The sequence below is a fragment of the Prionailurus viverrinus genome, chromosome B3, assembly GCF_022837055.1.
Source record: "Prionailurus viverrinus isolate Anna chromosome B3, UM_Priviv_1.0, whole genome shotgun sequence".
Taxonomy (NCBI): domain Eukaryota; kingdom Metazoa; phylum Chordata; class Mammalia; order Carnivora; family Felidae; genus Prionailurus; species Prionailurus viverrinus.
The window spans coordinates 30,721,131-30,791,897 of NC_062566.1; positions in this window are offsets into that span (position 1 = coordinate 30,721,131).

Sequence of the window (70,767 nt, forward strand, 5' to 3'; positions counted from 1 at the left end):
CACCCAGCAGCTGAGAGACGGGGAGAGTGTCCCGGCTGCCCCGGGAGAAAGGATAGGTGGGATGTCATGGGGAGCGAGTGGCCCCCAAGGGCGGGCAGTGTCTCTGTGCTTCAGGACGGCGGACAGGCACGCCTGTTAGTGACTCTGAACTTACTCCTGAGGATGACAGGGACCTATTGAAAGCTTTCGAGCAGGAGAGTGTTAGAATCAAGTAGGCTTTTTAAAAACTGGCTCCAGCTATGGGGAGCGAACGTGGAGGGCGAGAGACCCCCGTGAGGCAGCCGGGCCATCACCAAAGGAGGGCAGGGGTGGGAGAGCCGACTGGGCAAGGAAAGGGTCCGAGGTGACTGGCTGCTCAGGGCGTAAAGTTGGGGGGTGGGGGCAGCCTCCAAGACGATGCTCTGATTTCTGGTGTTTGTGACTGGCCCAGCCTGGTTTGGACGGAAGGATGACGGGCTCCACTTTGAACCCGCTGAGTTTCGAGGTGCCTGCTGACTGCTGTGGGGTGGGGGGGCAGTGCAATGCCGACCTGAGGGGCAGGAGGGAGGTCTGGGCTGGCGATCACGACGTGGGGAAGCCGTCAGCTCAGGGAAGGCACGGGAAGACGCCGGTGTAGGCGAGGGGGGCCGCCAGGGAGAGTGGACGTCTGAGCAACAGGCCGAGGGGGAGGGAGGGGACGCTGTGTGTGTGATCACAAGGGGGCTGCCAGTGGCCGGGGGAGGCCGGGAGACTGCGTTGTCTAGCAGCCAAGGCCAGAAAGTGTGTCAGGAAGAGGAAGTGGTCGGCGATGCCGGGCCCCCTCCACAGACCACGTGGGATGTGGAGTTAAAAGTGTCTATTAGGTTTAGCAACCAGGAGGTCAGAGGTGGCCGAGCGGGGCCAGCCTCGGGGGCCTGGGGGCCCAGAGCCAGACTGAGGGAGGTGGGTGGGGAGGAAGTGGGAAGTACTTAAGACAGACACCCCAGTTAAGAGGTTTGGCTGCGGAGGAGAGGCCAGCGATGGGGCAATAGCTGGACGGGGCCAGCAGGTCAAGAAAGGGATGTTTTCAAGGCAGAAAAGGCATAGCTCATTGAAATGCTGGTGGCCAGGAGCCAGGAGGGAGGGAGAGAGGTGGGGAGCACAGCAGATAAGGGGCTCGGGGGTTGAGCGGGCGTCTGAGGGGGTGGAGGTCTGGAAGGGGCAGGGGAACCAAGGTGGTGGGAACAGGGAAGAGGCAGGGAGGGCAGAAGGGAAGGAGGAAGGGGTGTGGACGCCAGCCGTCTGCAGGGTGGTGCACATGCTGTGGTGCGGGGGGGTGGGGGGGTGGGAGGTGGGAGGGATGGGGGGCCTGGGTGGGGGGTGGAGCCGTTGTGCTCCCAGGGAGACAGACTGGGTTTTAATCTGTGCTTGGCATCCGCCATGCAAAATGTCACGAGGTGACGGTGTAGGGGACCGGGCTCCCACACGAGTGTCGTCCCCGGGTGGCTGTCATCACCCCGGCAGGCAGGCAGGCAGAGCACGCCTCCTGCAGCCTCCCTGCCTCTCCTGTGGTCCAGAACCAGGCCCCTCTCTTCCCACAGAAGAGACGAGACGCCTGCCCGGTGGGACCAAGCCCACTGCTGTGCGCTGTGCCTTCTGGCTGTAGCCACTTCTGTTCTTACCTCCAGAGCCAGTTTCTCCGTCACGCAGGCCCCAGGTCCCCACGTCCCACTGCTCCCTCAGGAAAGAGTTGCCACTATCCACAGAGAGCACTCCAGTTAATTTTGGTCTTTTTCCTTCCACAACATATGCTGGGGAGGAGAGGGGGAAACTCACATAGTTCTCATGAAAACTCTACCCTTTTGGAAAGCTTCTGGGGGGTCGGTTGGCCTCCAGAAAGACGAAAGGCAGGCAGGGCCATCGGAGAAGGTTGTGCAGGGCGTGCCCTGCTCAAAGATACCCTGACAGGATGAGGGGTGGAGCCAGTGGAACCTGAAACCAGCCCTGGGTCCGCTGGCCAAGCCCAATGCCCTGCGTGTGCAGAGGCACCTCTCTCCGGTTCCCACAAAGGCGTCGTAGAGGCTAGCCGAGTTCCCTAGAGAAGCTTCCTGCACCTGTCTCCAGCGAGGTGACTCCCTCGCTGGGCCACGATGACTCCCACAGACAAACGATTGTGATGAGAAGCTTCTGGCAACCTGGATATGCTGCTCTGATGGCCAGGAAGAGAGCTGGGAATCAGGATTTTCATTTCACCGGTCCCATGGAAGGGCAGGGGCGGACTCAGGGGGAGGCAGGAATGGGTGCGCGGAGGGTCCAGGAGGGCAGGTTCATGGCCAGGAAGGGGAAAGGTGAGCAGAAGATGGCACTGGCCAAGGGGATCCGGAGACCGGCCACCGCTCCCCTGGAAGGCTCTTGGCACATCACGTTCCCTCCCTATGCCTCAGTTTCCTCGTCTGACAAATCCAGAAAAAGGGAGGGCGGGGGGGGGGTTGTTGGGGGGAGACCAGAGCAACGACTTGAAGCTGAGGTCACAAGAGACAGAGTCAAAACGACCGTGGCCGGGTCACTTGACACATCAGAACTTCACGCCTTCCTCTGGCCCCCAGACGGTCATGTTTGCCTCCTCTTTTTAGCTGGCCGCCCGGGTGCCCTCCCGCTCCCCGCCCGCCCGCCTCTCCTTCCTGAAGGGAACAAACCAGAATAGGACTTGTCTCTCCTTTGGGGGGAGGGGGTTCCGTTTCCCTCAGCCCCAGGGAGAGCAAGAGGAACAAGGAAATTACAGTATCAGCATGGAAATTACAATTGGAGGCGTCTGATTCACCAGGGAGAATGACTCCTTCCTCTTTTTTTTATTTTTAGTCGCTATTATGTTGGTAAGGAGGCCTGTGCTCATTAACCTGTATGGCCAGAGCAGAGACTCTGTGAAACTGGCGGGTGAATAAACCTGTCCCCGCCCGCCCCCTCCCCTCTCATCAGTTATTTATAGCCTTCCTTCCCTCTGGTGAATTAATTAACTTGTACTAATGGCCTCAGACACCGGCTCTTGTGTTTACTTGGGCGTCCCTTTGAGGCCAGGAAGAGAAGCATGCGGAGGGCCCCGGGGGGGCCGGGGAGGTCCAACCTCCCCCCACGCCAGCCCTGAGCCCTCCCCCGGACCCTCCCCATCCCCCCGCAGAGTAGGATCGAGGGGTCCTCGTGGACCCCCAGCTTCCCTCCCTAGAGGCTTCAGAGGTTTGGGACTGTAAAAGCCGGCCAATCTGTCCCCATTTGCAGAGTTTCACAGCGTACCAGGAAAACGAAGTCCAAAATACATCCCTTTCCTTCAGCGGGGGAGCAAGGCACCAAAACATAAGGGCTTCAGAATTCTCTGGGCCCGGAGCGGTAGGCCACTGAGTGCCGAAGTGCAAGGGACAGGGGGCGCCCTGGAGGTCTGGGGGATTCTGGGGCGCGATGCGGAGTGGGGAGGGCGCCCCCGTAGGGACCCGGTGAGCAAGGATGGGGAGAAGGGCTGGGACACAGGAGAGGGAGCCCCTTCAGGAGGGGCTCCTCAGGCCCAGGCTTCTACTTCACAGATGGAGAGACTGAGGCCCAGAGAGGCAGTATCCTGTCCATTCATTCAGCCACCCCTTCCTTCATTCGACACACGTTTTTCAACTTCCCGGGCGGTGGGTGAACTAGGAACCTGTTCTAGGGGAACTGGTCTGTCCCCGCGGGGGTCCTGTCCAACGGGGAGCCAGTGTGCCGCAGGGAGGACGTGTCAGCCGGGTGACATCTGGCCCGTTCCTGACAGGTTGCAGGGCTCCGGTATCACTCAGGGACTTCTTCCACCAAAGTTACTCCCGGAGGCGAGCCCACAGCCAGCACTTCAGCCGTCTCCCCCATCCCCGCACTGGCACTCCCAGGGCCCCCAGACTCACACGAATCGGGTCTAAAGAGCACCCTGGCCTTGCCAACGCAACCTCCAGGCCCGTGCCCCAGGTGCTCCCACCCCTGGTTCCCCAGGAAGGATGCTCCCGCATCCTGTATCCCAGAGCCCCTCCCCCATCCCAGCCACACCCAAGGTTCGGACCCCAGCGCGGGCTTCTGGACAAGGACACACGCAAGGACGAGCCCTTGTCACCTCCCGCAAGCCCAAGGTCCCAGACACCCGCCATCCAGATTTACTACCCCCTGACCCCAAAGCGTGTGGCCGACCTGGCTTTTGGTCACACGGGAGGCGCACGTCTCCCGCGGGAAATGGACTTCTTGCTTCTTTTTCCGCCCTCGCCATGCTGACTCCTGGAGGAAGGGGGTGGGACGGGGACTGGGCTGGGGCCCCACCCATGACATTGAGGAGCACTTATTCCTCGGGCCACACCGCATCGCTGCTCAGAAAGCGCTTCTGGCCAGTGAGTGCCAGGGTCCCCTGCTCCAGCGCCGGGTCCTGTGCCCCAGAAGTGGCCTCCCAGGGTGGGTTACTGGTCCAGCCCCCTGCGCCGGCCTATAAAGGGTGTCAGGCGACTGCCCTCTCCCGACACCTTGAACAACCTTGCTGAGTATTATGATTAATCCTCATCAGCACTAGTGATAATATGAAAATTATTACAGTGAAAGCTGCCAGGCTGGCCTTGCTCTGTGCTGCCGGTTACGTGAATTGCTTAGAGGGATGTTTCCCACCTCCTGGCCCCACGCCCACCCCCCAGTCCACCGCCTTGGGACCTTCCCAAGGTCTACACTGCAGACCTTGCTTTCTCCAGCAGTCCTGTCTCCCCTCGGCCCCCGGGGGCTCAGGCCAAGTCCTCTGGGCAGTTTTGTGCCTAAAATTACCTCCTCACGCCTGCAGTTTGCCGTTTGCACCTTCAAAAGCCCCGGCAACTGGCTAATTGCCATGGCAATTAGGTAATCGCAGGTGCAATTAGCAACTCTAGGAAAGCAGAGGGAGAGGGAGAGGAGACAGAGGGGAAGAGGGAAATCAGAGAGAGGAAATGCAAGCTGACAGAGGTTGTGAGAGAGAAACCGATGGGTGGAGCAGAGGGAGAACAGGGATGGGTGGACCCGGAGGGAGACTGGGGTGGCTAGAAAGAAGAAAGAGGTGTGCACCATGCAAAATAAGTCCACAAGACAAGCCCCGCAAGCCGAAGGCCTACAGTGAGCCCAGCAGGGCAGAAAGCCGGATGCAGGAGCAGGGTAGGCTGGGGGCTGGGCTTCGTGGGGAAGCTGAGCTTGGACCACAGAGTGGGCTTTCCGCGAGCAGACAAAGGGAGACGGGCACCCTGTTAGCCATCAGCACAAGCAAAGGTCCTGAGGCGCGAGAGCCCAATCTGGGGGCTGAGAGAGGCTACATCCAGCACTGTCCAACAGAACCTTCTGCCACGTTGGAAACGCTTTACATCTGCACCATCCACTGCGATAGCTACCAGCCACCTGTGACTACTGAGGAATTGAAATGTGGCCGGTGCAACTGAGGAACCGGGTTTTTTATTTAATTTAACTTTAAGTTAAAATACAAATAGCCACATGGTTGGCACAGACGGCTGGAGGAGGGGCAGTGAGGTCCGAGTGTCAGCGCGAGGCCTTCCAGAAGACACCCATAGAAGGAGGGGAAGGTGGGTCTGGGATGGGGAGGACAGGGGAGGAACTGAAAAGAATGGGCGGGTCCCCATGTGCGCATGCGGACTCTTTCGGTTTGGGCACAGGCAGATCACCAGGAAGAGGTACATCTCACAGGTGTCTCGGCCCCTCACAGGTGTCTCCCGGTGTCCCATTTCATGAACGGTCCATGGTCCGGGAGGAAGAGGGGGCCCCGCATCTCCCCGGCCCTCCAGCCCCACATCCCCAGGCCCTCCCCCAACCCAGGCCCCCCGCTCACCTTGACAGTGAACCAAGAAGTAACGTGGGCTAACAGGACTGCCGCCCCCACACTCACGTGCACACACACCCAAACACACATGTACACCCATGGCCACACAAGCACACTTGGACCTGCTCACGTGTGCACCCCCCCCCCTTCGGAGTGCTTTGGATGGCTGTTCCTGCTGGTGGAAAGCCACAGAAGGGCTTGGCGGGGGGGGCGGGGGGGCCTGCCCTGTGCAGGTTGTCGAGGTGAGGATCGCTGTCAGCACCAGTGCGAGCAAGATGCAGGGCCCCAAGACTCACTACAGGGGTGCATTCTGCGCCCCACGATCTCTGGGTCCCCTTCCCTTTGGTACCTCAGGGTGGGCAGGGTGGTGGCCCGGCCGGGGCCAGGGATGCCAGGCTGCATGTGGGGAGGGGTGGGATCCCTGCCCTGCTCCGTGGGGTGTCCTGCCTTGCCCCAGCCACCTCCTCACTCCCTCCCCTGCCTCCCTCCCCCACCTCCCACAACCCCACTCTGCCCGCCTGCTCGCCTCCCCATCTCCTCTCTGTCCCCTTGTTCCGCCTCTCTGCCCCCTCCCTTGGGTCCTTCCCGGTTTCCTTCCCTCACCATCTCTGGCCCCCTCCCCTCTTGCACTGCACCCCGACGTGCTAACCAACGTGAAACTCCCATCCAGAGACTGCCATTTGAGACTTCCAGAACATTCTTTTCTTTGCCCATACGGGGGTCTGCCTGTGAAAGTTCTCGAGACCCAGGACTGGAGGTCCTCAGACTGCAGCAGCAGGATAAGTAGGACGGACCCCCAGGCTGGCCGAGGCGATGGTGGGCTTCATAGGTGGCCAAGGGGCTGGGCCTTTCACATACACGTCCGTGTGTGTGTGTGTGTGTGTGCGCGCACACGCACACGCGTGAGGGCTGCAGTTTCCTGTCGCGTGTCTGTCCCCAATGTGCGGCGCCCTGGAGAGGACCGAGGAGGCAGCCCGGAGCAGCCTGGCCTTGGCTGGGCCTGTATTAGATTTTACTAGAAAGCAGAGCACTGTGGCCAAGATAGTATGTGACGACAGAGGTGCCCTCCAGCCCCGGGACCTTGCAGTAGGAGGAGGGCTGGTGGCCTCTATCCTTGTTCCCCCCGCAGGGCTCGATACAGGCCTGGGAACAAAGCGGTAGGTCAGCCACAGGAGGCCTGGAGGAGATGGCCAGAAGCCTGAGCCTCTGAGCTCCAGCTCTGTCTGTCTGTCTGTCCCCTCGTGGTTGGTGCTACTCAAGTCCAGATGGACAGCGAGGAGGTACGAGACAGGCGGTGGGGAGACCCCACCCTGGGACTCAGCGCAGTGCAGGTGGAGGCCAGGCCGTGGGACGGCCCCCACCTCCTCCATACCCCTGTATGCACCCCTGTACATCCTCATTTTGAGGCCCCATACACACAGATGAGAGCAAGGCAGCCCTGTGCGTGGAGTTCCCCTGCATAACGTTCCAGCACAGCCTCGACCTGTCCTTCAGAGCCCTGTTGGGATTCCCCTAGGCGGGGGTGGGGGGCACAGAGGGCCGAGGAAGCAAAGGAAATCCAGTGTGTTTAGGAGAAAAAAGAATTTATTGAAGGATTCCAGGCGGATGCCAAAGTCAGTCTCTGGGGGAACCAGAGAGAGGCACAAATACCCCGCCCGCAGCCGCACCCCTGCCAGACGGGGCCTCCCCACACCTGCATCTACACACGCCTTACTTGGGATCCACGTCCCTGTCAGGCTGAGCCAGGTCCGTGGCCGCACCCAGGCTGCAGAGGTGTGGAAGCTAGTGCGTTGCCCCCAAGAGGGCCGGGACTCCCAGGCGGAGGGAAAGTGCCAGTAACCAGAAGGCCTGATGAGTGGCCCTGATCCCCCAGCAACTACCAACAACCTGCTCCACCGGCCCGCCTCCCCAGCCCCTCACTGAGGACCCGGTCCTGTTGCTGTCCTCACCCCTTCCCCCTGGTTTTCAGAGGCCCCGGTCCCAAGCAATCTGCCCCAGGAGGCCCTCCGCCTTGGGGACCCTGTGTGCACAGCAGGTTTCTAGGGCTCAAGGGGAGGGGGGAGTGTCAACACAACCACAGGCTGTGCCTTTCCGGTGACATTTGGCTCAGGCTGAGGCTGAGGTTGGCCCCCCCTGACACCTCCGGCTTCGATAGAGAAACCCACCCCCTCGAGCCAGCTGCTGTAAGAAGGGCTCTGCACGGAGGCGCCCAGAGCAAGGGGACCCCTGGTGTCCGCGGGGCATGGCCATGGCTGCAGCCACCACTTAGCGGGCGCTGGCTACATGCCAGGGGCCACGCCAAGCTCTCGGCTCTTAGAGTCCCTGCGGCAACTTCGTGAATGGGGAGCTGTTCCCACCCCGACAGGTGAGGCCACCAGGACGGGGCAAAGAGAGGCTAAAGAACGCACCCGGGCCACCCAGCTGCTACGTGGCCCCTTACACTGCGTATCTCCCCTGAGCCTCTACTCTCCCTCTGCAAGATGGGGCCCCAGGAGGTCAAGGGACAGCTCGCGTTGGTGACGTTAGGGCTCTGCCTGCTGCTGGTTGTGTGATTTGGGGGAGTTTTTTTTAACAGCCGTGGGACTTAGTTTCCTCCCTGGCAGCCCAGGGCAATGGAGTCCCCCAACGGGGAGTCTGGGGGAGTAGTGAGGGGTGGGTGCTTGGTACCCAGTGCATGGCAGAGGTCCAGGAAATGTGCGACCAAGGGCACGGGAGCCTGAGCCCCTCAGATGGCCCCCTAGGATAAGCAGGCTGTGCGGCCCCCTCTCCCACCAATATGTCAGAGCATCTTAGATGCCCAGAGCGGGTGGGATCACGCCTCCCTCCCCTCCCTAGGCCCCTCTGTTTAAAAGCCTTATGCCTCTGTCTCCACATGTCCTGTGTCCCCTCATCACGCGGGTCCCTCCTGTCCTGAGGAAGCAGCCACATGCCCTCCCCACTGTGGGCCCTGTGGTCCTCAGGACCCACGCTTCCTTTGACCAGAGGAATGCGGAAGAAGGCAGCTCTCGGCCCCATCAGGAAAATGCCTCTTCTCCATCGAAGGGGAGGGAGCATCTTGAATAGGGAAGTCCCTCCAAGTCAGAGAAGAGAATCTTCTCAGAGAAGAATCTTCCTCTGGGAGGGCAACAGATTCTGTGTTGGGTTACCGTCTCACAAAACAGTACGTGGTAGCTGCCTGGAACCCTGTGTGGAAGATTCTGGAAGCGTAGCCTGACTTAGTGGGAAAGAACACTGTGACTGATTACCGATGTCTGCCTTGGGCATGCTATCTACTTGCCATTCTGGATCTGAATGTCTGCCCACGAGGCCCCGAACCTGTTCTTTCGGCCCCAAAACTGTTCTCTCTCCCCACCGCCCCTGTTCCTTCTCCCCACAGGTGCCCTAGAGAAAGGGATCTGTCATCCAAGTCATTTTCCAACAAAACTCTCCCATAGACTTCAACCATGGCATGGTTGTTTCATTTCTCACGCAGTCCTCCTTTTCTTACCACGTGGGGGAAACATTTGTCAATGTCAGGGGACATTTTGGGGAGCCAAAATGCAGGGAGTGGGGAGCGGGCAGAGGGTGGCGTTACCGGCATTGGTGGGTGGAGGCCGGGAATGCTGGTAAGTGTCTACAACGCACAGGACAGCCCCCACATCAAAGAGTTATCTGGGGGGCGCCTGGGTGGCTCGGTCGGTTGAGCGTCCGACTTCGGCTCGGGTCATGATCTCACAGTCCGTGGGTTCGAGCCCCGCGTCGGGCTCTGTGCTGACCGCTCAGAGCCTGGAGCCTGTTTCGGATTCTGTGTCTCCCTCTCTCTCTGCCCCTCCCCTGTTCATGCCCTGTCTCTCTCTGTCTCAAAAATAAAAAAAAAAACGTTAAAAAAAATAAAAAAATAAAAAAATAAAAGAGTTATCTGGTCCAAACCAATAATGCCGAGGTTGAGAAATCCAGACCTAGAGAATAGACAGCTGACCCTTGAACAGTGCCGAGGTAGAGGCACCGCCCCCCCCCACAGCCAAAAATCTGCCTATAACTTTTGACTCCCCAAACTTAACTATTAAGAGCCCACCATGGACCAGAAGCCTTACTGATCACATAAACAGCCGGTTAACACAAATGCCGTATGTTTTCTGAATCACATAGTATATTCTTACCATAAAGTAAGCTAGAGGGAAGACGATGTTATTAAGAAAATCATTTACAGGGGTGCCTGAGTGGCTCAGTCAGTTGAGCGTCCAATTTGAGCTCAGGTCATGATCTCACAGCTCGGGGGTTCGAGCCCCGCGTCGGGCTCTGTGCTGACCGCTCAGAGCCTGGAGCCTGCTTCGGATTCTGTGTCTCCTCTCTCTCAAAAATAAATAAACATTAAAAAAAAAATTAAAAAAAAAAAAGAAAATCATTTACAATACGGTACTGTATTTATCCAAAAAAAAAAATTGGGGGTATTTATGCAAAAAAAAAAATTGGGGTGTAAGTGGTCCAGCCTTGCCTGGGCCTGATCCGAGGGGCCAGCCCCTGTTGGAGTCCCCACGGAAGAGTGGCCCTGGGGCAAGACGCTTCACCTCCTTGTGTCCCCACCCTTCTATAAAAATAGGGATAACAATCAGACCTACCGATGGTTGTCATGACTCAATGAGTTGATGTAGGGACAACGCTTAGGGCCATGCCTGATGCGTATCAGGGGCTAAACGCCGATCATCAGGTGATTACCCTGCTCACGTCATAACCCCTGCTTGAATGCTCTTGGAGTGTCCCATTTCATCATGGCTGTTCCCATCTGGGAACCATGACTGCCTTTGCACGATGGCTGCCTCCTCGTTCCCGTCCGATGTCCTCCCGAACGTTCAGATGCCCCAACCGCCCTTCCAGATTGGGCCCTCCCCCTTTCCTCCCCTGGGCTCCTGCAGGCCCAGCCTCCCTCGCCTTCCTTCTGCGCCAAGCCCCCTTAGAAGCCCTACAGCACCCAGCACAGGGCCAGGCCTCTTATATTTCCTGGGGAAGTCCTTGCTGGGTGAGGGAATGACTAATGGCACTTGTCAGTGGGAGCCAGGGGCTGCAGGGAGGGGGAGTGGAGGCCGGGTGGGGGGGGAGGCGGGGAGGTGGGCCTCTACAGAAAGCTCGGGGGCTGTTTCCAGGCTGGCTGATTGGTCTTGACAAGCAGGATGGAGGCTAAGCAGCCCCGTGTCCTCTGCACTTTAAAAGGCCAGCGCCCCTCCCGGAATCTTTCCTTGGAGACCTGCTAAAATAATACATTTAGACCTGCCAAACCCAATCGCTTCCGTCTGTCAGGCTCCCTGCAAATAGCACTTCTTAGCAGAGCTCAGCGAAAATACGATTCCAAACAGCATGGGGGCAATCATACATCAATCGAAGAAAAACATTTTCCCCTTCCCTTCCACCAGCCCCCATAATTGCATTTTAAAGCCGTTCCTGCGTTTCTGGGAGAGACACCACGGTACCTGTTGCTTTTTAACTCAGAGCCGAGCGATGCGGCAGGACGAAGCTAAACACAGCAAAGTTGTTTTGATCTCTCTCCTAACGTTCGGAATGTGGAACTTGCTGCGGGGACTCAGCCGCGAGAAGACGAGCTGATGAAAATGTATTTTTCCCTGTCGTTACTCTTAAATAGACGGGTGTTTTATTCTTCCTCTTTGCCACTTTGCTGTGCTAGACTGAGCTTTATGGCATCCTGGCATGCCTGCGTCTTGCTTCTCAGTGTCAGAACGGCTGCCCCTGTCCCCCCGCGGCAGAGAGCCGCAGTACCCCAGGACAGATGTCACCTTGGGGTTTCTGCCGTGCCCTCTCCAGGAGCCCCTTTTAAAGCGGAGCGCCTCCTGAAGGGGCGGGGGCGGGGGGGTTGTGCCACCGAGGCCTTGCCGGGGATGAGTCTGTAGCAATCCTCTCCTCTTTGCCTGGGAGTCAGGGAGAACGGGGGAGGGAGTTTGAAGGAGCCGGAAGGAAGGGAGGGAGGGAGAGGTGGGTTTGAAGACCAACGTGGACAGAGCCACCACCTGCCATTGGCCAAAGCACACCTGCCAATGAGTTTAGAACGCGGAGCCCTGGATCTGACTCATGGTTCCACCATCTGCCACCTGGGAGGTGGCCTCGGGTGAGTCCCTTATGCAGAGTGGTGTTACGGGTAACTTGACTCCCTGCCCTGCGAGGTCCAGGCCTTAGTCCCCATCACCTCCACCGGAGGGGCTCAGAACCCTCTTCCTCCTCCTCCTCCTAATACCTGCTAAGTCTGGGGTGCTCACCGGGGGCTCAGCGGCCCAGGCCTTCTGCCTCTGGCCTCCTACGGCCAAGGGGATCTCCTGAGGGCTGCAGACCATGGGGCCTCCGGGAGTCGTCTCAACGCATCCTGCCTCTCTCCCCTCCCTGGCGGCTTGCGGGTCAGCTCCAAACCTCCTCCCTCCTCTAGGCAAAGTGGCTTCCTCTCCTCCCGAGGGGTTCCCTCCCACCCCACGGCCTCATGTGCCGAGTTTTCTCTTGCAGAGACTTTTCTCTCCCTTAGAGAAATTCCATCACTGCTCCTAAGGCTGTTCCCACTTTGCAAGAGAGTGAAATGGATTAAGGAGGGGCTAGAGAGCTCACCCCAGGACCCTGCCTCAGGCGCTCTGTTCTAGGGGAGGCCCCTTGGGGGCTGAAGAACCAATCCCCACCCCCACCCCCGCTCTGTCCCCACAGGCTCTAAGGGGTAGGTGGAGACGCTCTGATCCCCAGCGTGTCTCCCTTTCCTCTTTGCTGTTCCAGCTGATGCCAAGGCCAGCGTGGGGCACCTCGGGCCCCACCCAGGTGGGTAAGCAGGCTCCACGCTTGAAGTCCACGTGGCTTCTTGAAGGCTGAACGTGAGGACAATTCTTCCTCTTGGAGAGCACTGCTCTGGGGAGTCAGCCCACCTATGGCGCTTCGTACATGGCCTTGGGGGCCAATGCATCCCCCCCGCCCCCGAGCTTCAGTTTCCTCGGGTCAGCATCTATGCGGACTGTGATCCCGGTGCCTGCCCGATGCGGATGTTCCCCGCAGTCTCTTCACACAAGATAATGCGAGCCCTTGTGCCAACCCCAACATTTCCCAGCCCGTGTCCCTGGTAAAGAGGACATGTGATGTCCCTCTGTAGATGGGGGCAATGGAAGCCCGAGAAGCTTCCCTCAGATGCTGGCTGGAAAACCCCTGTGTCCCGAACACCTGCGTGGAGAACAAGGCCTCTGGGCAGCCTGAAGGGAGCTGCTTGCCAAGCCAGGTTCAAGGGCGGGCCCAGCGGGTTGCCACGGAGACACCAGTATCGACTGACTTGATGGCGGGGGCGCACAGACTCGTGGCACGGGTTACAGGGCCTGGAGCTCCCGGCACAAGTGACCTCCTGCTGTAAGGCAGGTCACAGACCCTTGCCCCCCACGCGACACGGCCCTGGCGGGCCCTGGGCGGCGGGACAGCGCGTTGGGCTTCCCTGGCCACCGACTTCCATGATTGTCCCTTTGCCCCTTGAAATCTGTGAGCTCGGGCAAGCTGCCAGCCTCTCCCGTGCCTTATGTGGGTCCCTCCCGGGGTGTGGTGAGGGTAAGTAAGGTGATGAGCACTTCAAACTGCACCCGCATGTAAGAAGAACTCCGTAAACGTACGCTGTGGCTTTTTAATCCATGTTCTCTGAGGCCCAGGAAAGGCGAGCATCCAGGGCAAGAACCACAGGGTCCTGGCTGCCACCGAGGTCCCCTGTCTTCTGTACCAGACAAATTTTTGCCCATACTCTTCACAACCCCCTGAAATGTGCTTCCACCCGGTCCCCAAATGAAATCCTGACCCTAAAGTCAGGCTCGCGGGCATCCAAGAAGCACCCCCAAGCCCTCAGGGGGCACTGAAACAGGGCCCGCTCTCCCTGCCAGCTTCCTGGCCACACCGCTGGCCCCACCCTCCTCCTGGGAACCACGGGCTCCACCGACACAGAGTTACAGAAGCCTCTGGAAGTAAGCCAGGGGGCTGAAGCACAGACCCGGGCCCTGAGCGACATGGGAGGTGACACTGTGGCTGCTGGTCCTGGGGGCTCCCCCCAGGCCAAAGCCCGGGCTTTCTTGTCTCATTCGGGCTGCACAGCCTTACCCTTCAGGTGAGAAAACAGGGGCTTCGGGCAGCTGAATAACGTATCCAAGGTCACACAGCAAATTGCAGAGCAGCGGCTTCTAGAACTTTCTAGAACTCAGGCCTGCATGACCCACAGTCAGGGATGTGAGGTGCCTTGGATGCACTGAGAACGAGGCCAAGAGGGTCAAAGGCCAGATGTCAGGATACAGCTTGCCGCTATCACGGGAAGAAGGCCCAGAAGCCTCTGCCCCTCCTCCCCAGCCCTGCCTGAGGCTCCCGGGAGTGGATTAGGATGATTTCCTTTCCTAGCAGAACAGGAAGCTGTGGGAGTCTCCCCCACTGAGGAAGGTGTGGGCGAGGAGGGGTCTGTGGCCCCCGCTTCTAAAGGCTTCCAAAACACAAGGTGAGGGGCCGGGCTTCAGCTGGGCCTGGTTCTCTTACCTCTGTAGAAACTGTTCTGGCAAAGAGGTCAGCCCTGGAACTCGGAGGGGCATTTCTCGGCCTGTTCCCCCTGCCCAGCTCCCCACCCCTCTCCCCTTCCCTGCTCCTTGAGGAGGGGCAGGGAGAGCGGGCTGAAGGTCTCAGGGGTATTCTCTAATTCGAGGCTCGTGGCAGCCAACTGGGCCGGACCGAGAGCAAAGAGCCTTCTCCAGGGACTCCGAGCAAGTCGGTTTCAGTTCAGTCCCCGCTCGGGGGAGCCCCCGCAGGCTGTGGAAATCATGAAGCTGTCCCTTTGTGACACCATGGCCACCTTCCACACCGCGTACCGCGGAGGAGCAAAGCCAGCTGAGCCTTGGGAGACCTTCTAGAACAGGGGGACGGGAGGCCCGGAGAGAGGGACAGCGGTGGGTTAGACCGCGGAGACGGAGGGAGAGGGGAACACACCACAAATGAGGAGGGAAAGACGGCCGGCCCGGGAGGCACGCGGGCCTTAAATGCACATATGCAGCGCGGGCACCTCGGGGACCGTCAGCCCGGCCCCAGGCAGGTGGGCGACGGTCCCCTCGGTGTGGTTTTGGTGAGGTGGTAGGAACTTGGTTTCAAGTTGTCGGAAACAAATCAAGAGAAGCGTGAACAGGGAACCCGGGGCGCGTGGCAGGAAAATCCCCCTCTGGCTGGGGCTCCAAGCTCTGGTTCCGATCCCGGCCCTCTCCTGCCCGGTGACTCGATGCCGTTGCCAAGCCTATCCGTCTCCTTTCTCCGTCAGGTGCGGAAAATAATCCCACTGCGTCACCTTCCCCAGGGGAGGACGGAGGATCCAGTACATGAAAACAACCAGACAATTATAGGCCCACAAACAGAAGGGGCTGTTTTTGCTCAAGTACACAGAGGGCGGATGAAGTTGGCCGCGGAGGAGGGACCAGGATTTAGCCCTGCGAGAAAGTGTGCGTCAACAGAGAGCCCGGGCTAAGAGCTAGCATTGCCAGAGCCCTGCTGGATGCCAGAGGCGCCCCCCGGGGAGCCGCCCCATTCTGGACACTCTTTGAGATGGCCTTCCCTTTGCCGATGAATCATCGGAGGCCCAGGGCGGTTAAAGAACCTGCCGCCGGTCACCCAGCCAGTACAGGTGCAAGAGTGGGAACATCTGTTGGTGGCCAGGAAGAATGTATACCTCAAAACTGCATCTCAATTGCTTCTAAAGCTGAACATGGTGGGCCCCCCCCCGGGTGGCTCGGTCGGTTGGGCGTCTGACTTCGACTCGGGTCATGATCTCGCGGTTCGTAGGTTCGAGCCCCGTGTCGGGCTCTGTGCTGACCGCTTGGAGCCTGGAGCCTGCTGCGGATTCTGTGTGTGTGTCTCTCTCTCTTAAAAAGAAATAAAACATTAAAAAAAAAAAAAAAAAAAAGCTGATGGCTTGGTCCCTGCTCTACTCTCTCGGGGGGTTGGTGGGCGTCCGCAGGGCAGACCTGCTCATCCCAGGGGGCCTCACACTCGGACCTTTCCCGAAGCCTTCGCCAAGCCTGCTTCCGGCCACTGTCACCCAGGCTGGGGAGTATGGCACGGGCAGAGGCCCGGGCCGTGGGAGGGGACTGGAGAAAGCGTGCTTGATGGCCGCAGAAAGGGGGCGCTTCTGCTCAGTTGGAAGGAATCCTGGGAGCACGGGAGTGGGGGGAGGTAGCGACAGGAATTGCGGGCAGGAGGAGCGGCCGGAGCAAAGGGGACACGCGGGAATGGAGGCAGGTTTGGCCTGAAAGGTCCAAAGGCGAGAGCAGGTCACAAGGATCTAGAAATCAAGGCTGATCTTGTGGGGGGGAGGGCGTGGGAGGAAGTGGGGAGCCACGTGCAGGCTCTGGGGCAGGTGAGGGAAGGACGAAGGGGGTCCGTCCTGCCTCTGTGAGCGCTCTGTTACTCTGCAGTCAGGGGGTGCTCAAGGGGAGACAGAGGTTCCTCGGAGCAATGCCATCCGCCCCCACCGCCACAGAGGCGGTCGTGTGACCCTGTGCTTGCACAGGGGTGGCTTTCGTGGTCTGCCTTTCAGCAGGAGGCAGAGCCAGCCGCATGCCGCCCCACCGGGAGTCACCCCCACGGTGACCCCGAGCGGAGGCGGCCTCAGCACCAAGACAGGCTCATGCAAATGAGCACGGAGAAAGTGACAAGGGCCCCTGAATGGAAAGGTTTCCTCTCCCACTCACCCTGCCGGGAGGTGGGGGGGAGGCAAGCAGAGGCCGGTGGTTATTTCGAGTGTGGCTGGGTTCAGCCCCTTCACCTCATGCATCAAGAGAAGCACAGGTTCTGTCCTCAGGGCCGGATCCCGGTTCTGGGTCTTTCTCCCACGCACCAGCCGACCTGGGCAAGCCACTTCTCTCTGAACCCGGTTTCAGATCTGTTGAGAGAGTGAAAAGCCCGGTCTCATCTGCATTTTCACCGGCTTTCTCCCCTGTGACCCAGGCGCCCTGCATGCACACAGAGGGGCCCTGAACTTGAATGCCTCCGGGCCGGGGGGGCGGTGATAGATTGCGCACAGGACGGGGGCGCACGAGGCCTCCCAATACGGGGACCAAGCATGACTGAGTCCGGGTCCTCTGGCTTCTAAAACCTCATGCAGGCCGACACACAGAGTGCCGGCCCGAGGCCACTGGCAGAAACCCTCGCTCCCCTCCTTGTGAGGGTCAGAGGAAACGCTGGCAGGCTCTGAGCAGACAGGACATCTCCCCCTCTGCTCGCTTCCTGAATCCGGCCAGAGCAGGGGGTGAAGGAAGAACCCCGGAGCCCGGGCCGGTCCCAGCCTCTCACCCTGGGCTGGGCCAGGCTGCCTGCTTGCAAATGCGAGCTCCTTCTCCTCTAGCTAGGTGACCTTGAGCTCTGATTGAACTGGGGCTGACGAAGGCGTCTATCCTACCAGGCGGCTCGAGGAGAAAATCAGTTAGGCCGCGTACAGCATCCATAAGGTGCCCAGCGGGACCCAAGTTGGTGACTTTTATTCTTCGGGCCCCGAGGGAAAGCTCAGCCCCCCCGCACCCTTCCTTCCCGCAGAGATCTCTGCAGATCGCGTCTGGTCTTGGCCGGTGGCAGGCAAGGGCTGAGTCTGAATCGAAATGATTGGAAGGGGAAGGAGTGGGCGAGGAAGTGGTTCTTGTGCTCCCCTGGGGGTGCGGCCCCGGGTGCCCGCGGAGGAACCAGCTCACGTGTTTCTCCAGCAGCTGGCCCACGCCCACGCTGGCGCCTCCTTGGTGAGGAGCACGACCTTCTGGAAGCTCACAGTCCCTCGGAGGCAGGCACAGGGAAGGGACAGCATGGGGCAAGAGTCCACCGAGAGCTGCCTTGGCGGCCCAGCGATGGCGGGACAAGACGTTATTGTTCCCATTCGGCGGATGAGAGAACTGAGGCTCAGAGTAGTGCTGGAACTTGCCCCATGTCACCCAGCCAAGGAGCTGGCGTAGGACAGAAGGTCTTGCCGGCACCTTCTACCGCACCGAGCAGGCTAAACACGTCCGGGCTCTGTCGCTTTATCTGTAGAACGGGCTCCGAGCATCCGTCCCATGTGTGGCAAAGGAGGCGGGGGAGGGCAGGGATCTGAGCCCAGAGCCAGGCCACACAGCTTCGCGGGCCCGACAGGAAGGCAGGCGATGGCTGGCCCGGCCCTCAGCTTCTGCCACAGCTCCAGGCCTGACAGCTGTGACTCCTCGAGGGCCGTGTCCGTGGCAAGGGCTGCCCGGCCGCGGTGGGTCAGACGCTGAGGACAAATACAGCTGCACGGAAACTTCACCTTGTGGGGGCAGGGCCCGGGGGGCGGGCGGAAGCTTCCCCGGGCCAGGCTGCGCAGACTTTGGGGCATGCCCCCCCCAGCCCCCCTGCAGCCTGGACGCCCATCCTGGCACGTCTCTGCCTCGCCCTGCGGTGTGCCCGGAGGCTGTTCGATCCATTAACGGGTGCAAGCTTGTGTGTCAAAGCTCCTGCAAGGGTCAGAAGAGGCAAAAAGGTGTGCCTCGAAAACCAAGTCCCCTGCCTTCCCCCACTTTCACCCGGCTCCCCTCCTGGGATCCTCCACTTTCACTGGTTCCTTTAAAGCCTCCCAGCAACTCCATGCATTTGCCCACACTGTGCGTGTGCGTGTGTGTGCGCCTGTGTGTGTGTGTGTGTGTGTCTTTTCCTCTCTTTTCTTTTAAAAAAAAAATTTTTTTTTAACGTTTATTTATTTTTGAGACAGAGAGAGACAGAGCATGAACGGGGGAGGGGCAGAGAGAGAGGGAGACACAGAATCGGAAGCAGGCTCCAGGCTCTGAGCCGTCAGCCCGGAGCCCGACGCGGGGCTCGAACTCACGGACCGCGAGATCGTGACCCGGGCTGACGTCGGACGCTTAACCGACTGCGCCACCCAGGCGCCCCTCTTTTCCTCTCTTTTCACACAAACAATGACAGATCAGTATGTCCTCGGTCCTCTATCCTTATAGGAATATATACATCCTACTCTCTTTTTCAGCGGGTTGGAAACACTAGTTCATTACTTTTATGTGGTTCTGCGGGGCTGGCAGGTTCGTCTTCGGTCCCGTGCGGTGTGGCTGCTTCCGTTGAACAGCTCTGGGGATTCCCGCTGCGTGGACACCACTACTTAATTAATCAGCCCCCCGGAGGGTTAACATTGAACTGATCTTCAACCCTTGCCTTTTAGAAGTCACATCGCCATGAACGGCCGAGGACACACTTCACACGCTTATCTGCATGATGCGGTCGGCTGGGTCTGAGGGCAGAGCACGTGTGGCTGGGACGGGGCTGCCCCCTTGCTCTGCCCGGAGGTGGCCGAGAGCGACAGGCCGGCCAGTCCCCTCTGCCGGCGCCTGTCCCCCACGCCCTTACAGCAGACGGCGTCTGCTCTTTTCCAATCTGACGGTTCAAAGGGGATCTCTTCTGGAAGTTTCGACGTGCCTTTCTCTTACGAGGAAGACGAGCTTTTCATAGGTTTAAGAGCCATTTATATATTCTTTCGAAACCTGTCTTCCTAGACTGGGCCCATTTTCGAAACTGGACTATTGGCATTACGAGACGCAGTTGTCTTTCCTAGGTGGCCGTCTGTCATTGTGAGTGGGGTCCATTCTTCGTGTCCCCGAAGTTCAACGGCCTTTGGCAGGAGAAACAAGTTTAGCTGCCAGCCCCCAATGTGACTCTGGGCTGGGGCCAGGGGCCTCCCCAGGCTTGGGTCCCCATCTGTAGAATGGAAGGATCCGTGACGCTCTGAAATCCCTCAGGGTCCCCTGCACCGAGATGGGGGCCTAAAGCCCTGAGTCGTTGGACACGGGATCGAGAGGCTACGCACGCTGGGAGAGAGAGGGAAGGGGCTAGAACGCTGACAGGGGCCAGAAAGAGGAAGTGGGAGAACTGGAGACGGGCGTCTGGCTTCAGTGCTGCTGGGGGGCCGGGTTGCAGCCACCGCCCCTTCCCAGTGCACGGGGGCGGCCCGGCGCGCTTGGCCAGGGTCCCGGGGGGGCTGACTCTCTCTGCCATGAAGTCTTCCACTGACTCTGAGCTTGAGACCCGGCTGGGGTGACAGAGGCGAGCCCCTGCTTGTGGCAGGTGGCTTGGGAGAGCCCATGGACCCTGCAGGGCCATGAACCCAGGCCCAGGGAGGTTGAAGCCAAGACCCAAGGGCCCAAGGGCTCACCTGAGGTCACCAACAAGAGAGGGGCTGTGGAGCACGTGAACCTAGAAGTCCCAGGTCTCGGCGCACTGTTCTGTCCCTGGACCAGTCCCTGGAAGGCTCTAGAAGAAGGGTCGCATGCCTGTCACCCTTGCCCATCACCCCCCACACACCCATTTCATTCTCGCCAGCAACTTCCTAGGTAGGGGAGGTTCTGTTGTATTGCTTTCTGACAGATGAGGAAACTGAGGCAGGTCTACACACACACCCAGGAGAAGCAGAGTAGACGCAGGAGAGAACACAGCAGCTGTCGGTTGGCAGAGAGGTCCGGTCTGAGCCCTGGGGGCCCACACCGGGACACTGCTTGGGCAGCAGGTCCCTCATAGGCTACGCAGATGATTTCTGCCTCCCGGGCCCGCCCGGGGGGCCTGAGGGACCTGAGCCTTCCAGGCTGGTCCTGAATGGACTCCCAAGTGCAGCTCTGTCTCTCTCCTCTTCCCAGCACCCAGCCTGGGGCCTGACCAGAGCTGGTACCTTTGTCGCATGAATCAGAGAAAAGTTTCAGGCCCAGAAAGGAGGAAGGAGAGCTCTGGCAGAGGGCCCTTCGGTTGTCTCCTCGATTGGCCTTGGCCGCCCAAGGAGGGAGTTGGGCCAGATCATGAGGGTGGCCTTCCGTCACTGAAAGCGACGCCACATTCTAGAAGCGATGGCCCTTCCCAGAGCGCCCGACGCCCCTTCATCGCAGCCTTGTCCACGGGGCCTCCACCAGTGGACACCCTGTGAGGTCCAGGAGGGCGACGGCCAGCTGGGTCCTGGGTGGCGCTGGCTCTGGGCGCCCAGCACATATTCACAGAAGTTTGCTGAATGAATGAATGAATGAATGAGCGTAAGTAACGCTGCTGAGCCTTGTCACCACCACCAGTGCCTCCTTGGTAGCAGAAGACAGGGGCTTATGCAGGTTAGCTCTCCGTGAGGGGGTCAGACCATCTAGCGGGGAGGGCAGCTCAGCAAGGGAGATGAACTTCTCTGTCTTGCCGCGGGGCACATCCGGAGGACCAATGCGGATTGTGGCCAGGTTTATCAGCGCCCCTCCCTGGAGCACAGTCCTGCGGCAGGCCCACCCCCAGCTACCTCCCAGAGCAGGAGTGTCCACACTTCATGCCCCAGAGGGGAGGCAGGCCTGGGTGGGGGAGGGGAGGTACAAGGTGGGAGTGGGGGAGGCATAGACTTATAAGCTGAATAGGCCACTCCCCCTGCCCCTCCCCCCTGCCAAGCTTCCTGGCCTCCGTGTCCGGTGTGTTTTTCACCCGCTTTTCAACCACCAGAGAGAGCAGATGCCTTGCATCCGACAAAGCCAGGTGCTCCCTGCGTGTGCCCACCGGGTCACTCAGCGGGGCAGAGTCCTCACATGGTTGTCCCTCTAAGACACCTAACGGAGGAGGCTATCGGATGGGGGGGCAGGGGGTTGGGGGGCGGGGGGCAGAGCTGGCCGGTTGGCCCAGCACCTCATGTGTTTTGAGGCTGGCTCCTAGCAGGGGGTGAAGGAGGCAGGGAGAATGCCTCCACTCCCATGCCTAGTCCCAGATGTTCAGAGTCCACAGTGGCCGATGGGCCTTTCTGGTGGGTTTCCTTCATCACATGGAGGCTGGGGCAGGAAAGTCTGGAAGGGGAGACATTTAACCGGAAAGGGAGCCGCCTAAGGCAGACAGCAGACGCCCTGGCCTCAGGAATCAGGCAGCACTGGGGGGGGTGCAGGGGATCCCGGCCTGCTGCTCTCCGGCTCAGTGGCCTTGGGTAAGTGGCTTAACCTCTGGGGCTCCGATTCTTCACGCCAAGTGGCGATGGCCCCGAGAGTTTCCATTCCGTAGGTGACTTAGTACGCGGGAAGCGCTCAGAACGGCGCCCGCACAGAGTAAGGTGCGGGTACTACCCTTGACCTTCTCTGCCATCTTCTATGGTTCCAGGCAGCAGGTGCCTGTCCTGTGACAGGGCCTGGGCAAGCCGCTTTACATCGCTGCCTCGCAGGATGCTCTGCCCCGCTCCACGAGATGGGGATGGCTACCCCAGGTCCCCAGAGTGGAAGACAGGGGCTCAAAGCTGAGTCGTTTGCCTGAAGTCATACGGCCGCTGAAGGGCAAAGGGGGAGGCGGGCCCCGGGTTTGCCATCGTGTGAGTCCTGTCCGTGAGGCTGTTCTTTCCCGGCCACTAAACGCTCCGTGTGACCGGGGTGAGTCATTTGGTGTCCTGGGCCTCAGTTTGTTCATCTGCGAAATGGCCAAGCCTCTAGCCGCCTTTTCTGCTTCCTGTGGACATGCCCTGCTTTTCTCCTTCTTGGTTGCGGGGCCATGAGCACATTCATTCTTCAATAATTCAAAGTATCTAATGAATGTTGACTTAGAGCAGGCGGGGCGGGGGGGGGGGGTTGGCGCGGGGTTGGTCAGGAAGACTGAGGTCCCTTGACCTCAGCTGCCTTCATCTGTAAAACAGGACCACTGCCGCCGGTCTCTCGGAGACGGAGAAGCCACGGCGGGCAGTGACTGTTCCAGCCTCGGGGCCCTGGAGTTGGCGGCTGCGGGAGGGGCCTTGGTGTCCAGCTTTCTAGATCAGCAGTCACGAGGGATGGCCCTGCCGGCTGCTCCCCTCGCGCCTTCTTGCCACAGCGCGTCCACTGTTCCCATTTATCCAATAGTCTTTGGGGGTGAAAACAGGTCAATCTCCCTTCCTTGGCTTTGTGAGCAGTAGACAGCAGTTTGTCGAGAACGAGGCAGATGGCCGGCTAGCCTGGGTCACTCCTCTCATCTCCGTGTGCCTCCAGCCCAACAAAGACAGGGGCGATGTTGGTCATTTTACCAGGAAGCTGGGTCTGGGAAATGCTGGCCCCGCCCACTCTCCTCCGGGCCGAGGGGTAGCCCCTGTGCCCCCTGGACCTGGCTTCCACCAGCAGCCCCATTGGCTCCTCTAACAGATCGGGTCCCCCGGGTCCTGAAATGCTGGGGTCTCCCTCCCACGCTGGCCAGCACGGCCGACTCTCGTAAATTCCTTGGATTAATGTGAATTGACTGAGTAGAATTGAATTGACTTGAATCTAATTGAAGTGAATTGAATCGGATGCCAGATTACAGGCTTCATCGGAGCCCACTGAAATTGGGTGTTTCTAAACGCTAATCCATAAATCTGAAAGGCCAAGTGTCACCCCTTGTTTCCATTTCCTCCTTGTTGGACAGAGTGGGTGGGAGGCGGGAGAACGGCGGACAGGGGGAGGGGACAACCGGCGTGGGGTTCGGTGACGGCTTCCTCTGGAAAACACCACCTTCCAGCAATAAGCCCCAGTGCATTTTCCCACTCGAGCTTCAAAATGCCATGAAGTCTCATTCCCAGAAGCTAAGCAGAAGCCACTTGAAGGTTCTTCCTTTGTTTCCATTCCAGGTGGCACACATGAGTAGGGGCAGAGCCGGATGGCTCAGCTCTAGATCAGTTACCCGTTGGGACCCACAGAAGAGCATCGGGGCGTGACTGGCAAGAAGGATGTCAGCGTCCTGTGAGTGAATGACAGAGCAGACATTTTCGGGATCCGCTCCCTTGACCTCACAGGACCCGGCAGCAGTGACGACGTCCTGGCGTCTGGGTTTCCTTCTCGGTCCCCTTTGCAGACCGGGCCTGGCTGCCTCCGGGGCTGGGGGCACCCCTCCCTGGTTCTATCCCTTCTCAGGGTTTATCCCATCCTTTTCCCCTTGGAGGGGGAGGGGCAGGCCCCCCTCAGCTGTTTCCACGACCGGGCTCCAGTCACCTTGCAGATCAGAAAACTCACCAGTAGCTCTCAGACCCCACAACCATCTGAGCCTCAGACCCAGAGAGCCACCTGCCTCCTTAACTTCCCGGCCGTGCGGCTCTCAGGTACCTGCCGCCTGAAATTTCCCTAAGTGAATCCCCTGGCTGACGCCGCCTCTGGCCTTCCCCAGCTGGGTCAATAGCGACAGCAGCCATCAGGATGCCCAAGCCAGAAACGGCTGCTGTCCTTGGCGTCTGCCTCTCCTTTGTCCTTCGTGGGCGATCCATCCGCAAAACCGTGGCAATCTTACTTCCTGAGAACCTCTCAGATCCCTCCGGTCATGTCCACTGTGGCCACCTGAGCCGTCCCTTGCCTGGACCAGTACGGTAGCCTCCCTAACTGCTCCCGCACACCCACCGTGGCCACCTCGAGCCCCTCGTCCGCAAGCAGCCTCTGTGAAATCGCCAAAACGCAGACGGAGCACATCAACAGCCCACGCCTTCAAAGCCGAGAGCTCTTTCCTATTGTTTTGGGGTTAAAGGCCAAGCGCATTAAGAAGCAGGGGAAAAAAAAATCCCAGTTACCCTCGCCACCTGCCTCCCTCTGGGTTCCCAGTGCTTAGACCGACACGCTCTTTTCTGCCCAGGACCTTTGCACATGCTATCCCCTCTACCCGGAATGCACTTCCCGCTCCCCTCCCGGTTAGCTCCTACTCATCTTTCAGGTGACGCCTCCAACATCAGGGGAGCCTGCCTTGGCTCGAGCAAAGGCCTGGTCGCACCACGTGCCCGTTGCTCGTGTCACCAGCCCCAGCTGGAACTGTACATTTGTTGGCATGGCCATTGATTGGCGACCGTCTCCTCTCCTAGACAGTAAGGCCTGGAAGCTTTCTGCTTCCACCCTATTTCCAGGAGCAGCCCTGGGCCCTGCAAGGCAGGGGCTCGATGATGAATGAATGAATGAATGAATGAATGAATCAGTGAGTGGATGAGTGTAAGCCAGCACGCTTGTGCACCTTCTACCAATGTGAGGCCAGCCTCCTTTGCTACCCCTGAGACAGCTTTCTCAGTGTCACCTCCCGGGCTTTGCCCACTTGTGACCCCGCCTCTGTCCCGTAAATCTCTTCCCTCTTCCCTGCATCTGGCTAAATTCACCCCTTTCGAGGCTCAGCTCATGTTCAGTTCCAAGAAATAGTTATGAAACAATCATCAGGAGGATGGCTGGGAGGGGACACTGTGTGTTGAAACTGTTTTCTACCTCATTCGAAAATAACACTCAGTTCCCCATGGCCTGGCAGTGGTTCCTGGTAGCCAGAACCTGAAGAACACAGGCATATGCTTTTTGGTCAAATTTCCAGAGACAGGAACTTTCCCACTTGCCGTGGAGGGTGAGGTCTGAGAAATCTCCAAATGCCACCAGCCCTGCTGAGAATCGTATCTTACTGAAACCAAAAAGCTCCGAGGAAAGCAACCGGAAAACTCGCCGAGCACGAACACGGGCTGGGCCCCCGTTAAGGGTGGGGGTGGCCACGGTGTGACCCGAGCTAAGCAAGGCCCTGGAGGTTCCCAGGAGCATCGGGGAGAGGTGGGGAGGTCCCCTCACCTTAATGCTACCAATGCCTCATTTACAAAAGGGACTTTTAAAGGCTGAGCCCAGGAGGGGAAGTCAGACACCTCTGAGAGCTTGGGCGAGGTTTAGTGCCCAGGTGTGACACCAGAGATGAGAATCAAGACCGTCCCCCCAGGGAGGAGAGAAAAAACATCAAGTCCCACATCCTGGCCATGAGTTTATGAGTCCCCGGGGCCCCGGAGATAGTGCTGAGGAACATTCCAGCACAGCAGGAGAATCATTGAATGGCAGGGCCAGAACGGGCCGTGACGCTCATCCAGTCCATCCCCCATTGGACAAACAGGGAAAGTGAGTCCAGAGAGGGCCCTGGGCTTTCTCAAGGCAACCAAATGACCTCGTGGAGTGATTAGGGCTACAACCTGGGCTCCTAGATGCTTCTGTGCACCAAGCTACGTTGCAGCCTAGATGGCTCAGAGCCCGTCACCCTGCCTGGCTGGCCCGCTGCCCCTTCTACCCAGCGACCGCTACCCAGGGAGGCTGAGGGGAGGCTGGCCTCTCCTGAGCTGGGGACCGGTTGAACGGATGCGGGTCGGGGGCAACCCCGACACGGACATTGATTGAATACGCATCTCAGAACCTGACACTGTGCTTTCCGTGCAGGATCTCGTGGTAGATTAAGGATCGCTGCGATTTTGCGCCTCTGCTCTCATCCAAAGGTGAGGTATCACCTTTAAACCTGGGCTGACCTTGGTGACCCGGCCCACCAAAAATAACAGGCCGGCGGAATGCAGCGGAAGCGACGTTCCGGGTTTCTAAGGCTAAGCGCCCGCGCTGTGAGAAGGCCAAGTACCCGGGAGACCACGTGTGGCCATCCGGGGCGACGGCCCCGCCGAGCTCTCAGCCGACAGCCAGCAGCCAATGACAGCCAAGGTCCGGGGGCCACCTTCCACGTGCAGGCCAGGTGACCCTCATAACAGGAGCCCAGCTGCCATCTGATTGCGACCACCTGGGAGACCTCCATCAAGAACGGCCGGGCTGAGTGCCATTGACCCACAGAGCCGCGGAAGAGACTAGTGATTTCAAGTCACTGAGCGTTGTCGTGCTTTGCACGGCTGGTCCACGGCAGTAGACCGCTTCAACATTCACTCCCCCCTCTCAGAAGATGGTGCTGGGGCCTGTTTCCAGCTCACAGACGGGGAAATCCAGGTCCAAAGAAGTCACTTGCTCTAAGTCACCCCGCTAGATCAACGGCAGGTCTAAGAATCAGCCAGCCCATGAAACTCCTCCTGGCCAAAGGGTGCTGAGGTATCACTCCCCGGCACTCTGACTCATGTCCCTGTTTGTACTTCTGAACTTGGTCTGGCAGGGGCCAGGGGGTATGATCAGGGACCTCAGGGTCGGACCCAAACTGGGCACGGGATTTGCCTGGCTCCCGGAGCAGGACTTCTCCTGTGTGAAAGGTATATTCGTGTAGACACGTCTCCCGAGGTGCCCGTGCACAGCACCCTCAAGGACTTCAGGGTCTAGGGTGGGGGAGGTCACCAGAGACCAGTCACCAGAAACTGTGCCACAGGGGTTCACCGGAGGTGGACGACGCTCACGGCCCACTTTGAGGGAGGGCGGGGCACTGTCCCTCTGTCAGGTGGTCGAGGGTGGTCAGGAGGCGACCTTGCTACCTCCCGAGGAAGCAGCCTTGAGGTTGAACTTGGAAGGATGAGGAAGACGGCACCAAGAAGAGACAGAGAAAACACAACACGCAGAGACGCGTGGATGGGGCAATGGCTCCTAAAGCTGGGATGTGGGCTCCTTGGGGAAGCGAGGCCCCAGAGCGCAAGGCTTGACTAATGGGTTAAGACATTTGGGCCTAGGGGCGCCTGGGTGGCGCAGTCGGTTAAGCGTCCGACTTCAGCCAGGTCACGATCTCGCGGTCCGTGAGTTCGAGCCCCGCGTCGGGCTCTGGGCTGACGGCTCGGAGCCTGGAGCCTGCTTCCGATTCTGTGTCTCCCTCTCTCTCTGCCCCTCCCCCGTTCATGCTCTGTCTCTCTCTGTCCCAAAAAATAAATAAATGTTGAAAAAAAAAAAAAAAAAAGACATTTGGGCCTAGCCCCAGGACTAGGGGGAGCCATGGAAAGTTTCAAACAGGGAAGTGACACGCTTTCGAAGGACCACTGGGGCCAATAGGCAAAGGAGTGCCGGACGGGCCGGGCAGCGGCCGGGAGCTCGGAGGACGAGGTCCCGAAACGAGGCCCCCGCTCCGCCCCCACACGAACCTTCTCTCTGGCTCTGACCCGTCCCCGACCACTGCCACCGGCACCACAATCCCAGGGCAGCGAGAGTGAGGGAAAAATGGAAGTGAGGCAGGGAAGGAGGGAAAGCGAATATGAGCCGGGCACAGCGTCACCGTCCATCTCTCGGCCACCTTGGATGCCTTCCAGACAGGCCGCGTGGGACTGCTGAGTCTGGGAACGGGCCATTATGAGGAACGGGGAAAGATTTGCCTTCTGGCTCCTGCCCATCTCCTGACTCTCGCGGGTCAAGGTTATCTCCGCGGGGAGCTAACACTGTCCTACAAATGTGGGTCGCACCGGGGCCTTCCCGGCAGCCTCTGGGAAAGCCAAACCCGATACCCCTGGCGTAGCCTTTCATCCACTGCCACTCCCACCACGGCAGGCGTGATGGAGTTTGTGTCAAGGCCAGGCCCTCGCCCCCGGGGAGGCGGAGGGGGTAGCTGGTTTGAAGAATGAGATGCTCGACCTCACTCACCAAGGGGTCCGGAGGGGCCAGCTGGGCTGGGCCCCTCTGAGAAGTACAAAAACCAGACCCGGTGTGAGAACAGGTAACCCCTCAAGACCCACAGAGGCATCATGGCTGGGAAACAAAGTCCTACAGGAACACCGGGGTCAGGGGCTGAGCGGCCTCCCATAGCAGGTGCGGCCCACGGTCGTCCCCTCCCTCAGGGCCCCGTGCGTCCTGCCCCTCTTCATCCACCGTCTCCAGAAGCGGCCCCTGAGATGAGGATTCCCAGGAAAGCGATTTATTAGGAAAGGGCTCCCAGGAGAAACCGGTAAACGATCAGGGCAAGCAGGACAGGGATGGAAGGAGGAAGCAAAGCCAGGTTGGAACGTGACCCTGGACGGAGCTCAGCAAGGGGCGGCCTCCACCTGCTCCCACAGGGGAGCTTGCAGTTGAGTCGCTCCTCAGAGTTATTCCAGTCCAGACAAGGGAGCGTGGCTCCGTACGTCCCCACGCATCAGTCATCGGTCAAGAGCCACCAGCTGGGGGTGGGGGGGGGGCGTGCTTAGATGCCAAGGTTAGCTCTCTGCTAAACTCTGAGAGAAGAGCAGTCGGGTGATTAGAGAGCAAAGGCACGCCAAAGATGGAAAAAAGACGGAGGGAGCGGAGTGAGGCATGGCCTCTTACTTCCCAGCGCGTCTACGACAGACTGCTCAGACAAAAAGGAAGCACTAGTCTGTCCATACCGAAAGCTGCATTTTCAGAAGTCCGGGATGATTGTCGAAGCACCGTTTGGGGTTATACGCGACGCACTTCTGTCCAGGGTTTGGAAAGGCCACCTGGCTTTGGTGAGCAATGAAAACACTTGCTGGGGCCCGGAATCCTGCAGCCTGGATGATAATGATGGCGATTGAAAGGTGTTGGCTTGAAAACGTTCTCCAGGTCCCAGGCTCCTTAGGTGTTCCCCTGGACTTTCTGTTCCCGGAGTCTGCGGCTTGGGCTGTAACCAAGGAACTGGACCGGCGAGTAGAAAATCGGTCCCTCCCCCGAGCCGCACTGAACGTCAGACGGTGTCACCATCATACGTCCCTGGGGAAACAGCCACGCGTTACCCTTCTTCGCCTCGAAAGTTTCGTCTGATCAGTCACTAAGTGGCGGTTGTAGCTGCCGATACCGACGACATCAGTGATGGTGACGGCAACGCGGGGGGCATTTCCGGCGTGCCGTTCTAGATATTTTTCCTACATTAACTCACTTAGTCCTCACAACTACCCCAGGAGGTAGGGACCGCTGCGGTCTTCATTTTACAGAGAAGGAAACTGAGGCACGGTGCAGTGAGTCAACTCATCCAGTTACACAGCCAGTCAGTGGGGGCCCAGGATTGGACCCCAGGCAACCTGGTTCCAGAGTCCAGAGCTCTAAGGTGCCCTTTCCCGCGTCGCCGGGTCACAAAGCACCACACCCGGCTGGCGTGGCCCCGTGTACTTACGGCCGCAGCAACCCAGAGCCGTGAAAGGTAAGCTCGGAGAGGCGGCCCGGGCCTCACGGAGAGCCTTGGATGTCAGGCGGCCTGTCTGGGTTCCGTGGCCACGGGGAGCCACGAAACACAGCAGTAGTAAAAGCAGCTGGCGTTTCCTGAGTCCTGGCTGGGTAGCAGAGACTTGGCAGCGACTTCACAGCCAGTGCTGACGAAATCCCGCGAGATCTCACATCCTGCGTCTGAAGAAACTGAGGCTCGGGGCATTGAAATAGTGAGTCCGAGCTCGCCCAGCTCTATTAAAATCTCAGAGCCTAGATTCAAACCTGGGTCTGCCCGGCTCCCACACTCAAGCCTAAGAGCACACGCCCCTGGAAGATACTCTCCCCAGGGGGATGTCCCAAGCAGAGCCAAGTACCAGAAAGTTCCCTGCGGCAGCACTGGCAAGATGGCCTTGGGGCAGTGGTGTGGGAAGTGAGTCTGGAGGTCAGAAGGCCGGTTAGGAGACCGTAGCAATGATCTTGGCAACAGGGGATGGGGCTCTGTCTTCATTGGATTGGGGCTCTAGGCACAAGGAGGCCAGAGTCAAGGCTGAAATGCCTACGATTCCCTGCACCACATGCTTCTCGAAAAGGGGAAAGAAAGTTGCAGGAGCCAACCTCTTTAAGCCAGGGACTCTGAGTCTGGATCTCAGCCCGGGGACGGTCCTTCTTCCACAGGGGCTCCTTCCACAAGGGAAGGCCAGGAAGCCTCATCGCAGGCCCCCCTTGACCTTCTGAGATTGCAACACGACGAAAGAGGAACAGAAACGCAGGCACCCAAATCACCAGCACAAAGTTGATAGAAGACACGGCCTTGGGGTTGGCTCTGACATACGGTACTTGACATTCAGAGTCTTGGGTTCTCACCCCAACCCTGTTCCCTCGCCAGCTGTGCGGCCGTGGGCAAAGCCACTTCCACTATCTTGAGAGCCACACCCAGCTCTGTCGTTCTGGGCCTGCCTGCGTCTCTTGCCTTCGCTCGCGCCAAGGAGAACGCGGACCTAAGAATCGGGCAGATCCGACAGTCGCGGACAAATGGTCACGCCGCCGCACCCTTCCCGACACCCGCGGCCTCTGCGGCTCGACTTTGCGGCCACCCCCGTGAAGAAGTGGACCCAGCCCCCGCCCCCAGCTTGAACCTGGGCTGGCCCCGTGGCTTGTTTGGGCCAACAGGATGTGGCAGAAGCGACCGTGCGCCCGTTCCGAGTCCAACCCCCAGCGGGGCTCTCGTGCTTTCTCTTAGAACCCGGCAGCTACCGCGGGAACTGGCTCGAGCAGGCGTGCCGGAGGGCAAGAGACCCGCGGCACCCACCCCACCCCGGACCAGCTCGTAACCACGCGAGGACGTCCGGCGGGGGTCAGCGAGGCTGCCTCCCTGCCCACCTGCGGCTGACCGCACACCAGATGAGACGGGTGCCCACGACCCCGTAGCGTCTGGAGGAATGACGAACGGCAGTTGAAAGCCATCAGGGTTTGGGGGGGTCTGATCCGCAGCAATGGCTCACCGACGGAAGTGTCCAAACGATTCTGGCAGCTCACAACTATTACCCCAGAGCTTCGCGAAAATCCCGTGGGTTCAGATGTGGCACCCTCACTTGACGCGAGGAAACGGAGGCTCTCCGAAAAGGGAGGTGATTTCCTTTGCGTACATAACCGGTAAACCACAAATCTGGGGTTCGGGGCCAGCCCACCTGACTACACATCCCGAATTCCTTCCACCACACTTCGCTGCCCACAGGGGATCCTTGAGCGGTCAAGGACGCTTCCTCCGGCCTTCGTCCACGCCTCTGGTCTCATGACCGTGAGTCGAATGGGAACGGTGAGGCCACGCCCACTGGCCAAGCCTTCACAGCGTGACACTTAGCGCGACTCTGTCCGCTGCGCCTGCTTCTTCCCTTTCGCGCTCTGCCCCGGGGTGGGTGGGAGGCATTTTTGGAAACGGGGTCTCAAGAAACGGTGTGGGCCTCAGGACAGTGGGGAAAGCATTCGCCCTGTGAACAAGTCCGAGAAGCTTCGATGACCCTGACGAGGGGAGGGGATGGATGAGTAGTTTCTCCCCTCCTGAGACCCAGGCCCCGGGAAGGGCTCTGCTCCGGGAGTCCAGGTACCTGGCCCTGGGCCTGCCCGGCCACCACGCATCTTTGACCAAGGCCATTTCCTTCTCTGAGACTTTGTTTCCTCATCTGTAAGGAGCCCCCACCACGCTGAGGATGCGGAACAGCGCGATCCCGGAGTTGAAAATCCGTAAAGATTCCCAGAAGTTTTACGAGGCCAGGACCACCGCCGGGTCCTGAGGCTCCCAGTGTACAAAGAAACGTGCAAACGTCAAGGCAAGGTTATAAAAATGATGGTGACCGTTCGAGTTTACACAGAACAAGGTAACCCTTAAAGGCCCTCACCCCTACCCAGCGCACCGTGTTTTAGAGGATCGCTAATACGAGGTTAACATTGAAGCAGTTGGCGAATGTATCCTGAGCCTGAAGGCGGGAGGCTGGTGGCTCAGTGACCGCCAGGGCCAGGAGGGAGACTTGTCACTCACACCGTTGCGCTAGGAACCCCTGTTTGGCCGCCTTTCGAGACCAAGCCCCAGCGGGGCCCAAGGCCAACGCCTCCGCGGTCTTGGACCTCCGACAGGGAGGGAGCAGGGACTAGTTCCTGTAGGCAGTGAAATGCCTGGTTTGCATCCGAACTGGCAGTGCCTAACGCGGCACGGCAGATACAATAAAACAGATCATGGAAAATTTAATGGCCCGTGGTCGGCAATCACTGAATTATTTATGCCATCCTTGCCTCTTCCGAATTCTCAACCGCTCGGCCCCCCGGCACCGAAGCCCTGGCCAGGTGCAAGCTGCCGAGAAGCAGGGCCTGAAAAGACAAGGGGACCCAGGAGCCAAGAGGCCGGGGCTTTCCGGGCCACCTTGGGCGACGGTTGAGGGGAACGCTCTCAGCTTGTATCTTCCCATCCGCCCCAATTAGAAGGTCGTCTTCCATGAACGAGTAACAGCTTAAATGTATGCCGTTGTTTTTGTTCAGAGATGAGTCCCACATCCCTCCATCCTTTCCCCGTCCGTGGGAGGAAGGGAGGACGGATGGTACTATCGTTCCCGTTTTCCAGGTAATAAATGGAAGGCCAGAACTCTGGGCAGCCTCGGCCACAGTCAAGAGGACAAAAAACAGTGGAGAGGGCTTCCCACTTGAGACGTAGTAGACCGAGGACGAAGAATTTAAATTCTCTCCATACCAAAACCCTGTCGAAGGAAAAAAGCCACAAGCAGAAGATTGGAGACGACGACTCCACAGAGACACAACGGATCTGTTCTGGTACAAAGCGGGTCTCCGCCATCCGCACTGGCCTCTTACGTGACTGACACGTAGGCGCGCGTCAATACAACGCGGAAGCTGCATTGGCTTCTACACAATTTTCCCTGCACGCTCCCCAGGCACCCCCGGTGCCTCTCGGGGCCACTTGCCTCATCTTGGGAGGGCTTATTACAAGTCACGCCCCCTTCCCTGTGCATTTTGCCCTGTTTTCATAACCCAGAAGCCTATGCCCTATTCCACACCTCTATTAAGCAACTCTCACTATTTTTTTTTAAAACAGGTAAAGAAAGCCCTGTGTTCACCGTACTATTTTTTTATCGATTAGAAATCTAACACACAGCTTTTAACACACCAGCATTTTTATCAGTGCTATTTTTATTAATGCTTCTGATGGTGAAAGAATTGTGAGTAGCTTGTCCCTAACCGTATTTTTTCCCATCAGTCTCGTTACGCTGAATTACAGTTTTGAAGAAGTTAACAGTTTGGGGGGAATCTCATAGATCAAAACCCTGTAATGGAGGCTCGCCACACTCAGAGGGAAGCCTTCGTTCCTTCAGCATGGCGACAGGTCGTGAGCCTGCATTTCTGTTCCTTGTTGTAACAAGTCTCACCCAGACACTTCCAGGACCCTGGCTCATCCAGGAGAGACGCCTATTCTACAACCACGCAGGGGAACATCCCATCCCAGCCAGTACTGGTGAACCTGGCTGTTTACTCATGCATCTTTTATATATATTATATATACTTTTAATGTGTGTTTATTTTTGAGAGAGAGAGAGAGACAGAGCATGAGCCGGGAAGGAGCAGAGAGGAAGGGAAACACAGAATCTGAAGCAGGCTCCGGGTTCTGAGCTGTCAGCACAGAGCCCGACGCGGGGCTCGAACTCACAGCCCGTGAGATCATGACCTGAGCCAAAGTCGGGCGTCCAACCGACTGAGCCGCCCAGGCGCCCCAATTCACGCATCTTTAATGGATAACTGAGGATTATGGGACTTTGAGGAAAACAGACCACATTTAAAAAAAAAAAAAAAGGGATCAAGATGAACAAAGCAGCCGAAAAGGAAAAACAGAGATGATGCAGCAGACAGAAAAACACTCCTGCTGATTCATTGGGAGGATGCTGCATTCATAAAGCAAAAGCAGCTTGCTATGGGGGGAAGACAAGAAACAAACAAAGAATAAAACAGTTCTTAAGATGAAAAATACATTGGCTGAAATGAAGAGCTAACAAAGGGCTGAGTAATAGAATAGAAGACCAAATCCGAGATGGAGACAATAAAGCCTAGGAAATGTCTCAGAATGTAGATTAAAACGTCAAAGTGATTTTTAAAATAAGGAAAGGTAAAAAGGAGGCAGAGACGAGATCGCAGAAAGTCGATACCCAACTAATAGGAATTCCAGGACAGAAGGGAAGCCATAAAAGGGAAGGAATGATCAAATAGTAGGAGAAAATTACCCTTAGCGGGCGCAAGACAGGGACTCGGGCAGTGAAAGGGATCAGTATCTCATCAAGCTTCTCTTGTTTACATTTGGACCCCACAACTCAAAATGGGTCATCCTTCTCTCCCTCTCCACCCTCCTCGCTGCCTCTACCCTCCTCTCCTGCCCCCCAAGTGGGTCCATTCCCAGGCTGCCGCTCTTTCTGTGGCAGCTGAGGGCTCCAGGGGTCCCAGCCTCACTCATCCTGGCACCAAATCCACAGAACTGGGTGTCCTCCCCTCTCTGCCCACATCCAAATAGGTCTCTAACATGTTCTCTGATTGGCCCGGCGCGGGTCACATGTCCAGCCCTGACCCAATCCCCTGGCTGGAGAGATGGGACGCTCTGATGGGATCCCCTGGGGCAGGAATGAAGCGCCCCCTCACTAACAGCACCGCCAAAGTCCCAGGAGTGAGCGAGTTAGTGGCACTTCCCATGGGGAAGGGAAGCAGGCCAGGTGAAAAAGCAGCTGTCCGCCACTATTTTCACCAACTGTAGACCGCGTGCAATGGAAAAGAGACGCAAGTTTCACAACAAAAGGGGGACGTTTCTGAGGTCCAATGATTAAGAGGATATCTTAAAACATCTTAAGGAAAAAAAAAAACACCTTAGGGTATCTAAAAGGAAACAGCAATCAGTCTGGCACTAGATGTTGCACATGCGATGGAACTTTCTAGAAAGCAACAGAACAATGTCCACAGCGTTCTGAGGAGAAATCTCTCAGACTCTCTTGTTCGAGTGGGAGCACACGGTATAGACATTTTTAAGTACTCAAGAGTGCAGATTCCCACCACACCCCCACCTCTGGAATGCACACTTTCTTGGGGGGGGGGCGAATTTTGAGATTTTACTCTGACAAAATGAAAACTAAATCCAAGAAAGAAGACAACGGGTTCAAGAAATCATAGAACTCACCCAGGATTCGAAGGGGCACATGCACCCTGATGTTGATAGTGCCATTATCAACGATAGCCAAACTATGGAAACAGCCCAAGTGTCCATTGACCGATGAGGGGGTCAAGAAGTTGCGGTAGATATATGCAATGGAATATTACTCAGCCATAAAAAAGAATGAAATCTTGCCATTTGCGACAACATGGATGGAGCTAGAGAGTATCATGCTAAGTGAAATAAATCAATCAGAGAGAGACAAACTCCATACATGTTCACTCAAATTTGGGACTTAAGAAACCAGATGGAACTGGGGTATGGAAGGAAAAGAAGAGAGGCAGGGGGAGGCAAACCATAAGAGACCCTTAACTATAGAGAACAAACAGGGTTGATGGAGGGAGGTGGGTGGGGGATGGGCTAGATGGGTGATGGGCGATGGGCATTAAGGAGGGCACTTGGTGTGATGAGCACTGGATGTTATATGAAAGTGATGGACCGCTAAACTCTACTCCTGAAGCTAATATTACAATATTAACTAACCAGAATTGAAATAAAATCTTGAAACAAAAAAGAAGAAGAAGAAAAAGAAGAAAGAAGAAGAAGAAAGAAGAAGAAAAAGAAGAAAGAAGAAGAAAGAAGAAGAAGAAGAAGAAGAAGAAGAAAGAAGAAGGAAGAAGAAGGAAGAAGAAGGAAGAAGAGGAGGAGGAGGAAGAAGAATTATTAACCCAGGAGATCAATGAAAAGACATACCAGTAAGACAGCTCTGCCCCTGGCCTAAAAAGCAATTAGCCCAATTGGAACAAGTTCTCAGACAACTCCATGAAGAATCACCTCAAGAAGAAAACAGCATTGCCCAATTTTGTAAGAAGCTGGAACGCTCAGAGCGGCCATGGAATGAAGGCAGGTGACTCTTCTGAGCAACAAGGAAAAGCGAGGTAGAGACTCCGGGAAAAAACAGGGAACTGTAATGAAGGTCATGGTCCAGATACAAAGTGAGCTAAGCCGTGGCATGATTCGCAGCCACAAATCGAGGGTAGGAAATCGTGCTTTGTGAGCCCACATGAAGGCAACCTGCCATCGGCCAGCGAATGTGGGAAGAAACGGAGAATCACGGAAGGCTTTGAACGCGCACGCAGCCTGCTTGGGTTTGTGTTAGGAACAAGTGATCATTAGCTCCTCGTGATATCTTTGTCCTTTTTGAAAGTGATGAGAGAACTCAGTAACTGCTGTTGACTAATTACGCTAACAGTAGGTCTAGCTCTTTTTTAATGTTTTTAATTTAAAAATGTATACATGGATTAGGGCCATCTGTTTGTTGAGAGAGAAGTTGTGCCTTCTGATTGTTATAAGAGAAATGACCAAGCTCTGCCTAAACTAACAACTATGAAGAAGCACGGAGTTAAAACAAAACATCACAACTCCAGGGCGCCTGGGTGGCTCAGTTAAGTCTTGATTTCCGCTCAGGTCGTGATTTCACAGTTCATGAGTTCGAGCCCCACATCGGGCTCTGTGCTGACAGTGCGGAGCCTGCTTGGGATTCTGTTTCTCTCTCTGCCCGTCCCCAATTCTTTCTCTCTCAAAATGAAATAAACATAAAAAAAAAAAACGGGTATTTGGGTGGCTCTGTTGGTAGGTGTCCAACGTCGGCTCAAGTCATGATCTCGCGGCTCGTGGGTTCAAGCCCCGTGTCTGGCTCTGTGCTGACAGCTCAGAGTCTGGAGCCTGCTTCGGATTCTGTGTCTCCGTCTCTCTCTGCCCCTCCCCTACTCACGCTCTGTCTCTCTCTCCTTCAGAAAGACATAAACATTAAAAAAATAAAAGAGGAACTCCAACCTCTCAATTCCTCTAAAGTAAAAGAAAAAAAAAACAAAAACAAAAACAGGGGGGGGGATTGTATAAGGACCCAAATCTCTTATTTTGAAGAAAAATTCACTTGGAGTTCCCCAATTCTTTTTCTGTGACTTTAGTTTCCTCTTCCATTATTGTCTAGTAAAAGTAAATTTTATATGTTTTTCCTCAATGTTAATCATTATCTCTAGATCATGAGATTTTAGAGATTTTAAGATGCTGACAGATTTGGGATTTCTTTCTTGTTTTAAACATTTTTATTTTTACATTTTTTTAATTTTTTATTTTTTTAAGTTTATTTATTTGGAGAGAGAGAGAGAGAGAGTGTGTGTGTGGGGGGGGGAGGGGCAGAGAGAACGGGAGAGCCTCACCGTCAGTGCAAATCAATTGCTAAGAGTGAACAATGTCTCTGTGTGTGTGTGTGTGTGTGTGTGCGTGCGTGTTTATGAAACCTGGAAAAATAATTGTCACTAAGGAGTGGGGTACTGGGACCGACAGGATGAGGGATAGAGGGCCTCTCATTTGTTTCGTTATTGTTCTGGGCTGCACATCTTTTTTATAATGCACACGGAGTGGTTTAATAATTAAAGATGTTTCTAAAAGCAGTGGCGGAGGGAGGCTGACCCTTGAGCTTTCAATACTAGAGCGCTGCTAGTCCCCCCCCCCCCTCTCCTCTGGTGAGAAGCCACATTGTAAAGAATCATCTCTGTTCCTTCCCCTAGATGAACGAGCTCTCCAGATGGAGAGGCGGTCCCATGGCGGACGCAGAGAAACACATCCAGGCTTCACCCACACAACTGCTGCCCAGTGGATTCTGGGGGTGAGAGGGAACAGCAGGAGGAACACCAAGGGTACACAGGACACGTACCCAACGTGCTTGGCCGCAGAGAGTGGCATCAGCCTGGAAATGTGGTCCATGTAGGGACTGCAGTCTAAGAAAGGGTTTGCCCACCATCCAAGTAGGCAGTCGGCGATAAGGCATCTGTCAGGAGACAGGGACCCTCCCCTCCTGTGTCCACACACCCTCCCTGGGCCATCCCATCTACCCTGATGAGTTGGTAGCCATTCCTAGCCTGGTGAGTCCTACATTTTTATTCCCAGCTCTTGCCTCTATCTGGGGCTTCAGACCTGGATATCCAATCATCGTCTGGAACCCCCCACAGACATCTCAAGCCCACCCACTCCCCACTCAGCACGCTGTCTTTCCCTTCTCCAGGCTCTATGCCCCACGCCCACCGGCTCTCCCTCCATGACTCAGTCAGTGTCACATCCGTCTACCCCACCGGACAGACCGGAAACTGGCAGTCATCCTTGACCCCTCACTCTTTCTGCTTCCGCCTCTAGTCAATCCCAATTCTAATCAATTTCTAAATCTCTCTCCTCCAAGCCCCAAACCCCACGTCTTCCCCATGCTACTAGAGCAGCCCCTGCCTCCATCAGGATCACATGGCACCTGCTGTCCGGCAAATGGTCCCTCCACCTCCCCAACCCCGGTCGCCCTCCTGGCCTTCTTTCCTCCAATCTCTGTTTCCCAGAGCGACCTTTTAAAAGATGCGAATCTGATCGTGACTTTGCCCCGCTTACAGGCCCCCTGAAGGCTCCTCACTGTTCCCGGTTCCTGATTCTTCTCCTCTACTGGACAAGCCAGGCCTGCGTGATCTGACCCCAGCCATCCCCTCCAGCTTTACCCCGCACCCCCTCCCCTCACGTGAGATCGACCAGGTAGAACGTCCTTTATTCCTTTGAACCTTCCACACACTCACTCATCTTTACCTTGGTATTGTATCGTATCTGCTTCCTGCCTGGGACAGTCTACCCCATTCCTCTCTTCTCTTCACTATCTGCCTGGAAGATCCCAGTTTTGGTGCCCTGGGAAGCGTGGCTGGGTCAGGTGTCCTGCCTATGAGCCCATAGTACCCTATACCTTCCTCCCCTTAGGCACAGATCACACCGTCTTAATACATCCAAATCCCCCCACTAGACAGCCTTCACGGGAGCTTTTTTTGGATAGGTGAATGGATTGACAGATAGGGGGTTGGATGGATGGGTGAATGGATTGACAGATAGGGGTTGGATGGATGGGTGAATGGATTGACAGATAGGGGGTTGGATGGATGGGTGAATGGATTGACAGATAGGGGGTTGGATGGATGGGTGAATGGATTGACAGATAGGGGGTTGGATGGATGGGTGAATGGATTGACAGATAGGGGGTTGGATGGATGGGTGAATGGATTGACAGATAGGGGGTTGGATGGATGGGTGAATGGATAGGTGGATGGAGGAATGGGAGGGGTGGATGGAGGGGTGCATGGACGGATGGGTAGGTGGTATTAGATGAAGGGGTGGGGCTAGCTGAATGGATAGGGTTGGATGGGTAGATGACTACAAGAGTGAATGAACGACCTAATGGATGAGTATATACACAGGAACTGATCACACCCGTCCAGAGCTTGGTTAGCCTGAGGCAACGGGCAGGTAAGTAGAAGGCTCAGGAACAAAAGTACGTATCTAATTATTAGAAATGCCCAGACAGTGCTGAATTCCAGAGCACAGGATGGCAGCTGCTGGACCACGGACATGCCCCAGTCTTCTACAGATCCTAGGGACAAGGAATGGCTTGGAGACAGGGTGCTATATCTACAGAAGAGGACCAAAAGCCTCCACGCCATTAATTCATCAAATAATTTATCGCCTGTGTATTTCCTGCGAGCTTGCAGGGCGCTGACTCCTGTATCGGGCCCGAGGAATTCACAGATGGGTAATTCAGAGTCACTGTCCTGCAGTAACTCAGTCAAGGGACCGAGAACCCCATTGCTGAGGACCTAGGACAAACATCTGAACACTGCACGCGATCACGGATGGGAGAGGGGCTGATTTAAGGGTTGGATGGATTGAGGGGACATCCTGGGGGGAAAAAAATCTTCTAGGAAGAAGCAGCCCACGAATGGTAGGAGAGAGAAGTAGGCCAGGTCTGTCTAAGCAATAGGCAGGGACCCGAAGGTCATCAAGAAAACCCATCACACCCCTTCACACTGTTCCCAAAGGGAGCAATGAGATAAAATCGGCGAGTTTATCACTGCGCCTGACACACAGCAAGCGACACAAGGTAGCTATTACTGTACCAACCCCCTAAATGTACCAAAGGCTTGGTAACTGGCGGGCCGGGCCAGGCAAGGAAGAGTGACCAGTGCCTAGAAGCCCTTAGAGCAACCCTGCTGGGGAAGGACAATCTCTCTCTTTTCTCTAGTGCCGCAAAAGACCCAGAATTGTCAGAACCCACTGCCAGCAGAAAAGAAAAAAAAAAAAATTGTATATGCAATTAATTAGGCCTCTGCTCCAGTGCTCTGCTGTCTCTGTTTGCCTTCACCAGCTTAGCATCCAATTTTTTAGCTGAGAAGGCGGGGCGGCAGGTTTCTGAGATATTTTTTGCTAATGGGCTGAAATATTACACCCATAATTATAGCCTGGCTGCATATTTTTTCTTTTGCTCATTTTGTTCGGCACAGCAAACACTGTATCTGATTACAGCCATTCATGTCTCCCTTATAAAATAGGGTTTATCACACGCGGCAGAAGGGATCAGTGGTGTGCGAGAAATGGTCCAGGCTGCAACCCCCTCGGTGAGCCCCTGCCGGGCGTCGGGGCGGGGGAGAGTTGACGGTGCTGGATGCTGCCTCCTCCGATGAGGCGAGGAGGGAGGGAGAGGGACTGGGGCAGGAGGCAGGGAAGCAGCCTGGCCCCACTACCCTCACCGGCCTGGGCATTTTCCTCTCCGGCCCCCACCGGCACTCTTCCCGCCCCCCCAGCCTGAGTCTGTTATCCCTGTGGTCGTGGGCACACCGCAGGCCTGCTCTTTCCTCCAGGCCTCTGCTCACCCTGCCACTCTCTCTCACTCCTTGGAGAATGCCCTCTCCCATCTCGTCCTGCCTAAACCAGTAAACCCCCACGTGTGGACCACAGGCCCGCAGCCTCAGTACTCCCTGGGAGCTTGGTTGAGATAGAGCCTCACCACCCTCTTCCCCTCTGCCCTCCCAACTACTGAATGGGGGTCTCCACGTGTTTCTGGCGCTTTCCCCAAAGCCCGAGAGCCACTGAGGGAGACAGACCCTTAAAGCTAGGGCACGGAGTCCTAACGGTCTGGGTCCCTGGTGTCTGCCTCTTACTCTGGGTCATCGGACAAGCTGCTTAATCTCTCTCGGGCTTTAGTTTCTCATCTGCAGAATGAGGACCACGGGTAGGAGGAATGAAAATAATGCTCTTTGGTTGAGCCATGGCGAGAGGTCGGGTTTTGGAGGCCAACAGTGCTTGAGTATCAACAATTTCATGGGGTTCGACCGAATAGTTCCCTTTGTTTCGATCAGTTCACATCACACCTCCACCTTGAGCCCTCTGTGATTGCCCAAGGCCCCAAAGGGTGCGCCTTCTCTGTAATAAGCCCAGCACCCCCTTCCTGTGCTTGTCAGTTCCCTACAGAATATCTCTGGTCCTTCCCTAGGGCTCTAAGTCCATACGATGGTCTCTGCATGCAAACTGTACCCTCCCTGGAAGCAGGGTGTCCTGGCCTCGTCTCCTTCAGGGGGAGGCTTTTAGCGACTTTGGCTCTGAAAAGAACCACTTATTGACTAAGGCTAGGTGAGGAAATACCAGGGAAAGAGTGAGCTGTCTAAGACCCCAGGTAGGTAGCACCATGGAAGGTGGTAGGAGAAGACAAGTTCAAGGTCGACAGGAGACAAGGAACGGGCAGGAAGCAGACAGCTGGCTGCATTCTGTGCCTGGAAAGGAGACATCAGAGAATCGGAGAACCTCGGGTATGAGAGAAGCCATCGGGCACATTAGTGCAGAACTACTCAGTCTCTGATCCCTGGAACAGCAGTGCTGGGCGTCACCTAGCCGTGCATCATCTCTAGGCTCCGAGTCAAGAGACCGGGGTGGGGCCAGCACTCTGTTTAACAAGCTCTACAGTGACTCTGGGGCTCACTAAGTGTTGAATCACGGACCCCGGGCCACCCCCATCCAGGGCTCCAGTCCCCATCGCAGCATCCCGCAGTGCTCGTGGAGTCCACCTTGAATACTTCCAGTGACGGGAAGCCGGCTGCCTTCCCCTTCCACAGCAGCCTTCCCCCCACTGAGCTGACGTCTCAGAGCAGAACTGGCCACCCTGGGTGGAGAGGAGATGTCAGCATGGGAAGTGATTTATCAAGATGAGGGCATTTTCCCCAGCAAGATGCCTCGTGGTCAGATTGGCCCAATCAGAAGAAGTCTAATGCCCACCAAGAGAGTTGGGTATTTGAAATTGCCTCTGACTGTAAACTACATAGATGACAGAACTTCTAAATTGCCCATGAAATAAGTTAGTATAGGGGACTGTGGATGGAATGGGGAGGTGAGGGGGATGTCTAAAAATCAAGGATAGGACGAAATGCCATCTAGTCAGGCTATTTATCTCAATATGCCCAATGCCTAACAATGACCTACCCGTTTATCGACTACAATTCTGGGCCAGGTGCTGTTCTAGGCATTGGATACACGTGGTGTTGAACAAGACAGAAATATTTTCTGCCCTCATAGAATTTACTCTTTGGAAGAGAAGACAGACAATAAACAAGCAAACAAGACCCTCATATAATTTCATGCTGTGATATATGCCATGATTAAACAAAAAATAACAATAAATATAAACAGCCTTTCTGATAGGGCTATTTGTTCAGACTACCCTATTTAAAACTGCAACCCCTTCTGGCATCCACGATCACCCTTAACCAGCTACATTTTTTTCCCATAGTATTTGTCACTTTCTAGAAAGATACGTAACTTTCTTGTTCTATTCACTGTTGCTCTCCTCCCAGGAAGGCTGGGAGATTGGGGGAGCCGAGTGGAGACAGATGTTAATGGTGGCATCTGTCTCATTCCCTGATGTAATTCAACCTTTTGGATGAGCATGCTTCCCAGCTGGGGCTGATTTTGCCTCCAGGGGACATATGATAATATCTGCAGACATTATTAGTTGTCACAACGGGGAAGGGGGACACTACTGGCATCTAGTGAGTAAAGGCTAGGGACGCTGATGAACATCTTACAAGGCACAGGACAGCCTGACCCCACAACCCCACAACACAGAACGATCCGCTCCACAATGTTGATAGTGCTGAGGGTGAGAAACCTTGTACAGAGTCCAAAAATATGTGTTGAGTGGGTGGATTTTATGAGAAGAGAATGCCCACTGGAGGGGTTCTGTTTCACAGAGGGTGGTCACGGAGAGCCTCTTGAGAAGGGGCACTTGACTTCAAGGTGCCGGGAAAGAAGTTTCCAGGCCGAGGGGCCAGCAAGGGTGGTCTCAGTTCTTCACACTTCATCACAGGGATCTTACGGACCAGCTGACATCCATTCCCTTCAAGGCCCCAAACATATGTATCGGGAACATTCTATGCAAACTTCTAAGGAAGGAGACAGACATTCAAAAAGCTTGGGCTATACACGTAAATCTATCGCAGAGATTCAAATAATGTGCAACAGAGGAGCAACGAAGCAGGAGACAGATCCCCGCTGGAGAACCCGTAAGTGATTTGGCATCGAAGGATGGGTGGGATTTAATGGCCTAAAATTTCTAAAACAGGAATCACCTAACTCCGGAGATGGAGAAATTTCAGATTCCTGATGACCCCGGCAGCATCTGAGTGTGACGATGCCTTTCCCATTTCCCGCGGAATATCTGAATGGTGCCAGGGAGGAAAGACCTACCCCGATATGTGGTTCTAACGATGGCGGGCAGACCGGTGTCTGGGACAGCATTTAACCGGAGACGTGGATCATTTGTTTGGGTTGCATCGATAAGACCACCAGAGACGGTGAACTGAGGAGGACATTGGCGATGACACTGTTGAAGATGTGGGTCACATAGTCGACAACATTGGTAATTCCATACCAGGGGGGGAGATTAGTGATGGCCCTGATGCTGCTGCTTTTTATAACATCGATTATGACGTTGATATGGACTGGATTGGTGACAATGGCCATACCATTGCTAGCGATGCCAGTGCCGTGAATAGTGCTGTTGGTGTTTGCGGTGACTCTACTGACAATTTTGATGGCCCCGGTACACGTGGCCTTAGGACACCGGTCGTCATGACACTTACGAGCCTGGTATGGACTTTCAACGATCTTGCCAACGACAGTATTGTTAAGGGTTAACGGTGGTGTTGATCTTCAAACGAAAGTGGCCGTAATGATATCGGTGAGATTGCCTCTGATACCGATGAGGTCAACCTTAGCAGGGACGTGGATTCTGGCCACGAGTTGGGGAACAGCTGAAAAAAAAGATGCCCGCTGTGTGATTTGGTGCGGCTGCTGGCGGATGGTAATGACAACGACGAGGGTGATACTTGAGACAATGTTGCTGATGATGCGGAGCATGGCGGCTGAAAGCTTGTTTGGGAGCCCAGCAGACCCGAGCTCACATCCAGAGTCTGGCGTTTACCATTATGCGCCACTCGGAGCCTCAGTCGCCTCGCCTATTAAATGAGGATAATTATAATGGGGCCTATTTGCTAAGATTGCGGTGCGGATTCAAAAGTACCCTGCATGTGAAACCTGGCCCACGGAAAACGTTCAGTGAAATGGAGCACAACGCTGGGGTTGGTGGTGAGAAGCCATTGGGGACAATGGCACTGATGAGTCCCTCGATGAGGCAATTAAAGATCATTGATTGATGATGATATGATTTCAGCGAGTGTGACGCAGCTCTCGATGGCGAACAGACCGATCGTTTTGATTACGATTGTGACCAGTGGAAACAGCGTGGTGTAGTGTTTAAGGCCACTACTCTTGGAATCAAACGGCCAAGGTTCAATTTCCAACCCTGCCTCTTAGGTTCTGTGTAACCTTGGCCACATCGCAGCACGTTAAGGGCTAGAGGGCCGTTTGGAGCCCGTCGACTCCACCTCCCGGTCTGACAAATGAGGCAATTCAGGCTCAGAGAGACGAGGTGACATCCCCCCCCCCCCCCCACCGCGTCCCCGTCACTTGGTTAGCGCGGCAGAGCTGGGGCCAGAAGCCAGGCGCCCTGGCACCTAGTTCGGTCCTTTTGCCTCCTCGGCACATTTAGTCTCTTCGGACAGGAGCTTCGATCCCTTTGCTGAGTGTGTGTACTCGTGTGCATGTGTGTCGGGCAGGTGTGTGTGCGTGCGTGTGTGTGCGTGTGTTCGTTCTCCTGGGCATTTCCCCAAAAGCATCTACCAGAAGAGAAACCAGCCCAATTTTCAAAGAGCCATTTTGTGAGAAGTCAGGCCCCGGGTGTCCCTCTGCAATCTTTTCCCTCTCTCCCGACAAGCCGAGGCCGAGGACTGCTTTGGATTGGCTCTGGCTGGACAAGGAGTTGAAATGGGTAATATTTGCCTAGTTTTTAATGTCTGGTGTCTATAGCTTGCACTTCCATCATTCTATTATATTGATGACAGGCAGGCCCAAGCCACAGAGAAGAAACAAATTACCTAATAAATCAAGGCCCCAGGATCTAAAGTGGACAGTGTTATTAGACGAGGGGAGAGAGGGATGCTAAGTGATAGGTATGGCTGCCTGGGAAAATGGTCCAAGCAGGGAATCATCTGTCTAGTTCTCCATAAATAATTACACACAACTGATATGCATCTGAGACAGAACATGATATGTTATTATTAACTAAACAGTGGGAGGGAGCGGGAGGCCGTGCGGAGGAAGCCAAAGCAGCACTCGTGATCCGGGGCTTTGGCAAAAAGCAGGAGGGGACGTGACGGCCTGAGAAGCTGCCATTCAAAGGGGCCAGGACCTTTATTCCGAACGGACGAGGGAAGCGAGGCAATCCGGAGGATTGTCAGAGCGAGCTAACACGTACTGAGATCCTAGCCCCTGTGGCTCAGTTCTGCTCATCCGCTACTCCTTAGCCTTCATCATGGCCAGTTCAGAACCTGCTCCGGAGCCATATGGCCTTGTGCTCAGAATCCCAGCACTGTGCGATCCTGGGCGACTCACTTATAACCTTCTAGGTCTCCACTTGCCCTTCTGCAGAATGGGTATGTTCACCACAGCACCAACCGCGTAGCATCGTCGCGAGGAAGTGAGTTAATGCTGGCAAAGCACTCCAAACAGCGCCCGATGCAGAGTGAACACGGTATTAACCAGCACGCGTTAAATACATGACGGCCCCGGGGCGCCTGGGTGGCGCAGTCGGTTAAGCGTCCGACTTCAGCCAGGTCACGATCTCGCGGTCCGTGAGTTCGAGCCCCGCGTCGGGCTCTGGGCTGATGGCTCAGAGCCTGGAGCCTGTTTCCGATTCTGTGTCTCCCTCTCTCTCTGCCCCTCCCCCGTTCATGCTCTGTCTCTCTCTGTCCCAAAAATAAATAAACGTTGAAAAAAAAAAATTAAAAAAAAAAAAAATACATGACGGCCCCTATTTTACAAGTGGAAACGAGTGAGGTTCAGAGGGGAAGCGACATGGCCGAGGTAATACAGAGCGCAAGCAAAAGTGGCATTAGAACCCATATCTGGTCAACTCTGAAATCCACACTCTTTCTGCTACCGAGGGGTGGGCAAATTGTGGCTGTGGGGGACCAAACAGGTAACGTTTTAGGCTTTGTGAGCCGATCTCTGCACTCTGCTGTTGTAGCTTGAACAGCAGCCACCCTAAGCAATCTGTAAAGGGATGGGTGTGGTTGTGCCCCATAAAGCTTTATTTATAAAAACAGACAACAAAAGGATTTGGCTACTGTTTGTTGCCCCCTGCCCAACACTCTTCTAACAACTTAGCTCGATGATCCCCCTGTCCATGGGGCACCTGGACGGTCGGTTAAGTGGCCGACTTCCGTTCGGGTCATGATCTCGCGGTCCGTGAGTTCGAGCTCCACGTCGGGCTCTGTGCTGAGAGCTCGGAGCCTGGAGCCTGCTTCTGTTTCTGTGTCTCGCGCTCTCTCTGCCCCTCCGCCCCACCCCCCTTCACGCTCTGTCTCTCCCTGCCTTTCAAAAATGAATAAATGTTAAAAAAAAATTTTTTTTTAAATGATCCTCCTGTCCAAGCACACATTGGTAAACCTCTGAACTCTGTACAGGGTAGACGTTTTCTGACCCTACTCATCCCTTTACCCCCCTGCAGGCACAGCTCACAAAGGGCCTTGCACCCTTGGCTCCTGGGAACATCCTGTGGTTGGGGGGTAGGGAGGGGGGGAAGCGGGGGGCACTTCAGGCCAGCCAGGCAGAGCCCCTCTGCCTGGAGAAGATTGTGCTTTCAGAGAGCAGTGCCCCGAGCCAGGAAGCAGCCTGCTTACAAGCCTCTGTAGGCTTTGCCTAGAAGCCCCAGGATAATCTTTTGTGGGCTGTTAATAAGCAAGTTGAACCCCATAATCACCCACTGCTCAGCTTCCTGGCTTTCATTTCCATGAGGCTGGAGAAAACAGTGGCTGCGGGTTTTGCTTCCAGACAAAAGCAGCAAACATTTACCCCCAAAGACATCTCGATGCAGGGCTGGCACTGCCCCGCATAGTTCAGCCTTTTGGCTCCTGCACACGCAGGCTTAAGGAGCCTGGCTGAGCGGGGCCGCCTACACTGCCCCGGAAACCTGCCTGCACGCTGGGAGACCCAGGAACAAAAGCATCTTGGCGGGCACTTCTCCCGTCTGCTCAAGAAGGCATCTATCTGGGCAACAGGCTGACGGGTGCCCCAGCTTCGAGCCTCCCACAGCCCCCCCGGGACCTTTCCGACGCTCCTGTTTGGGGACAACAGATAGAATCCGCCCCCCACCCCCCACCCCATGACTTCCTCCTCTCTCCAACCCTGTGGCCCTCCTCCAGAAAGATAATGAGGATGTATTAGGTTTCATTATTTGAGCTGCCATTTGCCAGGCAGATCATTTGGTATTTCAGCAGAGCAAAACTGCCTTCGGTTCAGCCTCAGTGGCCCCGTGGCCCCCTGCTCTGTTAGGAAATCTCGTTCCGGGGATCGTTGTGGAGCGCGGAATGCCACCCCAGGAGGGAGAGGGCCGCAGAGCGTGTTCACCCCTTTCGTGCAAACAGAACCAAAACCCAGCAGTTGGGCATCGGGCACCCGGCTCGGAAGCTGAGGGTGTGGGTACGAGCGCTGGCCCCACAGCCGCCCGATTCTGCGCCGTGAACGGGCCACTGATGCTGCTGACCTCCCTCCCACGTCTACAGTGGTTGGGTCCCAGCTCTGACACAACCCGCGTTGGCCTCGGGGGAGTCCCTCGGCTGCTCTGAGCATAAATCTCAACCTTCACGTGGGCTGCCGATCCCTGCCCCGCCCATCCTTTACCCCGAGGTTGTGGGTAGGACGGCCCTTTGACACTTATAGGACAATGGGGTGGAATCAGGGCTTCACAGAGTAAGCGCAGACTGGGTTCTGCCGGAAGCCGGTTCAAACCCCAGCTCTCCCCCACCCCCACCCCCACCCCCCGCCCCGACCCCTTAGCTGGGAACCGATGACTAGGCACATGGCCTCCCTGAGCCTCAGGCCTCCATCTCTCCACCGAGGGTAAGAGCAACCGCCCCCGCAGGAGGTCCGATCAGTTTCGAGTTCAAGGCGGGAGCCCTTGCCTGCGACAGTCTTATTGCTGAGTACACCGCGGCCAAGTGCAGGCCTTCGAGGAGGCCAGGCGAAGCCATCCTGTTGCTTCCGCGATGACTCCGTTGTGGGGTGCCTGAGCCTGGAGAAAGGCCTTCGGTCACGGCACGGACACTCGAGGCAAGTCGATGGCTTGTCAGACCCGGGAGCGGGGAGCACTGGACAGGAGTTGCAAACAGCATTACCCTGCTGTCTCTTTCATTTCCCTTCCGTACTTATCTCTTCCTTCCTCCGACACCACCACCCGAGCAGCCATAATGGAGGCAGGCTCTTGACCGATGCCTGGGAAACCGAGAGAAATAGCCCTGCTCTCTGCCTGCAGGGCGGTGGGAAGACAACTATAAGGAGAATTGTAAAGTAAAACCACAACACAGCATGTTCCAGGGGCGGCGGGCCCCGGAAGAGGGAGGGATTGGGTGGGGGAGGCGGGGAGACGACCCTGGACCGATGGCACTCGAGGTCAGTGGCCTTGGTCAACACGCTCCCTCTCCCCGGGTGTCGGCTTCCACATCCATCAGAGAAGCGGGATGGCCCATGGCAACCTCGCCTCCTCCCCGAGGGAGACTTGAGCATCCACTGAGCCAGAATACAGGTGAAGTCAACGTGGTAGTCTGAGCGGCGTTAGGAGTGAGACTGTCCCTAGGCAAGCGAGAAGCCCACCTCTGGCATCTGGGCACCCGCAGCCCCCGGGCCACCCTTGGCCACTCAGCGCTCCGACACCGCCAGGCAGGCCCCGAGCTCTGAACATCTCTTTCTCCACCCCCCACCGTGCTCAGGTTCCACAAACGCGGAGTTTCAGCATTCCGGAAGGCTCCAGAATTGCGTAAAGAACACGTAGGTCCCCTGGTCTACATGGCTGGGGAGAGCGGGGTCCCGTGAGAATAAGGATTTGTCTAAATTGATTCATCCAGTCGGTGTTGGAGAGGAGATTAGAATCCAGATTTCCTCTCCTCTCTGCATGCTGCTGTTCCCGGGGTCCCCTTCTGTCCCAAGCCATTGCCTCCTGCCTCCTGCCTGCGATGAATTGAATTGTGTGTAATTGATAAATTATGCAAAAGGGCGCCTGGCAGTTTTCTGAAATGTTGGGCTTCAAGGCAGCCCCTGGGGACACAGCCTAATTTTATGGAAACCTCACACTCTGTCTGGCCTGTTTTGTGTAAGTCAGATTGATATAACAAGACTCTGGGGAGTTGACTTGATTTCTAATTTTATTCTCTAGGTGAGCTGAATGAGATATAACTGTAATGAGTGTGTTGTCTGGGGCGGGCAGTGTAACGGCGGGGGAGAAAAATGTCTTTTCATCTGCCTAGTGGATCGTCTCTCTAGCTGGACTTCCCCGCTTCAGAATCCTGCCTCACCCCTACCCCTTTCAGAAGAAGAGCCATGTGTCAAGCAGGGAAGGGGGCGATGGAAAAGGAGATTCCATATCCTTGCAGCAAATAAACTCAGAGTCTACGGGAAGGAGGGCGCTGATCATCCTGCCTGCTGAGGACACCCCAGCCCGACCCCAGGGATAAGCCCTCGGGCAACTTGTTTTAAAGGTCCAAACTCCAACAGCCTTCACAGCGCCTCCCTCGGTTCCCCTTGGCTAAGCTAAGTAATAGACCAGAACATTCCTGGGGACTTGACTGAGTACTGACATCCAACAGAAAGCCTGGCGCACTTTGATGTTCAGGGCCTGCCTTCCACAGCGCCGCGTTCGAACCCCGTTACCCTCCCAGAGCCAGCAGGCCCCCTGCCAGCCCACGAGGGGACACGCGAGGCCGGTGCAAAGGGAATCTTCTGTTGAGCACCAGGCACGTCGATATTTACAACAACTCAAGCAGACAGACATGACTACCCTTAATTTTACAGGTGAGGAAACTGAGGCCCAGAGGGATGAGGTCACTTGCCCCCATTCACAGAGCTACTCAGTGACCCCGTCCGGGATTCACACTCGGGTCTCTCTGACACCAAAGCCCGTACTTTGCTCCGCATAGGCTCCCTCAGGGAGGGGGCCAAGGGACTGCTCACTGCGTGGGTCAGTGCACACAGCCTCAGCCCCCGGTGCCCATCCACCTGGCAAGGTAGCCACGCCCCTTCCACATGAGGGCGTGGTTTCATTCTTAGTGCAGTGAGTTAACCGTGGAGTCATACACGAGCCCCCTTCCTCTCCCTTTCCCTCTCCCCCTCCCTGTCTCACCTTTCTCTCTCTCTCTCTCTCTCTCTCAAAATAAATAAATAAACTTCTAAAAATAAAGTCAGCCTAGGACCAAAGCTGGATTGGAGGTTGCAGCTTAAAGGGCTTCCTTTATTCCCGCAGGCGGCTTCCCAATATTCCTCCTGAGCGAACCTTTAAAAACATCCGCTGCAGAGACAGCCCCGGCCCAGCTAAGTGGACCAGATCACGGCACTCCCATCCCTGCGGGCAGGCTGGGCCGGAGGGCAGGGCCGGAAGGGGCCAGCCGGATATGCACATTTTCCCCCAACCCTCACCCCCCACCTCCGCAGTCAGTCCGGCAAGTGCTCCCTCTCCAAGGAAATAGTGGCCAGGCACCCGTGGTCCTAGGGAAGCCGACCGTCCCAGCTGCCCAGAGCTGTGACAGTCTTAGCACCACAAGTCCACGTCCTAGGCAAACCAGAGCAGTGGGTCACCCTTGGTGTCCTAACGCTCAAGCCCCACCCCATGAACCGGCTCTCACCAGAGACCTTCCTGCCCAGGACTTCCCAGCCCTCCGAAGGTGGTCTAGGGAAGCTGCTGGAACCGGCCACCCTGGGCTTGGACAGCCCAGTCCTCCCAGCCCGGCCCATCAAGACTGCCAACAGATCCCTAGAAACTCAGGCAACACAGACCCTGCTCAGGTCTCAGCCCCGTGTCCTCCTGGGCGGCGCCCAGAGACCCGCTGTCCCCGGTCCCTGCTCAGCTCCTGGGCCTGGCCCGCTCTGACCAGGCTGGTCCGCTCAGCGTGCCCCACAGACTCACGTCCTGCCCAGGGCTCTATCCTCCTGCCAGCCTTGTGACAATAATTTTAATCCCCTCCGGCCTCGATAGCACCTTTGGGTGACACGGCTCACCTCCCGTGAGCCTCCTGACCGCCTTGGGCAGGACAAGCTAAAGCAGAGGCCATTGCCCCCTCAGACAAAAGAGCAAAGGGACGCTTGGCCATTGCTGTCAGTGTCACAGCCGGTTGGGACAGCCAGGCCTCAGACTCCACCTCCCTGCCTCAGTGACTCCCATTCTCATGACCCAGGGATAAGGAATAGGAAAGGAGAAAGGTGACGGGGAGATTGTTTAGGGGATCAGCGCTGGCTTACTATCTAAGCAAAGCCATAAGTGGGTAGGACATCCTCTCTGAACCTCGTTTACTCCGTCTGTGAAATGGAGCAGTATCCCACGTGAAGGGGCATCCTGAGGGCTGGAGGTCTTTGGCCGGCACTTGGCTCCTCTGGACAATGACCCTGGGTCCCTCCTGGCTGCCCTGCCTCAGGCCACCTCGAGGTCTCCCAGCCAGCAGGCCCTAATTTAGACCCCACACAGGGGCCCCACCACCCCAGGTCACAGCTGGGTTGGCAGCCAGGTTCCAAGTGTTTGAGACCACTGTTAGGTGAATGTCATAAGTCACATACTGTATTATGACATATGACATTATGACCGTCTTGTTTACTCTCTAAAAGAATAAAGCCACAGCCCCTCTGGGAAGGTGCGGGGGTCCAAGGTGGGGGCAGGGAATCCAGAGAGGGGGACCGTCAGCAGAATCATTCAGCCCCAACCTCGAAACACAGACACGATGCAGTGTTGTGGAACAGGACCCAGGGGACGCGGTCTCCATCCTCGGCGGGCAGGCTGGGACAACGGAAGGATCCCCGGGGCTGGCGGCTCTCCCTGGGAGACCCCCACATCCCCGGCTTCTAACGGGACATTGAAGAGTTGACAATCTTTGGAGGACTTTTGGCTGTCAGAGCCAAGGGGGTGGTCCACGCCAGTGTCAGCCTAACACAAGGAGAGGGGCTTCACGGGGACCTTCAACCCCAGCCGGAAGGGGAGGGAGAAGGGAACAGGTACAGAGCAGACATGGCCAAACGTGGTGGGTGCTACTCGTGACGTTCTTAGTGACAGTGTTCTCTGTAGATTTCATAGTTTAAAACCAAGTCGATTTCAATCCCTTCATGAACAATGGGACACCTAGATGGCGCGGGAGGGCTTGGGTCACACAGGGGCCAGCTGGCTTTTAACCCCAGACCCCTCGGACCCCAACCCCCCCCCACCACCGGATGCCACTGCCTCCATTTCTCCGTCCTTACGATGAGTGCCATCGAGCATCCTACACATTCCAAGTCATTACACGTGACGGCCAGCGCGGTGATACCGGCACTAGGAGCTGCCGGACAAAAGGAGCTGGCGTCACACCTCGGGTGGCTGGGCCATCGCCCAGCCCCGGAGTGAGCAAGAAGGCTGACGTGAGCAAATACCAGGGAGGGGACCTCACGGAGACAGCCACAACCAGGCAGCAGCTGCCTCACCGCTAGGAAACGCAGCGGGGCCAGGAGCCTGGTCGCAAGCAAGACGCCTGGTCCCCGAGCCGATGCCTCCTAGACCTCCCCACGGAGCTCTGCCTTCAGAAAGCCTTCCTCCTCTACGCTCCCCGCTTTACAGTCGTTGTCACATTTGGCCCTTTACCTCTAGAATCATCTGTCACCTCCAGAGCCGGAGAGCATGGCTTGTCCTCTCTCAAGGGAAGGCCCAGGCCCCCCTCCCTTACCCTGGCTCCAGGACCTCACCGTCTCTGACATCCCCGTGACCTTCACAGCCCACCCCGTCTGTGCAGATTCCGTGTCTCCCAGACCCTCTGCTATCCAAGTCTCGCTGTAGCCCTGTCCCTGAGTTTTCCAGCATTTCGTGCCCTCCCCCCCCCCCCCCCACCGGCCCGTCCTCTGCCTCCGCAGCTGTGGCCACTGGCTGAGCCCTGTCACCCTCAGCAATCTTACCCCAACATCAGGAGGCGGCAAAAGCCGAACGCTTGCAGAAGGCCACCCAGCTGGTCATCCGAACCAGCCCTCAACCCAGGCCCAAACTCTCCGGCCCGGCTCCCGGAGGACTCTGGGCGAGGGACAGCTGATGTGCTCCCCCACTCCGCCATGCCCTCCTGTCGAAGCTTCCTGGATCCACGGAAGTCAAGTTCAGGCCCAGCTGTCCTCTGAGTCCCGCTGGCTTTGGCGGATGTGTGTGCAGAGTGGGGATTTTCTGGCGCTGGAGGCAGCGTCGAAGGGGTGAAAGGAAACCCCCGCGAGCCCAGGGAACGTCCAAAGGTCCTTCTGAGGGGAAGGCGTCTGTTTCAAGGGCTTCCTAAGTGTGATTCAAGTAGGGAGTGTGTCCTCTGCGCATCGGGCCATTGGAGAACGGGAGGGCTCCCGGCTGGGCTGGATGGGGACGGCTGCCAGGCTGAGGAAATGATTGGAAAAGCCACAGCGCTGGTGCTTTTCCCAGGATCGCGCAGCGTCTGGCTTGGGCAGAGCCCAGGAAGATGTCAGGAACCACCCGCACACGTGCTTTATGTGGGGACCGGTCCCGTGTCTTCTTAATGATGTGATAATCCGAGAGAGACGCAAAGAAGGTTTTCCCATAAACCAGGCCCTGAGTGCTCAGTGAGATCCAAAGGTCATTTGACACGTGACCAGGGAGTCTCCTAGGCTTCCGCAGGGACAATGAGTCACCCGCCTGCAGCAGGGAGCATGGCTCCCGAAAGAACACTGGGCCGGAGGCCCCTTCTGCTCCCGGGCCCCCAGCAGCCTCCCCGACTCACCTCAGGCAACCCCTTCCCCCTCTCTGAGCCCGAGTCTCTCCATCAAGAAAACACAAGGATCGTACCACGTGACTTACAAAGACTCTTCCCACTGGGAGGGTGCAGAACCTGACCCTGAACTTGCACACCCCTGAAAACGATGCCTCCCCCACCTGGCCCGGATCTCGCCTTTATTTGAAATCTTGATATGTGGTTCATCGTGATTTTTTTTTTTTTACTTTAATTTTGATCTTGTTTTTAAATTAATAGACTGCATGTTTTAGAGCCGGTCGCAATTTACAGAAAAATCGAGCAGAAAGCACGGAGTTCCCCTGGGATTCCGTCTCCCTCTACACGGAGTTTCTTTGGTTGTTGACGTTAATCTCACATCGGTGTGGTATGTATGTTACAGTTGATGGACCCGCAGGAATGTGTTGGTGTTAACTTAAGCCCATCAGGGTCACCCTTGGTGTCGCACGTGCTATGGGTTTGGACGAAGGGGCGATGACAGGCGTTCACCGTGGTAGTATGTATCTTACAGGACAGTTTCACCGTCAGAACTCCTCTGTGCGCGGCTCATTCATCCTTCCGTTTCCCCTGACCTCCAGCAGCCACCGGTTTCTGTATTGCCTTCAGAGTTTTGCTTTTTCCGGAATGCCTCATGGTTGGAATCAGGCAGAAGGTAGCCTTTTCGGATGTGCTGCTTTCACTTAGCAGTATGCATTTCGGGTTCCTCCGTGTCTTTGTCTGCCTTGATAGCTCATGTCTTTTTATGTCTGACTGTTCTCTTGTCTGGATGTACCACATTTTATTTATCTGTTCACCCACTAAAGGACGTCTTGGTTGCTGCCAATTCCTGTCTTATTTGAAGTGCTGATATTTTGTTCGCTGTGCGTTTCTTGCATGAACTCTTAGTTTTTTTAAAAAGTATTTCTTTTTTTTTTATTTTTAAATTTTCTTTTAATATTTATTTATTTTTGAGACAGAGAGAGACAGAGCATGAACAGGGGAGGGTCAGAGAGAGGGAGACACAGAATCTGAAACAGGCTCCAGGCTCCGAGTGGTCAGCACAGAGCCCGACGCGGGGCTCGAACTCACGGACCGCGAGATCATGACCTGAGCCGAAGTCGGCCGCCCAACTGACTGAGCCACTCAGGCGCCCCTAAAAAGTATTTCTTTAACGTTTAATTTACTGTGATCACTGAGTTCTTTGGCAACCTTTAAATGATGTGCCCCTCGCCCCACCCCCGCTCTGTTGCCCAAGCCCCAGCCTGTTCTCGCCTCTGTTTGGCTCTAGAATCAGAAGCCGGGGCAAGAGAGGTGAGAACCGAGGACAGGGCAGAGCCCAGGAGACACAGCCCGTGCAGGGGAGTCCCGGGAAATGTTGGTCAGGGCTCTCTTCTTCATCACCTCGGCCACCCCCACCCTTCCCGCTGCCTCCAGGCTTTTCTTCCTGCCCTGGCTGCTCCGGTTCTCCTTTGAGTCTGGCCAAGCCCCCTCATCTCTCTCTCTCCTCCACAACCCATGCCACCCACTGGCACCCTTTGTCTTGGGTCCAGACTCCCCCGCAGGCAGACACCTTCTTCATCCCTGAGGTACTACCCGAGAGACACGAGGGTGTCTGGAAAAGTACGTCCCTTGGCGATGTCCTAGAAGCGCCCAACCTGTACCAGGTGCTCAGAGGATATTTCCCTGCTCCGTCCACCTGTTCCAGCCCCTGCTTTCCCTGGACCTGCTCTCAAACCTCTTGTCACGTCCACGGTCAGAATCAAGCCGCTTCTAACTTGAAGCTCTCGCCCCATCTTCTGTGATGCTGGTGTTGGGTCTCTTCTTGCTCCGTTTTAGACTTTTGCAGGCAGGAACCTGCCGTCTCCTGGCCTCCCCGCGGAGCCTGGGTACGAGGGCTTCCCCTACGTCAGCAGCCGTGTCCTGAGCGTGCTCCCCATGCCAGAAGCTGCCAGAAGCATGCTCAGTGCATCATCTTGGGTGAGCCTGACAGCCCGGCCCGCAGAGCGGGCACTGACACCATGCTCCTGTCACACACAAGGAAACGGAGGTGGGTGGTGGCTCAGGGACCAGCCCAAGGTCACAGCTCGCCAGCGCGCGCATCAAAGATTCAAACCCAGACCCGTCGGACTCCAGAGCCGGCCCTCTTAATCGCCGCACTCCGCTGCCTTTTATCCATATGAGCACTCAAGAAATATTTACTTATCGATTAATCGGTAGCCTCTGTGCATTAATGCTTCCAAGATGGTCTCCTTGTATGTCAGTCTGTTTTTCCCAAACGGCAACTCTCCTGAAAAATATATTGATCGTCCTCTGTAATAATTTGTCATCTGGTGATGGTGATTTACAAACTGCCAATTGCCTAGGAGGAGGGCGAGAGCTGGGGCCGTTCAGATATCTCTTTTCAAGGAGGGGGAGTTCTTACATGCCTCCTCGCAGCCCGTGTGTCTTCTCATGCTGCAGGGGCATGTGGGGGAAAGGCCACTTTGCCCGATTATGGGGGATGACCTGGGTCCTTGGGCCCCCCGGGGTTTGGCTGCCGGGCTCTTTCCCTCCCCTCCCCCAACCCCGGAGCCAGCTGGCCGACCGGCGACAGTATGTCAGGATTGACGCCTGTCAAGTGTTCTCATGTTATGACAGTAGGCAATTATGCTTTATTTCACAAGGAATCAACAACAAACTTAGGCCAAGGGGGAAAAAAATTCAGAGAATTTCGGATAACAAAAGCACTTACAGGAATTGGGTTGATGGGTTTGTAACCAGAAAACAGAGGAGGGAGTATTTTGAAGGAAGCAATTCACACACACGTACGCACAGAATCCCCAGACCTAGACTATCGACTTCCTCCTGTCTCTGACAGGCCGGGAGTTCCTGTTTTCCTAAAGCTCTCCCGCAACCCCACCTCCTCCAGGAGGCCCTTCAGATTGCCGAGCAAGAACAGGATCATTGAGTCCTCTGAGCTTCTCTCTTTCTCTACCCCTCTCTGAAGCCACATGCCTTTCCTACCTTACCTTGGAGTTCCTAGTGAGCGTCTTTCAGAGATGAGACAGTGGAATTGTCTGGGTGCCACAGGCACACGTCCGGGTGGTCTTTTGCACTTGGCGTTTGCCAGTCGATACATAAAATGCTTGCGTGTGTGTGCACAGCTGCACACAAGCGGGTAAAGCAATCGCAGACACCCCCACCTCGGAGGAGGAGTATAATTGTCAGTGTGATTCCAGCGGGAAAAGAAGAACCAGAGAACCCCCAGGGGCCTCTCTCCGTTCAGCGCTGCATTGTTGGCGAAGAAACCTCACCCACCAGGTGAGTCTCTCCTCGCGTCTACACTTCAGTCCCCGCCCCCCCCATCTTTCCTCTCTGAGGACCATTGTAAACAATGTCAAACTTTGCGTGGGACGTGTCCCTCTCGTCCCTGGATGTTTGATCCAACTGCAGTCAGGATATCATTTTGTTCTAGCAATCAAGACTAGACTAGAGAACCCAAAGCATTGTCTTGTAGGAGCAGCCATAAGCATGACAGGAAGGAACACAGATTTGTACAGGAAGGACTCTCTAACAGCCTGGCCTGACCAAAGTGCAGGTGGTCTTTCTGGATATCCAGACGAACAAAGACCAGCAGAAGTGGGGGGCTCTGTGAATTGGGTAGTTGGATGGATGGATGGATGGATGGATGGGCGGGCAGATGGGTATACACATACACTCATGGTTGAACGAATGTACGGACGGACAGACAAGCAGGTATGAGTAGATGGGCAAAGGGAAGGACACACACAAAGGGAAGGGAAGGATAATACGTAAGGGTGTATGGATGATAGCTTGACACCTGCAGGGCTGCCCTCCGATTCTGAGAAGCTACGATTAATTAATTACTGGGCAAAGGATTCCAAGTCTTTGGGAGTTCAGACTGGTAAAATACACGGGATCGACCTCAAATTACCAGCTTTTAGTCTTGTCAAGTTAAGAACATCGGTGTAACAACGACCATCTATTGAAACAGATGAAACAGACCAGCGTGGAATAAAGAACGGTCCTTCTCAATGAGGGATCACTGATAACCTCGCTCTGCTATCTGTGCGTGTGTGCGTAAGATACTCATTTTATGTGAAACCTCCTATATATTATATGGTCCACGTTTTTCTTATTTAATAGATACAGGTTTGAGAATCAGTGATTGATGCATACAGTATCCATGTTGTTTCCAACCACATTTCTTGAGCCACAGACCGTCATGACCCTAAAAAGAGATGAATTTGCAGCAGGGGTCCCAAATCCCATTGCCTTTGAGACCAGGCAGGTAACATGAGGGAAGCGGGGTGGGGGAGCATGAAAAGACTGCGGGGACCGGACAGGGAAAGGCTGGAGAAGCCACACCCACCTAGAGACAGCGGCACATCCTTAGCTCCCGGAAGGATGTGTGGCTGTCACCAAAGCGGGAAGGCAAACCTCCTGTGGCTAGCTAGACTTTCTGATCTACCCAGAGTAGCTGGAATTTCATGATGAATTTCATGATGAATTTCACGATGAATCTCAACTTAAAAATATTTGCAACGAGTTTTTAAAATTTGACCTGTTTTGGGGCCAATATCCTCGCGCCAGTCAACACATGCACACACACACACACACACCTGTGGATCTGATTCGGCCCGTGGGCCCCTAGCTCACAACCTCTGGTCTAGATACGGGAGTTGGGGTGCGAGGTGATCAAATAAAGGCACCAAAAGGAAGAACCAAAGAGCTTCCCTGATTACTACTGGGGCCGGGGCACCACCACCACCAACAAAAAATAGATAAATAAAAGGCCACCGGATTCCTCGTCCTGGTGGATCATTTCTCCGCGGCCTATTTCCGGAAGAGCAGTAATTCGGGCCGAACAACCTATGATTTACATCCCGGCCGGTGTAAAAGATATTGTGCTCAGCCTTCCGAGTGTGCTCTGTGTATTTGTATAAATCTCCCTACTCAAAATATCTCCCACAGTTGACTGACAGCCCGTGTAATTTAGCAGAAGGCTAAAAATTAAAATCTTCGAGCCTGCTGAGGAAGCGAAAGAATACAGTAACACAACGGCCCCACCCGCTCGCCCAGGCCCGGGCTCGGCAGATGCCAGGGCTGTTCATTTTGGAGACGGAACAAAATATTTGTATTTAGATTTATTAAGTCATTATTCCACCATTTGTTCCAATGCGCTTTATTAAAACCAGCTCTCATCTCTGTTTTGAAAGTATTACCTGATTTACATAAGCCGGTCCCAGCCCTAATTACGGCTTCCTTTCGTGTCTTTTCATTCCGAGGGAGGCTTGCTCTCCCCCTCCTGTTTTTGTCGCCTGCCTTTATGGCCCATATGTCTGCCTTGAGATAGCAAGAATCTTCAACCTATAAATAGACGGTTCAGAACAGTCCTGTTGCCAGTTATCTGTCCACACATCAACATTACCATAATTGCAACAGTGAATGTGTAATCTCTCTAATCACACGTTCCAGTCGGAAAACTGGATTGGGTTTCATAAATTGTATAATTTGAGGCTTTCCTGAGCTCGCCACTGGGCGGGTAGGCCGCTGTGGGTCGCGCCGGGCTTGGCCGTGGCCCTCAGGCTGGCGCGGCCTGACCGGGATGGCATAGCGATGCACACCTGAGGCGGGCGCTCAGCCCTCGCTCTGGGGGTGGGGGTGGGGATGCCTGGGGAATATGAGCAGCGCGACTTTTTGAGGCCTAGTATGAACCAGGCACTTTGCACATGCTCCGTCCTTTTCATTGTTATTCCGGGGGGAGAAAAAAAAAATGCCATAATTGCTCCCATTACACAGACGGTGACGTCGAGGCTCCCGTGGCTTAGGTGAGTTTCCAAGGGTCGCACGGCAAGTAGCTGAGACCTCCAGTGTGGCGCTGAGATTCCATATACCACTCCCGGCTGAGCAGCTTTCATCCACAACAAGGCAGCCAAAAGCTTCGGTGGGTTCTTTTGGGATCCTCCAGAATGCTTTCGTTTAGTCGTTTTAGCTAATCCCCAGGACCAACCAAAGAGGCCTTTATAGATAACACAACTGCGACTCTGGGAGGTTAAGTACATCGTGCAGGGTCCCACGGCTTTGGGTGGGTGCGATTCGAATCCAGGCTGACTCCCAAACCGGTGTGTGCTCTTCTGGAAGCCTCCATAGCCGGGTGCCATCCTGGATCTTTGTCTCCTTTCCCGGAGCCTTTGTTGGCCTTGCCAGCCTCTCAGAAGGACGCTGTCAGCGGGTGGAGCCCTGGGGGGAATGTGGGGAGGGAAGAGGGCCAGCCTTCTGCAGGCTCCCCCAGAACCCTGGGAACAACTCTCTCCCAGGCCTGGTGGGGGTTCGAGAAAATTGCCTCTGAAGACCCCGGGGCGAGGGTGGGGGGTGCCGCTGGGAAAAGGGCTTCTTTTTTTTTTGCACCTCCAGGCTCTCTGGGCTGTTCAAGCTCAAGGTCTTGCACAGCCAGGGGGCCAATGACACCCTGATAGAAGGTCTGGTCCCTGCAGACCAGCGGCCCTGGCTGTGCCCGGTAATTGCACAGCCTTACAAAGTGTCAGATGTCTATTAGCTGCTTTAAATTGATAGCTAATCAGATGATGGCCTTGTTACCAGGATGCTCCCTCCAGTCTCCCCCCCGTCTCTCCCCCCACCCTCCCTCCCCCTCCCTCTCCTGCTCCCCCTCTCTCCCTCCCTCTCCCCCTAGGCCCACTCCCTCCCTCTTTCTCTCGGGAGGAACTTTTGATCTGACTCCTTTAATTTTTCCAGATGAGGAAACTGACACTCAGAAAAGGGAAGAAGCTTGCCTGAGGTCTTAAGTACATCCTGAGGGCTTTTTGTTAATGGTTTCTGAGCCGGATGCACGCGCGCGCGCACACACACACACACACACGCGTGCACACACATGCATGCACACACCCTCCCCCACTCCCATCTCTGCATTTATCAACTGGGCCTCCAAGTTCCTTTACCCCATTCACAAGCATTCCCTGCCCGAGTTTTAGGCAGGAATTTGGGGACCAGTGTTCCTCTCCTCAGCTCTGTGCATCTGGTGCCCTTATGCTCCAAGGAGCCCAGAAAGTTAGTTCTCATGTGGCTCTGTCACAGCCCCCAACCCATGGGTGACCCCACCCCACACAAGGGCTCTGGGCACCAAAGACTGTCCCAGAAACGACAGGGCTGACGGGGATGAGCCTTGGGCAGCTCACTGCCCAGGGCACGGACGGACTCGAGCTGCATTAATGTTCCACGCAGCGTGGGCCACAGATCAACAACAGTGGCATCAGCATCAGCCAGGAACTCGTCCGACCTGCAGATCCACAGGCCCCACCCCCACCCTGCAGGTGAGGGTCACACTGTGTTTCAACAGGCCCTTGGGTGTCGTGGCACACGCCTAAGTTTGGTCCAGATTCGGCCATCCCTGGAGACCCCTCCCAGACTCAGAGTCCTTGAGACCCACCCCTGCCCCGCTGGGCCAGCCCCAACCCAAACATTTACCCGTAACCATCTCTCTCTCTCACCTTCTTCGAGCAGGATCACGCTCCCGCCTGCAGGCTTTCTGTTGCACTTTAAAAATCATGCTCTTAGAGGCCACATGTAGGGCCTTGTCTCCTGCTGGTGGTACCTCCCCGCTGGGCTCCGGGCTGACGGCTCATCTCTGCTCATCACGGCTCCTCGTAACGCCTGGCGCACAGGAGGCCTAATACCAGGCACACGGGCGAGCTGAACTCCAGTCACACCGACGGCCGCGGCTCTGGGACCCAGGCCCCGTGGCCAACTCCTCGATCGTGCTAGACCCACCGGGAGACTTCATCATTTTGTGACCGGCAAGCCCTCTCCACTTTTCTTGAGGTCATCTCCCGTCACGCGAGGGAGACCTGCCCCGCCTCTCTTCCCCTGCTTGCCCCCCAGTGACCAAAACCACCCCGAGAAGAGACACATCAGGCTTGGGCCTAACACACTAGGTCAGGCCTGGCGACAGCTTAGCTCGGCCCAGGCAGAGGCCTGCGTGTGACCCAGGTTGGGAGCACCGGTCCGGGGCTCACATCCCGGCTCCCTGGGTGAGGGGAAGCGCTCCTCCCCTCTGTGGGAAATGACCGAGCAGCGTGGGAATGTCGGGCCCCTGGAACCCTGGGAAGCCGGCCTCCGGCAGGTTGTTTCCTCCGGGACCCACGTCAGTCCGCCTCCTCTGAAAGGCTCCCCTGGTGCCCAACTTAGGAAGCAGGAGAGGTGCCCCCTTCCCACACCCCGGCAAGCTCGGGGACGTCAGAGCCTTCCTCCGTCATGTGGGGATAGAGAATCACCTGCCAGGGAAGAGCGAGTTGCCCCCCGCGACCTGGCCAGTTGCATGTCCAGAAAGAAACATCATGGCGCTGGAGTGTCATTGGGGTCCCCACACCAGCCCTCCTGCCTCAGGGGCCTTGCGCAGGGCTCTTGGCTCTGCCGGAGATTCTCCCCCGCCCTCTCCCGTGAAATGGCACCAGGGAAATAAAAGACAATAAACGTCCAGGTCCTGTCATTAACGGGCTGCGTGACTTTAAGTGAGCTCCTTTCTCAGTCTGGGCGTGTCAAATAAAAAGCCCGGGTCTCTAGGCTCCAGCACCCTCCTCCAGTCGTGGCAAGTAACTGGGTCGTGTGCGAGTGTGTGCGTGCGCGCGCGTGCACGTGCGCGTGCGTTCTTCCAAAGCCCAAATTGGGCTCCTTCAACCAGATTCTCCTTCGGGTTCTTGTCTTTAGTCCCCAGAGAGGTGAGCAGCTCAGCAAACCGCCTGGCGTCTTCCCTGGGCGCCCAATGGGTGTTGGGTCCTCTGCTGAGGTCCGCTTTCCCACAGATGGGTTCCTCCCCTGACTGGCCAATGGCGAACAATGCCGAGCTGAGTGTCACTGTGCCTGGAGCATCTCTCCCCTGCCCTGCCACCCCCACCCCCACCCCCCCCCACCCCGGGTGTGCTAAGAGCTCTGTAGGACAGAGGAGTTCTCACAAGGCTTGGAGAGCATCCTGCGGTAGGAGGTGCACCACTAGGGTACAGATGGGGAGGCTCAGATGACAGATAAAAGATCCCCCGGGGTCTCTGGCAAGCCTAGCCGCAGCGGTGTCTTTTAGCGTCTCCGAGCTGGACGCAGCACCCCCTGGAATGTGGCCTAGACCAGCCGGGAGCTTTCCTGTTGACGCTTGTCCCGGAGAGGGTCCCTGCCTCGGCTCTCAGGTTGCACAACACCTGCGACAGGTTGGCTCAGTGGGCGCTTCTGGTGCCCGAGGCCCCACGGGCCTTCCCCTCCCGCCTACGGCCCGGGAGAGAAGGCAGGGTTCCCGGCAGGGCCTTGACCCTGGCCCCTCTCCAGACCCCTCCCCCTCAGCCCTCCGGGGCTGCTCTGACGGCCAGCAGCAGGGATGACGCAGCCCGGGTCAGATGCCATCTCTGCTTCAAGGGAAAAGCCGGAGCTGGGCTGCCTGTCAAGGGTGTTCCCAAATTCCCTTTCTCTCCCACCCCCAGCCCTGACAGAAAGGTGAGGTGAAGCCACTTGCCTGCCGGCTTATCTTTTCCCGAAGTCCAGGGTTCTGGCCTCTGGTCCAGAGTCCGTGTGCACCTGCCCCGAACGCCCCGAGCGCTGATAGCATGCAAATACCCAGCTCACTGGAGCCAGGGGCGGCCGAATCTAGAAGGCCAGGAATACTCCCCCCGCCTCCCAGACCTCGGTGGTAGCGCTGTCCGGCCGGGTGGGTGACTCAGAAGCCCTCATTCCCACGTATCTAGGAAGGCCAGCCACTCTCCCCGAACTCATCGGCCCCTGGGGGGGTGGGGTGGGGGTGGGCACAGCGGCGTCCTGTCAGTAGGGCCGTGGGGCCCCGGGCCGGCCTTCCCACAGCTTCCATCACAGGGTCCGCTCTCTTTCACAGCCCGCCGGCCTCTCCCCTGAGATCGGAGGGCCACCTCCACATCCCTCCGGCCACCTCACCCCTCCCGTCGGCCAGGCCGTGGTGATTTCTTTGGCATCACTGCCCCCAGAAGGAGCTCCTCTCCCAGAGCAGACAGCCGGAGCCTCCGCCCGCTTCGAGTGAGTCCTGCGGTGTGTGAAGAGAGGACACCGACTGGGACCCTGCCGGTAGGAGGGCCAGGGAGGGAAGCTGCTCTTGGCTGGCGTTCAGCCGGGGCGTGCGGGAGGGAAGATACACGTGCATTGGGCAGGTGGGGCGGGAGAGCATCTGCTCGAGCCCAAGGGAAACACCGCACACCCATATGCTAGCCGGAGGGAGACCCATCAGCTCCCAGATCCCCGGAGCGCATCTGGTAAATGGGCACCACAAGGCTCGACGGCCCGCGCCATCACTCCCTCTCTGCAACACGCGGAACCCTTTAGGTGAAGGGCCTTGCGGACCGAGACCTGCTCCAAAGTGCCCCAGAGGCGAATCTCTCTCTCTCCACGTGTCAGCTCGGCCAGATTCGTGCAGCCTTCCTTTGCTCTCTTTTCATGCTCGTCATCCTGGGGCCCCTGAAGCGAGAAGCCATGCACTTTGCAAACGACTCGGACGCGGCCACTGTGGGCCGTCCCTCATCCCCGCCCCCCACCCCCCGCATCTCCCACCCCTCACGCGCGCACCTGACCCAGCGAGGAGCCGGTGGTCAGAAAGCGGAAATGCCTCCCGACCAAGTTACGTCAACGAAGTACGGGCCGGCCCCTGGGGGCAGCAGGTGGGGACACTGAGGTGCCCCGGAGGACACAGGTCTTGCCCCCAAAGCCTCACGGGACAGAGGTGGAGAAAGGAGGCCTGAGGAGTGCGAATGACCTCCAGCCCAGGCAGGGAGAAGATAGGCTGTAGGTGACGTGTGGACCCCTCACCCAGGAGGCCCCATTTCAGTGTCTCTCAGGGGGATCCCAGAAGCTTCATGGAGGATGGACCTTGGGTTTTGAAGGGTGGGCAAGAGTTTGTAGGGTAGAGAAGGGAGAGGAAGGACAGGGAGACCCGACGCCTGGCTGACTAGGGGGCTAGAAGCCTCTGCTAGCATTGAGGGTGCATCCTCGGGGCTGCCCACGTGGGACTCACAGGCGCTGGAGGGTGTCTGCGGTAGGCAGAGGGGGGCGCCTGGGGGGCTCGGTCAGTTAAGCATTCGACTCTTGGTTTCGGCTCAGGTCATGATCTCACGGTTTCTGAGATCAAGCCCCGCTTTGGGCTCCCGCGCTGACGGTGCGGAGCCTGCTTGGGATTCTGTCCCTCTGTCTCTCTGTCTCTGTGTCTCTCTCTCTCTCTCTCTCTGCCCCTCCCTTGCTCCCGCATGTGTGGGCGCGCACGCGCTCTCTCTCTCTCTCTCAAAATAAATAAATAAACATTAAAGAAAAAAAAGACACGACCACTGGGACCCAGGCCTCTGCCTTCCAGGAACTGGTTGGGCAAGACGGGACTCACCCCTGGCACACGTAGAGAGCAGTCCTTGCTGGTTCTAGCTGCAGGTGTGGCCCGTGAGGTCTGAGGTCCCCTCGGGACCTGCCGAAGGTCCCGGAGGACCCTGCTGACCCCTCCCCAAGCACACACGCTGACACGGTTTTGCACCCCACTTCCAGGGGCTCACAGACATACCCCCGCGGCCCCTCTCCATGGAGGAACCCTGACGTGGTCCAACTCCTGCATTTTGCAGATGGGGAGACTGAGGCAGAGAAAGAATGTGACTTGCCGGAGATCCGCGCAAGACAGGGAGAAGCCGGGCCTGGACTCATGGCTTCTGCCCCAGGCACCATGAGTCCTGCCACCTCCCGGATATATGTCCCCACCCAGCTGTGGTTCCCAGGGTCGCGCCTCATGATGGAGAGGACTCGCTTGCCTTTTCCGTCCCTCCCAGAGATCTCCTGTTCCAGCCTGTGACTCTTAATAAAACTTCACCTCTCGCTCTTGGCCCCCATGCCCCGTCCTGCCGGGTCTCTGAGTCTCCGTGCCCCCTCTCCAGGTCAGGCCCCACCATCCACCCGCTCACTCAGGCCATACATGGGCGTCGTCCTCCCTCTGCCTCTAAACACCCCCCAGGGCCAACCGCTCAAGTCTAGTCCTTTTCTTTATGGCCAAGGGTTCAGGCTCTCCTCACCTCCTGCTGGGGCTATTACCGCAACCAGAAAAATACACCTAAAGCACACGAACATGTCACTTTCTGCTTAAAATTTTGCAGAGGTACCCCGTGGCCTTCCAAATTAAGTTCAAGTTCTTGGTGTGGTCTGCAAAGCCCGCCAGGGCCAACACGGTCTGCCCAGCTGGTCTTTCTAGCCGGGGGAGTAAGATGTGCTTGGGCCTGATGCATACACTTGGACCTTGAGGTTTTCTGCCCGCTTTAAAAAAAAAAAAAATTATTTTTAATTTTTTGAGAAAGAAAGCACGAGCAGGGGAGGGGCAGAGAGAGAATCTTATAAATTTTTTTTTTCAACGTTTATTTATTTTTTGGGACAGAGAGAGACAGAGCATGAACGGGGGAGGGGCAGAGAGAGAGGGAGACACAGAATCGGAAACAGGCTCCAGGCTCTGAGCCATCAGCCCAGAGCTGGACGCGGGGCTCGAACTCACGGACCGCGAGATCGTGACCTGGCTGAAGTTGGACGCTTAACCGACTGCGCCACCCAGGCGCCCCAGAAACAGAGAGAGAATCTTAAGCAGGCTCTGTGCTCGGGGTGGAAACCAACTGGGGGCTCGATCTCACTACTGTGAGATCATGACCTGAGCTGAAAGCTGACAACCAGAGCTGGGTGCTCAGCCGACTGAGCCACCCAGGTGCCCCTCCCTGTATGCCTACTTTTTTTTTTTTTTTTTTTTTTTAATTCAGTTTCCTCCGGATGGAAATTTTCTAAAGGGCCCAACCCGCTTCCCCACTCGTGGACTTTTGAAGATGTTTACACCCCAGGGAATCACTTGTAAAACTTCCTTCCACAATGTACCTTTATGTACAGGTAGTTTTAGGGCCCGCAGTTAAAATCCGGACAAAGGGTCAGTGCGAACAGTGACGTCCAGCAACATGCGTTGGCCCATCCGCTGGTGAATCGATAATAAAACCAGGAGGTTCAACGCATCAACTCAATAGGAACCAGGGCCGGATATTCAAAGCTGCAGACGGCTCAGTGTTGAAAGAATGAGGCGCGGCTGAGATGGGCTGTCGAACGGGCCGAGGGGAGCCCGGGACCCCGCCCCCGCCCCCACCCCTGCCTGGCTTCTGCTCCATGGCAGACTTGACAAAAATGCCCAGAGGAGCCGCATTCCGGGCTCTCATAACTGGAGTTTCAGCTTTCTAGAAGGGCGCTTCCTGTGTTATGTCTGCAATTTGTAGGATCTGATAAGAGACTCACTTCAAGGTTCAAAAAGGAACCGGCCTCTGTAAATAGTTTAAAGCTGCAGCTCAGGAAGGAAGAACTCGACAGAGCTAAAGCCTGCAGGGGGACGCACGGCAGGTGCACTGGACCGACCGAATAATGACCCACAGCGGCGTCAGGTTCTAATCCCTGGAGCGTGTAAATGTGACCCGACTGGGAAAAAGGAGCTTTGTTTGCAGCGTGACTTAAATTAAGGGCCTGGAGATGATCGGGGTCCCCGCAAGGGCCCCTTCAGCCTCAGGAGTCAGGCCGAGGGAGAGCTCAGACGCAGAGGAAAAGGTGATGCGAAGACAAAACAGAGAGTTCCAAATGCTGCCTTGGGGACCAGGGCTGTGGTCACAAACCGAGGCATGCCCGCAGCCACCCGTAGCTGGAGGAGGCAGGGGGCGGGTTCTCGCCAGGGCCTCCGGAGGGAGTGTGGGTCTGCTGGCACCTTGATTTTGGCCCAGCGAGGCTGTCTTGGACGTCTGGCATCCAGGACGGCGAGAGAATCGAGCCACCAAGGCCGTGGTAGTTTGTCGTGGAGCCTGGAAAACTGATACACCCAGGATCATAGATTCTGGCTCCATTTTCCTCCTGAGGAAACAGACTCAGAGAGCAGCAATGACTTACTCAAAGCCACACGGCATGTTAGCCCCGCGGCCATGGCCACACCCGGGTCTCCAGATCCCTGCCCCACTGTGTTCCCTCTTCCATCTGCCCTGCTTCCTCCTAGCCGTGCCGGGACCCTGGGAGGCCTTCCGCTCCTGCCCGGAGAGACCCCGAGTTTACGTAGTGACTTTGTGTTTCCTTGCAGTTCCCCCAAGTGAGACCAGTTAGTACCAAACGCTGTGCCCCTGTGGTCACCACTGGCCCGGCCTGGACGTCCACCTGCTGCGCGTGTCACAGGTGGGGTTCCTCAGGAGCAGACACCGAGAGGGAGTTCGGGGCGATTATTAAGGGTCTACGCCAGTGAAAGAAGGAGGAGGAAACTGGATCTGGTAGAGAGAGATTGGCGTTGCATTGGCATGCGGGCCTGTCCAAGCCTCGGCCAGCTGGCAGGGACTTGTCCCGTATCCAGCTGGGGTGGCCAGCACCCCCATATCACTCGGTCGGCCGGCAAGCGTGGGTTGCCCTGGGGAGGGCGTGGTCTCGGGTGAGGCGGGTCCGGGCAGTGAGGCCTTCCTTGAAAGGAGGTCTGGGCGCGTGTGGACGGCACACAAACGGCTTGCCCAGCCGCAGCGCCCCCTGGAGAGCCGCCAAGACCCTCCACACGTTTCTCTTCGTCTCTCTCTCTCCTTCTCGATCTCCCTCTGTCTCTGTCTCTGTCTCTGTCTTTCTCTCCGTTTCTCTCCCTCTCCGTCTCTCTCTCCCCGCCCCTGCCACCCTGCAACATGTGGGTGAGAGAGGCAGAGACTGCCTCTGCCTCTCTCATGCATCTCAAGCTCACTCTTGCCCTCACCTTTGTGTCTCACCTTGGGCCCCCCTCCCCCCACCTCAAGTGCAGATCGAAAGCAACCCAAAGCTATGCCTTGGGGGGCAGCTTGGGCTGCTGCAGACAGCAGCGATGGGCTCCACTCGTGCCCCCAACCCCTGGCACACTCTTCTCCCTCCTCTCCCCGGCCTCTCTGGGCCCCCAGCCTTCCCCTCCCCCTGAGCCCTTTAATCTTTGTAGCTTTTCTCCCTGACTCTCTCGGGATACACGCAGATGAATTAGCATCCAATTACTCACATGCTGTTGCATCTAGAGCCTTCTCTTGCTAGGTTCCTGTCCCACCCCTCCCTCCGGGAGTCAGCAGCAACCACCTCATCAGTGGATTCCAGAAACACCGTGTGGGAGGGGTCACCCTGCCTTTCTGGGAAGGCCAGGAAGGGGACCCAGCCTCTGCCCTCAAGGAGGTGGCCTTGGGGACGAGGGGTGAAGCCCCGCACGCGCAACAGGTGTAACCACGCGCAACCCACCGGGCCTGGTGTCGGAAGGAGAAACGTGCCCAAGGGCGTGGTCTCATCTTTAAACCCGGATGGGCGGAGTTTAAATGGCCAGTCCCAAACCTCCTCTACAGTCTTTAGTTCAGGGGAACCGGCATGGCCTGGGGCCCCAATCCAGCGATTCCCCCGGGCCTTGGCCCCTCCAAACCTCAGCCTCCCCATCAGCGAAATGAAGATAACGGGGCCCACATGGAGGAAATGAGCCTCTGTAAGCAAAGTGCCAGGCACGGGCTGGGGACAGCGTAAGAGTTCCGATGACTGTTAGCTTTGTCTGTCCTTGTCTTATCGATCCGCAGGGGTGGACGTGAGATGGATGGGGCCATACGGAGTGTCCTGTGTGCACCCCCTCCGTGGGCCCCAGCCACCCTGGCAGCGACATGCCATCCCAGCCAGTTCTTACAGACGTTGAACGTCCCGTCTTCTGCCCACTAACTGGACGGAGATCACCCCCCCCCCGCCCCCCATCGGCCTAAGTTTGGGATGCTCGGCTGTGAGAGCTAGACTCTCGAAGTTCATCACCCCAGGGCTCACCCCGCAGAGCACGCCCTGACCCCCCAAGCAGCCCGCCTGGCTGTGTCCTGGGATCCTCTGGCTTCACGAGTCTGCCCACAGGGCCTGTCTCTCCCATGCCAGTCGCTTCCAGCCCTGCGACCCTCTCACTCCAGCTGGCCGTGGGTGGCCGAACCTCCTTCCATCCAGACTGAGCTCCGTTCCCAAACCTTCATCTATCTAATGCTTACGGTTCCCAAGAGACCGGCAAGCGCTAAATTACCCACGGGTCGTTATTGTTATTTCTTAGCGGTCTAAGCGGGCATGAGCATGGTCTGCACCCCCTTGAGGGGTGCAGTGGGGGGGCCAGGTCCCACCCAGAAAATGCCTCGGCAGAGCAGCTGGGTGACCCCCCCCCCCCCCCCGCCCCGCTCCGGCCCCAGATGGACAGACGTGTCTGGCGGGGACTGGGGAAGGCAGGGGCAAGAAGGAACGAGGGCTCATTGAGCAGCTACTATGTGCGAGGCATGGGTGCTGGGGGGCTGT